At 42.1% G+C, this 58,730-nt stretch overlaps 1 protein-coding gene across 2 annotated transcripts; it reads left to right on the top strand.

Annotated features, from left to right (window-relative positions):
• The first annotated feature begins 11,140 nt into the window (after positions 1–11,140).
• On the top strand, positions 11,141–51,229 carry LOC134585357 (sterile alpha motif domain-containing protein 12-like). Of its 2 annotated transcripts, none has more exons than XM_063440764.1 (4): positions 11,141–11,428; positions 49,531–49,669; positions 49,822–49,958; positions 50,927–51,229. In XM_063440764.1, exons 2-4 carry the CDS (start codon positions 49,540–49,542, stop codon positions 50,957–50,959), a joined length of 300 nt encoding a protein of 99 aa, XP_063296834.1. In that variant the 5' UTR covers positions 11,141–11,428; positions 49,531–49,539; the 3' UTR covers positions 50,960–51,229. The 2 variants fall into 2 exon arrangements, with proteins under 2 accessions (XP_063296834.1, XP_063296833.1); XM_063440763.1 differs by having other exon boundaries at positions 49,523–49,669.
• Positions 51,230–58,730: the final 7,501 nt, after the last annotated feature.

Raw genomic sequence — 58,730 nt, 5'->3', positions numbered from 1 at the left:
CCCGGGTTCTGATCACTTCTTCCTCCCCGGGTTCTGATCTCTTTTTCCTCCCCAGGTTCTGATCTCTTTTTTCTTCCTTGGGTTCTGATCTACTTTTTTCCTCCACAGGTTCTGATTCCCTTTTCCATTCTGGGTTCTGTCCTCTCTTTTCTTCCCCGGGTTCTGATCTCTTTTTTTCTTCCCCGGGTTCTGATGTCTTTTTCCTCCCCGGGTTCTGATCTCCTTTTTCCTCCTCGGGTTCTGATCTCCTTTTTCCTCCCCGGGTTCTGATCTCCTTTTTCCTCCCCGGGTTCTGATCTCTTTTTTCTTCCCCGGGTTCTGATCTCCTTTTTCCTCCCCCGGTTCTGATCTCCTTTTTCCTCCCCGGGTTCTGATCTTTTTTTTTCCATGGGTTCTGATCTCCTTTTTTCCTCCACAGGTTCTGATTCCCTTTTCCATTCTGGGTTCTGTCCTCTTTTTTCTTCCCCGGGTTCTGATCTCTTTTTTCTTCCCCGGGTTCTGATCTCCTTTTTCCTCCCCGGTTCTGATCTCCTTTTTCCTCCACGGGTTCTGATCTTTTTTTTTTCCATGGGTTCTGATCTCCTTTTTTCCTCCACAGGTTCTGATTCCCTTTTCCATTCTGGGTTCTGTCCTCTCTTTTCTTCCCCGGGTTCTGATCTCTTTTTTTCTTCCCCGGGTTCTGATGTCTTTTTCCTCCCCGGGTTCTGATCTCCTTTTTCCTCCTCGGGTTCTGATCTCCTTTTTCCTCCCCGGGTTCTGATCTCCTTTTTCCTCCCCGGGTTCTGATCTCTTTTTTCTTCCCCGGGTTCTGATCTCCTTTTTCCTCCCCGGGTTCTGATCTCTTTTTCCTCCCCAGGTTCTGATCTCTTTTTTCTTCCTTGGGTTCTGATCTACTTTTTTCCTCCACAGGTTCTGATTCCCTTTTCCATTCTGGGTTCTGTCCTCTCTTTTCTTCCCCGGGTTCTGATCTCTTTTTTTCTTCCCCGGGTTCTGATGTCTTTTTCCTCCCCGGGTTCTGATCTCCTTTTTCCTCCTCGGGTTCTGATCTCCTTTTTCCTCCCCGGGTTCTGATCTCCTTTTTCCTCCCCGGGTTCTGATCTCTTTTTTCTTCCCCGGGTTCTGATCTCCTTTTTCCTCCCCCGGTTCTGATCTCCTTTTTCCTCCCCGGGTTCTGATCTTTTTTTTTCCATGGGTTCTGATCTCCTTTTTTCCTCCACAGGTTCTGATTCCCTTTTCCATTCTGGGTTCTGTCCTCTTTTTTCTTCCCCGGGTTCTGATCTCTTTTTTCTTCCCCGGGTTCTGATCTCCTTTTTCCTCCCCCGGTTCTGATCTCCTTTTTCCTCCGCGGGTTCTGATCTTTTTTTTTTCCATGGGTTCTGATCTCCTTTTTTCCTCCACAGGTTCTGATTCCCTTTTCCATTCTGGGTTCTGTGCTCTCTTTTCTTCCCCGGGTTCTGATCTCTTTTTTTCTTCCCCGGGTTCTGATGTCTTTTTCCTCCCCGGGTTCTGATCTCCTTTTTCCTCCTCGGGTTCTGATCTCCTTTTTCCTCCCCGGGTTCTGATCTCCTTTTTCCTCCCCGGGTTCTGATCTCTTTTTTCTTCCCCGGGTTCTGATCTCCTTTTTCCTCCCCCGGTTCTGATCTCCTTTTTCCTCCCCGGGTTCTGATCTCTTTTTTTTTCCATGGGTTCTGATCTCCTTTTTTCCTCCACAGGTTCTGATTCCCTTTTCCATTCTGGGTTCTGTCCTCTTTTTTCTTCCCCGGGTTCTGATCTCTTTTTTCTTCCCCGGGTTCTGATCTCCTTTTTCCTCCCCGGGTTCTGATCTCTTTTTCCTCCCCAGGTTCTGATCTCTTTTTTCTTCCTTGGGTTCTGATCTACTTTTTTCCTCCACAGGTTCTGATTCCCTTTTCCATTCTGGGTTCTGTCCTCTCTTTTCTTCCCCGGGTTCTGATCTCTTTTTTTCTTCCCCGGGTTCTGATGTCTTTTTCCTCCCCGGATTCTGATCTCCTTTTTCCTCCTCGGGTTCTGATCTCCTTTTTCCTCCCCGGGTTCTGATCTCTTTTTTCTTCCCCGGGTTCTGATCTCCTTTTTCCTCCTCGGGTTCTGATTTCCTTTTTCCTCCCTGGGTTCTGATCTCCTTTTTCCTCCCCGGGTTCTGATCTCCTTTTTCCTCCCCGGTTCTGATCTCATTTTACCTCCACCCAGTTTCCGATCTCCTTTTCCCTCCCCGGGTTCTGATCTCCTTTTTCCTCCTCGGGTTCTGATTTCCTTTTTCCTCCCCGGGTTTTGATCTCCTTTTTCCTCCTCGGGTTCTGATTTAATTTTCCTCCGCCGGTTCTGATCACCTTTTTCCTCCCCCGGTTCTGATATCCTTTTTCCTCCCCGGGTTCTGAGCTCTTTTTTCTTCCCCGGGTTCTGATGTCTTTTTCCTCCCCCGGTTCTGATCTCTTTTTCCTCCATGGGTTCTGATCTCTTTTTCCTCCCCAGGTTCTGATTTCCTTTTTCCTCCCCAGGTTCTGATCTCCTTTTTCCTCCCCCGGTTCTGATCTCCTTTTTCCTCCCCGGGTTCTGATCTCCTTTTTCCTCCCCCGGTTCTGATCTCCTTTTTCCTCCCCGGGTTCTGATCTCTTTTTTCTTCCTTGGGTTCTGATCTCCTTTTTGCCTCCACAGGTTCTGATTCCCTTTTCCATTCTGGGTTCTGTCCTCTTTTTTCTTCCCCGGGTTCTGATCTCTTTTTTCTTCCCCGGGTTCTGATCTCTTTTTCCTCCCCAGGTTCTGATCTCTTTTTTCTTCCTTGGGTTCTGATCTACTTTTTTCCTCCACTGGTTCTGATTTCCTTTTCCATTCTGGGTTCTGTCCTCTTTTTTCTTCCCCGGGTTCTGATCTCTTTTTTCTTCCCCGGGTTCTGATCACTTTTTCCTCCCCGGGTTCTGATCTCTTTTTCCTCCCCGGGTTCTGATCTCTTTTTCCTCCCCAGGTTCTGATCTCTTTTTTCTTCCTTGGGTTCTGATCTACTTTTTTCCTCCACAGGTTCTGATTCCCTTTTCCATTCTGGGTTCTGTCCTCTCTTTTCTTCCCCGGGTTCTGATCTCTTTTTTTCTTCCCCGGGTTCTGATGTCTTTTTCCTCCCCGGATTCTGATCTCCTTTTTCCTCCTCGGGTTCTGATCTCTTTTTCCTCCCCAGGTTCTGATCTCTTTTTTCTTCCTTGGGTTCTGATCTACTTTTTTCCTCCACAGGTTCTGATTCCCTTTTCCATTCTGGGTTCTGTCCTCTCTTTTCTTCCCCGGGTTCTGATCTCTTTTTTTCTTCCCCGGGTTCTGATGTCTTTTTCCTCCCCGGATTCTGATCTCCTTTTTCCTCCTCGGGTTCTGATCTCCTTTTTCCTCCCCGGGTTCTGATCTCTTTTTTCTTCCCCGGGTTCTGATCTCCTTTTTCCTCCTCGGGTTCTGATTTCCTTTTTCCTCCCTGGGTTCTGATCTCCTTTTTCCTCCCCGGGTTCTGATCTCCTTTTTCCTCCCCGGTTCTGATCTCATTTTACCTCCACCCGGTTTCCGATCTCCTTTTCCCTCCCCGGGTTCTGATCTCCTTTTTCCTCCTCGGGTTCTGATTTCCTTTTTCCTCCTCGGGTTCTGATTTCCTTTTTCCTCCCCGGGTTTTGATCTCCTTTTTCCTCCTCGGGTTCTGATTTAATTTTCCTCCGCCGGTTCTGATCACCTTTTTCCTCCCCCGGTTCTGATATCCTTTTTCCTCCCCGGGTTCTGATCTCTTTTTTCTTCCCCGGGTTCTGATGTCTTTTTCCTCCCCCGGTTCTGATCTCTTTTTCCTCCATGGGTTCTGATCTCTTTTTCCTCCCCAGGTTCTGATTTCCTTTTTCCTCCCCAGGTTCTGATCTCCTTTTTCCTCCCCCGGTTCTGATCTCCTTTTTCCTCCCCGGGTTCTGATCTCCTTTTTCCTCCCCGGGTTCTGATCTCTTTTTTCTTCCTTGGGTTCTGATCTCCTTTTTGCCTCCACAGGTTCTGATTCCCTTTTCCATTCTGGGTTCTGTCCTCTTTTTTCTTCCCCGGGTTCTGATCTCTTTTTTCTTCCCCGGGTTCTGATGTCTTTTTCCTCCCCGGGTTCTGATCTCCTTTTTCCTCCTCGGGTTCTGATCTCCTTTTTCCTCCCCGGGTTCTGATCTCCTTTTTCCTCCCCGGGTTCTGATCTCTTTTTTCTTCCCCGGGTTCTGATCTCCTTTTTCCTCCCCCGGTTCTGATCTCCTTTTTCCTCCCCGGGTTCTGATCTTTTTTTTTTTCCATGGGTTCTGATCTCCTTTTTTCCTCCACAGGTTCTGATTCCCTTTTCCATTCTGGGTTCTGTCCTCTTTTTTCTTCCCCGGGTTCTGATCTCTTTTTTCTTCCCCGGTTTCTGATCTCCTTTTTCCTCCCCCGGTTCTGATCTCCTTTTTCCTCCCCGGGTTCTGATCTCTTTTTTCTTCCTTGGGTTCTGATCTCCTTTTTTCCTCCACAGGTTCTGATTCCCTTTTCCATTCTGGGTTCTGTCCTCTCTTTTCTTCCCCGGGTTCTTATCTCTTTTTTTCTTCCCCGGGTTCTGATCACTTCTTCCTCCCCGGGTTCTGATCTCTTTTTCCTCCCCAGGTTCTGATCTCTTTTTTCTTCCTTGGGTTCTGATCTACTTTTTTCCTCCACAGGTTCTGATTCCCTTTTCCATTCTGGGTTCTGTCCTCTCTTTTCTTCCACGGGTTCTGATCTCTTTTTTTCTTCCCCGGGTTCTGATGTCTTTTTCCTCCCCGGGTTCTGATCTCCTTTTTCCTCCTCAGGTTCTGATCTCCTTTTTCCTCCCCGGGTTCTGATCTCCTTTTTCCTCCCCGGGTTCTGATCTCTTTTTTCTTCCCCGGGTTCTGATCTCCTTTTTCCTCCCCCGGTTCTGATCTCCTTTTTCCTCCCCGGGTTCTGATCTTTTTTTTTCCATGGGTTCTGATCTCCTTTTTTCCTCCACAGGTTCTGATTCCCTTTTCCATTCTGGGTTCTGTCCTCTTTTTTCTTCCCCGGGTTCTGATCTCTTTTTTCTTCCCCGGGTTCTGATCTCCTTTTTCCTCCCCCGGTTCTGATCTCCTTTTTCCTCCGCGGGTTCTGATCTTTTTTTTTTCCATGGGTTCTGATCTCCTTTTTTCCTCCACAGGTTCTGATTCCCTTTTCCATTCTGGGTTCTGTCCTCTCTTTTCTTCCCCGGGTTCTGATCTCTTTTTTTCTTCCCCGGGTTCTGATGTCTTTTTCCTCCCCGGGTTCTGATCTCCTTTTTCCTCCTCGGGTTCTGATCTCCTTTTTCCTCCCCGGGTTCTGATCTCCTTTTTCCTCCCCGGGTTCTGATCTCTTTTTTCTTCTCCGGGTTCTGATCTCCTTTTTCCTCCCCCGGTTCTGATCTCCTTTTTCCTCCCCGGGTTCTGATCTCTTTTTTTTTCCATGGGTTCTGATCTCCTTTTTTCCTCCACAGGTTCTGATTCCCTTTTCCATTCTGGGTTCTGTCCTCTTTTTTCTTCCCCGGGTTCTGATCTCTTTTTTCTTCCCCGGGTTCTGATCACTTTTTCCTCCCCGGGTTCTGATCTCTTTTTCCTCCCCAGGTTCTGATCTCTTTTTTCTTCCTTGGGTTCTGATCTACTTTTTTCCTCCACAGGTTCTGATTCCCTTTTCCATTCTGGGTTCTGTCCTCTCTTTTCTTCCCCGGGTTCTGATCTCTTTTTTTCTTCCCCGGGTTCTGATGTCTTTTTCCTCCCCGGATTCTGATCTCCTTTTTCCTCCTCGGGTTCTGATCTCCTTTTTCCTCCCCGGGTTCTGATCTCTTTTTTCTTCCCCGGGTTCTGATCTCCTTTTTCCTCCTCGGGTTCTGATTTCCTTTTTCCTCCCTAGGTTCTGATCTCCTTTTTCCTCCCCGGGTTCTGATCTCATTTTACCTCCACCCGGTTTCCGATCTCCTTTTCCCTCCCCGGGTTCTGATCTCCTTTTTCCTCCTCGGGTTCTGATTTCCTTTTTCCTCCCCGGGTTTTGATCTCCTTTTTCCTCCTCGGGTTCTGATTTAATTTTCCTCCGCCGGTTCTGATCACCTTTTTCCTCCCCCGGTTCTGATATCCTTTTTCCTCCCCGGGTTCTGATCTCTTTTTTCTTCCCCGGGTTCTGATGTCTTTTTCCTCCCCCGGTTCTGATCTCTTTTTCCTCCATGGGTTCTGATCTCTTTTTCCTCCCCAGGTTCTGATTTCCTTTTTCCTCCCCAGGTTCTGATCTCCTTTTTCCTCCCCCGGTTCTGATCTCCTTTTTCCTCCCCGGGTTCTGATCTCCTTTTTCCTCCCCCGGTTCTGATCTCCTTTTTCCTCCCCGGGTTCTGATCTCTTTTTTCTTCCTTGGGTTCTGATCTCCTTTTTGCCTCCACAGGTTCTGATTCCCTTTTCCATTCTGGGTTCTGTCCTCTTTTTTCTTCCCCGGGTTCTGATCTCTTTTTTCTTCCCCGGGTTCTGATCTCTTTTTCCTCCCCAGGTTCTGATCTCTTTTTTCTTCCTTGGGTTCTGATCTACTTTTTTCCTCCACAGGTTCTGATTTCCTTTTCCATTCTGGGTTCTGTCCTCTTTTTTCTTCCCCGGGTTCTGATCTCTTTTTTCTTCCCCGGGTTCTGATCACTTTTTCCTCCCCGGGTTCTGATCTCTTTTTCCTCCCCAGGTTCTGATCTCTTTTTTCTTCCTTGGGTTCTGATCTACTTTTTTCCTCCACAGGTTCTGATTCCCTTTTCCATTCTGGGTTCTGTCCTCTCTTTTCTTCCCCGGGTTCTGATCTCTTTTTTTCTTCCCCGGGTTCTGATGTCTTTTTCCTCCCCGGGTTCTGATCTCCTTTTTTCTCCTCGGGTTCTGATCTCCTTTTTCCTCCCCGGGTTCTGATCTCTTTTTTCTTCCCCGGGTTCTGATCTCCTTTTTCCTCCTCGGGTTCTGATCTCTTTTTTCCTCCCCGGGTTCTGATCTCTTTTTTCCTCCCCGGGTTCTGATCTCTTTTTTCTTCCCCGGGTTCTGATCTCCTTTTTCCTCCTCGGGTTCTGATCTCCTTTTTCCTCCCCGGGTTCTGATCTCTTTTTTCTTCCCCGGGTTCTGATCTCCTTTTTCCTCCCCGGGTTCTGATCTCTTTTTTCTTCCCCGGGTTCTGATGTCTTTTTCCTCCCCCGGTTCTGATCTCTTTTTCCTCCATGGGTTCTGATCTCTTTTTCCTCCCCAGGTTCTGATTTCCTTTTTCCTCCCCGGGTTCTGATCACTTTTTCCTCCCCGGGTTCTGATTCCCTTTTCCCTCCCCGGGTTCTGATCTCTTTTTTCTTCCTTGGGTTCTGATCTACTTTTTTCCTCCACAGGTTCTGATTTCCTTTTCCATTCTGGGTTCTGTCCTCTCTTTTCTTCCCCGGGTTCTGATCTCTTTTTTTCTTCCCCGGGTTCTGATGTCTTTTTCCTCCCCGGGTTCTGATCTCCTTTTTCCTCCTCGGGTTCTGATCTCCTTTTTCCTCCCCGGGTTCTGATCTCTTTTTTCTTCCCCGGGTTCTGATCTCCTTTTTCCTCCTCGGGTTCTGATCTCTTTTTTCCTCCCCGGGTTCTGATCTCTTTTTTCTTCCCCGGGTTCTGATCTCCTTTTTCCTCCCCGGGTTCTGATGTCTTTTTCCTCCCCGGGTTCTGATCTCCTTTTTCCTCCTCGGGTTCTGATCTCCTTTTTCCTCCCCGGGTTCTGATCTCTTTTTTCTTCCTTGGGTTCTGATCTCCTTTTTGCCTCCACAGGTTCTGATTCCCTTTTCCATTCTGGGTTCTGTCCTCTCTTTTCTTCCCCGGGTTCTGATCTCTTTTTTCTTCCCCGGGTTCTGATCTCTTTTTTCTTCCCCGGGTTCTGATCACTTTTTCCTCCCCGGGTTCTGATCTCTTTTTCCTCCCCAGGTTCTGATCTCTTTTTTCTTCCTTGGGTTCTGATCTACTTTTTTCCTCCACAGGTTCTGATTTCCTTTTCCATTCTGGGTTCTGTCCTCTCTTTTCTTCCCCGGGTTCTGATCTCTTTTTTTCTTCCCCGGGTTCTGATGTCTTTTTCCTCCCCGGGTTCTGATTTCCTTTTTCCTCCCTGGGTTCTGATCTCCTTTTTCCTCCTCGGGTTCTGATCTCCTTTTTCCTCCCCGGGTTCTGATCTCTTTTTTCTTCCCCGGGTTCTGATCTCCTTTTTCCTCCCCGGGTTCTGATTCCCTTTTCCCTCCCCGGGTTCTGATCTCTTTTTTCTTCCTTGGGTTCTGATCTACTTTTTTCCTCCACAGGTTATGATTCCCTTTTCCATTCTGGGTTCTGTCCTCTCTTTTCTTCCCCGGGTTCTGATCTCTTTTTTTCTTCCCCGGGTTCTGATGTCTTTTTCCTCCCCGGGTTCTGATCTCCTTTTTCCTCCTCGGGTTCTGATCTCCTTTTTCCTCCCCGGGTTCTGATCTCTTTTTTCTTCCCCGGGTTCTGATCTCCTTTTTCCTCCTCGGGTTCTGATCTCTTTTTTCCTCCCCGGGATCTGATCTCTTTTTTCTTCCCCGGGTTCTGATCTCCTTTTTCCTCCCCGGGTTCTGATGTCTTTTTCCTCCCCGGGTTCTGATCTCCTTTTTCCTCCTCGGGTTCTGATCTCCTTTTTCCTCCCCGGGTTCTGATCTCTTTTTTCTTCCCCGGGTTCTGATCTCCTTTTTCCTCCCCGGGTTCTGATCTCTTTTTTCTTCCTTGGGTTCTGATCTCCTTTTTGCCTCCACAGGTTCTGATTCCCTTTTCCATTCTCGGTTCTGTCCTCTCTTTTCTTCCCCGGGTTCTGATCTCTTTTTTCTTCCCCGGGTTCTGATCACTTTTTCCTCCCCGGGTTCTGATCTCTTTTTCCTCCCCAGGTTCTGATCTCTTTTTTCTTCCTCGGGTTCTGATCTACTTTTTTCCTCCACAGGTTCTGATTTCCTTTTCCATTCTGGGTTCTGTCCTCTCTTTTCCTCCCCAGGTTCTGATCTCTTTTTTCTTCCCCGGGTTCTGATCTCCTTTTTCCTCCCCGGGTTCTGATCTCTTTTTTCTTCCCCGGGTTCTGATCTCCTTTTTCCTCCCCGGGTTCTGATCTCTTTTTTCTTCCTTGGGTTCTGATCTCCTTTTTGCCTCCACAGGTTCTGATTCCCTTTTCCATTCTCGGTTCTGTCCTCTCTTTTCTTCCCCGGGTTCTGATCTCTTTTTTCTTCCCCGGGTTCTGATCTCTTTTTTCTTCCCCGGGTTCTGATCACTTTTTCCTCCCCGGGTTCTGATCTCTTTTTCCTCCCCAGGTTCTGATCTCTTTTTTCTTCCTTGGGTTCTGATCTACTTTTTTCCTCCACAGGTTCTGATTTCCTTTTCCATTCTGGGTTCTGTCCTCTCTTTTCTTCCCCGGGTTCTGATCTCTTTTTTTCTTCCCCGGGTTCTGATGTCTTTTTCCTCCCCGGGTTCTGATTTCCTTTTTCCTCCCTGGGTTCCGATCTCCTTTTTCCTCCTCGGGTTCTGATCTCCTTTTTCCTCCCCGGGTTCTGATCTCTTTTTTCTTCCCCGGGTTCTGATCTCCTTTTTCCTCCGCGGGTTCTGATTCCCTTTTCCCTCCCCGGGTTCTGATCTCTTTTTTCTTCCTTGGGTTCTGATCTACTTTTTTCCTCCACAGGTTCTGATTCCCTTTTCCATTCTGGGTTCTGTCCTCTCTTTTCTTCCCCGGGTTCTGATCTCTTTTTTTCTTCCCCGGGTTCTGATGTCTTTTTCCTCCCCGGGTTCTGATCTCCTTTTTCCTCCCCGGGTTCTGATCTCTTTTTTCTTCCCCGGGTTCTGATCTCCTTTTTCCTCCTCGGGTTCTGATCTCTTTTTTCCTCCCCGGGTTCTGATCTCTTTTTTCTTCCCCGGGTTCTGATCTCCTTTTTCCTCCCCGGGTTCTGATGTCTTTTTCCTCCCCGGGTTCTGATCTCCTTTTTCCTCCTCGGGTTCTGATCTCTTTTTTATTCCCCGGGTTCTGATCTCCTTTTTCCTCCCCGGGTTCTGATCTCTTTTTTCTTCCTTGGGTTCTGATCTACTTTTTTCCTCCACAGGTTCTGATTTCCTTTTCCATTCTGGGTTCTGTCCTCTCTTTTCTTCCCCGGGTTCTGATCTCTTTTTTCCTCCCCGGGTTCTGATTTCCTTTTTCCTCCCTGGGTTCTGATCTCCTTTTTCCTCCTCGGGTTCTGATCTCCTTTTTCCTCCCCGGGTTCTGATCTCTTTTTTCTTCCCCGGGTTCTGATCTCCTTTTTCCTCCCCGGGTTCTGATCTCTTTTTTCCTCCTCGGGTTCTGATCTCTTTTTTCCTCCCCGGTTCTGATTTCCTTTTTCCTCCCTGGGTTCTGATCTCCTTTTTCCTCCCCGGGTTCTGATCTCCTTTTTCCTCCCCGGTTCTGATCTAATTTTCCCTCCCCGGGTTCTGATCTCCTTTTCCCTCCCCGGGTTCTGATCTCCTTTTTCCTCCCCGGGTTTTGATCTCCCTTTTCCTCCCTGAGCTCTGATTTCCTTTTTCTTCCCCGGGTTCTGATTTCATTTTCCTCCGTCGGTTCTGATCTCCTTTTTCCTCCGCCGGTTCTGATCTCCTTTTTCCTCCCCGGGTTCTGATCTCTTTTTTTCTTCCCCGGGTTCTGACGTCTTTTTCCTCCCCCGGTTCTGATCTCTTTTTCCTCCATGGGTTCTGATCTCTTTTTCCTGCCTGGGTTCTGATCTCCTTTTTCCTCCCCGGGTTCTGATCTCCATTTTCCTCCCCAGGTTCTGATTTCCTTTTTCCTCCCCGGGTTCTGATCTCCTTTTTCCTGCCTGGGTTCTGATCTCATTTTCCCTCCCCGGGTTCTGATCTCATTTTCCCTCCCCGGGTTCTGATCTCCTTTTTCCTACCCGGGTTCTGTTCTTTCTTTTTTGCTTCAGTGCCATACTTGTATTTGCGTCCTGTTGTTTTCCAGTAATATAGAAATTCCTGTGTGACTTTCCTGCTAACCCAGGACTCTGGAATCTGATAGAGGAGAGAGGTGTGGAGGTGTGGAGGAGAGGAGGAGGGGGGGAGACAGGTTTAGACAGAGAGGTGAATTCAGTAATAGAGAAGAGGAGTGGCAAGAAAAAGGGATTGGGAGAGGATTACTGGCGTGAATGGCATTCGGAAGAGTTAAATATCATATTCCGAATATTTCTGCAAATTCAGACACAGAAAGTTTATATATTAATCCTGGAACAAGGCCTGATCTACACCCCAAAAACTACCCAGCTCCCCCCCAGGACAGCCGGCTCCCTCTAGGACAGCCAGTGCACCTAGAATCCCCAGCTGTGCCAGGATCCAGAGCCCACCCATCTGCTTCAGGATCCTAATCCTCAATTCCTTCAGAATCCTCAGCTCTCCAGGACTTGAAGGTGAGAAAGTGACAGGCCACAGAAAGATGTGTGTGTGTGTAGCTGTGTGATATAATGTGTCCTGTGATATATGTGTGTATAGCTGTGTGATATAATGTGTCCTGTGATATATGTGTGTATAGCTGTGTGATATAATGTATCCTGTGATATATGTGTGTATAGCTGTGTGATATAATGTGTCCTGTGATATATGTGTGTATAGCTGTGTGATATAATGTGTCCTGAGATATATGTGTGTATAGCTGTGTGATATAATGTGTCCTGAGATATATGTGTGTATAGCTGTGTGATATAATGTGTCCTGTGATATATGTGTGTATAGCTGTGTGATATAATGTGTCCTGTGATATATGTGTGTATAGCTGTGTGATATAATGTGTCCTGTGATATATGTGTGTATAGCTGTGTGATATAATGTATCCTGTGATATATGTGTGTATAGCTGTGTGATATAATGTGTCCTGTGATATATGTGTGTATAGCTGTGTGATATAATGTGTCCTGTGATATATGTGTGTATAGCTGTGTGATATAATGTGTCCTGTGATATATGTGTGTATAGCTGTATCATATAATGTATCCTGTGATATATGTGTGTATAGCTGTGTGATATAATGTATCCTGTGATATATGTGTGTATAGCTGTATAATATAATGTATCCTGTGATATATGTGTGTATAGCTGTGTGATATAATGTATCCTGTGATATATGTGTGTATAGCTGTATAATATAATGTATCCTGTGATATATGTGTGTATAGCTTTATAATATAATGTGTCCTGTGATATATGTGTGTATAGCTGTGTAATATAATGTATCCTGTGATATATGTGTGTATAGCTGTGTAATATAATGTATCCTGTGATATATGTGTGTATAGCTGTGTAATATAATGTATCCTGTGATATATGTGTGTATAGCTGTGTAATATAATGTATCCTGTGATATATGTGTGTATAGCTGTGTGATATAATGTGTCCTGTAATATATGTGTGTATAGCTGTGTGATATAATGTGTCCTGTGATATATGTGTGTATAGCTGTGTGATATAATGTGTCCTGTGATATATGTGTGTATAGCTGTATAATATAATGTATCCTGTGATATATGTGTGCATGGCTGTGTGATATAATGTATCCTGTGATATATGTGTGTATAGCTGTGTGATATAATGTATCCTGTGATATATGTGTGTATAGCTGTGTGATATAATGTGTCCTGTGATATATGTGTGTATAGCTGTGTGATATAATGTATCCTGTGATATATGTGTGTATAGCTGTGTGATATAATGTGTCCTGTGATATATGTGTGTATAGCTGTATAATATTATGTGTCCTGTGATATATGTGTGTATAGCTGTGTGATATAATGTATCCTGTGATATATGTGTGTATAGCTGTGTGATATAATGTGTCCTGTGATATATGTGTGTATAGCTGTGTGATATAATGTATCCTGTGATATATGTGTGTATAGCTGTGTGATATAATGTGTCCTGTAATATATGTGTGTATAGCTGTATAATATAATGTGTCCTGTGATATATGTGTGTATAGCTGTGTGATATAATGTATCCTGTGATATATGTGTGTATAGCTGTGTGATATAATGTATCCTGTGCTATATGTGTGTATAGCTGTGTGATATAATGTATCCTGTGATATATGTGTGTATAGCTGTGTGATGTAATGTATCCTGTGATATATGTGTGTATAGCTGTGTGATATAATGTATCCTGATATATGTGTGTATAGCTGTGTGATATAATGTAACCTGTGATATATGTGTGTATGGCTCTGTGAGATAATGTGTCCTGTGATATATGTGTGTATAGCTGTGTGATATAATGTGTCCTGTGATATATGTGTGTATAGCTGTGTGATATAATGTGTCCTGTGATATATGTGTGTATAGCTTTATAATATAATGTGTCCTGTGATATATGTGTGTATAGCTGTATAATATAATGTATCCTGTGATATATGTGTGTATAGCTGTGTGATATAATGTATCATGTGATATATGTGTGTATAGCTGTATAATATAATGTATCCTGTGATATATGTGTGTATAGCTGTGTGATATAATGTGTCCTGTGATATATGTGTGTATAGCTGTGTGATATAATGTGTCCTGTGATATATGTGTGTATAGCTGTGTGATATAATGTGTCCTGTGATATATGTGTGTATAGCTGTATCATATAATGTATCCTGTGATATATGTGTGTATAGCTGTGTGATATAATGTATCCTGTGATATATGTGTGTATAGCTGTGTGATATAATGTATCCTGTGATATATGTGTGTATAGCTGTGTGATATAATGTATCCTGTGATATATGTGTGTATAGCTGTGTGATATAATGTGTCCTGTGATATATGTGTGTATAGCTGTGTGATATAATGTATCCTGTGATATGTGTGTATAGCTGTGTGATATAATGTATCCTGTGATATATGTGTGTATAGCTGTGTGATATAATGTGTCCTGTGATATATGTGTGTATAGCTGTGTGATATAATGTGTCCTGTGATATATGTGTGTATAGCTGTGTGATATAATGTGTCCTGTGATATATGTGTGTATAGCTGTGTGATATAATGTATCCTGTGATATATGTGTGTATAGCTGTGTGATATAATGTATCCTGTGATATATGTGTGTATAGCTGTGTGATATAATGTATCCTGTGATATATGTGTGTATAGCTGTGTGATATAATGTATCCTGTGATATATGTGTGTATAGCTGTGTGATATAATGTATCCTGTGATATATGTGTGTATAGCTGTGTGATATAATGTATCCTGTGATATATGTGTGTATAGCTGTGTGATATAATGTGTCCTGTGATATATGTGTGTATAGCTGTGTGAAATAATGTGTCCTGTGATATATGTGTGTATAGCTGTATAATATAATGTATCCTGTGATATATGTGTGTATAGCTGTGTGATATAATGTGTCCTGTGATATATGTGTGTATAGCTGTGTGATATAATGTATCCTGTGATATATGTGTGTATAGCTGTGTGATATAATGTGTCCTGTGATATATGTGTGTATAGCTGTGTGATATAATGTGTCCTGTGATATATGTGTGTATAGCTGTGTGATATAATGTGTCCTGTGATATATGTGTGTATAGCTGTGTGATATAATGTGTCCTGTGATATATGTATGTGTAGCTGTATGATATAATGTATCCTGTGATACATGTGTGTATATCTGTGTGATATAATGTGTCCTGTGTTATATGTGTGTAGAGCTGTGTGATATAATGTATCCTGTGATATATGTGTGTATAGCTGTGTGATATAATGTGTCCTGTGATAAATGTGTGTATAGCTGTGTGATATAATGTGTCCTGTGATATATGTGTGTATAGCTGTGTGATATAATGTGTCCTGTGATATATGTGTGTATAGCTGTATAATATAATGTATCCTTTGATATATGTGTGTATAGCTGTGTGATATAATGTGTCCTGTGATATATGTGTGTATAGCTGTGTGATATAATGTGTCCTGTGATATATGTGTGTATAGCTGTGTGATATAATGTATCCTGTGATATATGTGTGTATAGCTGTGTGATATAATGTATCCTGTGATATATGTGTGTATAGCTGTGTGATATAATGTATCCTGTGATATATGTGTATAGCTGTGTGATATAATGTGTCCTGTGATATATGTGTGTATAGCTTTATAATATAATGTATCCTGTGATATATGTGTATAGCTGTGTGATATAATGTGTCCTGTGATATATGTGTGTATAGCTGTGTGATATAATGTATCATGTGATATATGTGTGTATAGCTGTATAATATAATGTATCCTGTGATATATGCGTGTATAGCTGTGTGATATAATGTGTCCTGTGATATATGTGTGTATAGCTGTGTGATATAATGTATCATGTGATATATGTGTGTATAGCTGTGTGATATAATGTATCCTGTGATATATGTGTGTATAGCTGTGTGATATAATGTATCCTGTGATATATGTGTGTATAGCTTTATAATATAATGTATCCTGTGATCTATGTGTATAGCTGTGTGATATAATGTGTCCTGTGATATATGTGTGTATAGCTGTGTGATATAATGTATCATGTGATATATGTGTGTATAGCTGTATAATATAATGTGTCCTGTGATATATGTGTGTATAGCTGTGTGATATAATGTATCCTGTGATATATGTGTGTATAGCTGTGTGATATAATGTATCCCGTGATATATGTGTGTATAGCTTTATAATATAATGTATCCTGTGATATATGTGTATAGCTGTGTGATATAATGTGTCCTGTGATATATGTGTGTATAGCTGTGTGATATAATGTATCATGTGATATATGTGTGTATAGCTGTATAATATAATGTATCCTGTGATATATGTGTGTATAGCTGTGTGATATAATGTGTCCTGTGATATATGTGTGTATAGCTGTGTGATATAATGTGTCCTGTGATATATGTGTGTATAGCTGTGTGATATAATGTGTCCTGTGATATATGTGTGTATAGCTGTGTGATATAATGTGTCCTGTGATATATGTGTGTATAGCTGTGTGATATAATGTATCCTGTGATATATGTGTGTATAGCTGTGTGATGTAATGTATCCTGTGATATATGTGTGTATAGCTGTATAATATAATGTATCCTGATATATGTGTGTATAGCTGTGTGATATAATGTAACCTGTGATATATGTGTGTATGGCTGTGTGAGATAATGTGTCCTGTGATATATGTGTGTATAGCTGTGTGATATAATGTGTCCTGTGATATATGTGTGTATAGCTGTGTGATATAATGTGTCCTGTGATATATGTGTGTATAGCTTTATAATATAATGTGTCCTGTGATATATGTGTGTATAGCTGTATAATATAATGTATCCTGTGATATATGTGTGTATAGCTGTGTGATATAATGTATCATGTGATATATGTGTGTATAGCTGTATAATATAATGTATCCTGTGATATATGTGTGTATAGCTGTGTGATATAATGTGTCCTGTGATATATGTGTGTATAGCTGTGTGATATAATGTGTCCTGTGATATATGTGTGTATAGCTGTGTGATATAATGTGTCCTGTGATATATGTGTGTATAGCTGTATCATATAATGTATCCTGTGATATATGTGTGTATAGCTGTGTGATATAATGTATCCTGTGATATATGTGTGTATAGCTGTGTGATATAATGTATCCTTTGATATATGTGTGTATAGCTGTGTGATATAATGTATCCTGTGATATATGTGTGTATAGCTGTGTGATATAATGTATCCTGTGATATATGTGTGTATAGCTGTGTGATATAATGTGTCCTGTGATATATGTGTGTATAGCTGTGTGATATAATGTATCCTGTGATATGTGTGTATAGCTGTGTGATATAATGTATCCTGTGATATATGTGTGTATAGCTGTGTGATATAATGTGTCCTGTGATATATGTGTGTATAGCTGTGTGATATAATGTGTCCTGTGATATATGTGTGTATAGCTGTGTGATATAATGTGTCCTGTGATATATGTGTGTATAGCTGTGTGATATAATGTATCCTGTGATATATGTGTGTATAGCTGTGTGATATAATGTATCCTGTGATATATGTGTGTATAGCTGTGTGATATAATGTATCCTGTGATATATGTGTGTATAGCTGTGTGATATAATGTATCCTGTGATATATGTGTGTATAGCTGTGTGATATAATGTATCCTGTGATATATGTGTGTATAGCTGTGTGATATAATGTATCCTGTGATATATGTGTGTATAGCTGTGTGATATAATGTGTCCTGTGATATATGTGTGTATAGCTGTGTGAAATAATGTGTCCTGTGATATATGTGTGTATAGCTGTATAATATAATGTATCCTGTGATATATGTGTGTATAGCTGTGTGATATAATGTGTCCTGTGATATATGTGTGTATAGCTGTGTGATATAATGTATCCTGTGATATATGTGTGTATAGCTGTGTGATATAATGTGTCCTGTGATATATGTGTGTATAGCTGTGTGATATAATGTGTCCTGTGATATATGTGTGTATAGCTGTGTGATATAATGTGTCCTGTGATATATGTGTGTATAGCTGTGTGATATAATGTGTCCTGTGATATATGTATGTGTAGCTGTATGATATAATGTATCCTGTGATACATGTGTGTATATCTGTGTGATATAATGTGTCCTGTGTTATATGTGTGTAGAGCTGTGTGATATAATGTATCCTGTGATATATGTGTGTATAGCTGTGTGATATAATGTGTCCTGTGATAAATGTGTGTATAACTGTGTGATATAATGTGTCCTGTGATATATGTGTGTATAGCTGTGTGATATAATGTGTCCTGTGATATATGTGTGTATAGCTGTATAATATAATGTATCCTTTGATATATGTGTGTATAGCTGTGTGATATAATGTGTCCTGTGATATATGTGTGTATAGCTGTGTGATATAATGTGTCCTGTGATATATGTGTGTATAGCTGTGTGATATAATGTATCCTGTGATATATGTGTGTATAGCTGTGTGATATAATGTATCCTGTGATATATGTGTGTATAGCTGTGTGATATAATGTATCCTGTGATATATGTGTATAGCTGTGTGATATAATGTGTCCTGTGATATATGTGTGTATAGCTTTATAATATAATGTATCCTGTGATATATGTGTATAGCTGTGTGATATAATGTGTCCTGTGATATATGTGTGTATAGCTGTGTGATATAATGTATCATGTGATATATGTGTGTATAGCTGTATAATATAATGTATCCTGTGATATATGCGTGTATAGCTGTGTGATATAATGTGTCCTGTGATATATGTGTGTATAGCTGTGTGATATAATGTATCATGTGATATATGTGTGTATAGCTGTGTGATATAATGTATCCTGTGATATATGTGTGTATAGCTGTGTGATATAATGTATCCTGTGATATATGTGTGTATAGCTTTATAATATAATGTATCCTGTGATCTATGTGTATAGCTGTGTGATATAATGTGTCCTGTGATATATGTGTGTATAGCTGTGTGATATAATGTATCATGTGATATATGTGTGTATAGCTGTATAATATAATGTGTCCTGTGATATATGTGTGTATAGCTGTGTGATATAATGTATCCTGTGATATATGTGTGTATAGCTGTGTGATATAATGTATCCCGTGATATATGTGTGTATAGCTTTATAATATAATGTATCCTGTGATATATGTGTATAGCTGTGTGATATAATGTGTCCTGTGATATATGTGTGTATAGCTGTGTGATATAATGTATCATGTGATATATGTGTGTATAGCTGTATAATATAATGTATCCTGTGATATATGTGTGTATAGCTGTGTGATATAATGTGTCCTGTGATATATGTGTGTATAGCTGTGTGATATAATGTGTCCTGTGATATATGTGTGTATAGCTGTGTGATATAATGTGTCCTGTGATATATGTGTGTATAGCTGTGTGATATAATGTGTCCTGTGATATATGTGTGTATAGCTGTGTGATATAATGTGTCCTGTGATATATGTGTGTATAGCTGTATAATATAATGTATCTTGTGATATATGTGTGTATAGCTGTATAATGTAATGTATCCTGTGATATATGTGTGTATAGCTGTGTGATATAATGTATCCTGTGATATATGTGTGTATAGCTTTATAATATAATGTATCCTGTGATATATGTGTGTATAGCTGTGTGATATAATGTATCCTGTGATATATGTGTGTATAGCTTTATAATATAATGTATCCTGTGATCTATGTGTATAGCTGTGTGATATAATGTGTCCTGTGATATATGTGTGTATAGCTGTGTGATATAATGTATCATGTGATATATGTGTGTATAGCTGTATAATATAATGTGTCCTGTGATATATGTGAGTATAGCTGTGTGATATAATGTATCCTGTGATAAATGTGTGTACAGCTGTGTGATATAATGTGTCCTGTGATATTTGTGTGTATAGCTGTATCATATAATGTATCCTGTGATATATGTGTGTATAGCTGTATAATGTAATGTGTCCTGTGATATATGTGTGTATAGCTGTGTGATATAATGTATCCTGTGATATTTGTGTGTATTGCTGTGTGATATAATGTGTCCTGTGATATATGTGTGTATAGCTGTGTGATATAATGTATCCTGTGATATATGTGTGTATAGCTGTGTGATATAATGTATCCTGTGATATATGTGTGTATAGCTGTATCATATAATGTATCCTGTGATATATGTGTGTATAGCTGTGTGATATAATGTATCCTGTGATATATGTGTGTATAGCTGTGTGATATGTGTCCTGTGATATATGTGTGTATAGCTGTGTGATATAATGTGTCCTGTGATATATGTGTGTATAGCTGTATAATATAATGTATCCTTTGATATATGTGTGTATAGCTGTGTGATATAATGTGTCCTGTGATATATGTGTGTATAGCTGTGTGATATAATGTGTCCTGTGATATATGTGTGTATAGCTGTGTGATATAATGTGTCCTGTGATATATGTGTGTATAGCTGTATAATATAATGTATCCTTTGATATATGTGTGTATAGCTGTGTGATATAATGTGTCCTGTGATATATGTGTGTATAGCTGTGTGATATAATGTGTCCTGTGATATATGTGTGTATAGCTGTGTGATATAATGTATCCTGTGATATATGTGTGTATAGCTGTGTGATATAATGTATCCTGTGATATATGTGTGTATAGCTGTGTGATATAATGTATCCTGTGATATATGTGTGTATAGCTGTGTGATATAATGTATCCTGTGATATATGTGTGTATAGCTTTATAATATAATGTATCCTGTGATATATGTGTGTATAGCTGTATAATATAATGTGTCCTGTGATATATGTGTGTATAGCTGTGTGATATAATGTATCCTGTGATAAATGTGTGTATAGCTGTGTGATATAATGTGTCCTGTGATATATGTGTGTATAGCTGTGTGATATAATGTGTCCTGTGATATATGTGTGTATAGCTGTATAATATAATGTATCCTGTGATATATGTGTGTATAGCTGTGTGATATAATGTGTCCTGTAATATATGTGTGTATAGCTGTATAATATAATGTGTCCTGTGATATATGTGTGTATAGCTGTGTGATATAATGTGTCCTGTGATATATGTGTGTATAGCTGTGTGATATAATGTGTCCTGTGATATATGTGTGTATAGCTGTGTGATATAATGTGTCCTGTGATATATGTGTGTATAACTGTATAATATAATGTGTCCTGTGATATATGTGTGTATAGCTGTGTGATATAATGTGTCCTGTGATATATGTGTGTATAGCTGTGTGATATAATGTATCCTGTGATAAATGTGTGTATAGCTGTGTGATATAATGTGTCCTTTGATATATGTGTGTATAGCTGTGTGATATAATGTGTCCTGTGATATTTGTGTGTATAGCGGTATCATATAATGTATCCTGTGATATATGTGTGTATATCTGTATAATGTAATGTGTCCTGTGATATATGTGTGTATAGCTGTGTGATATAATGTATCCTGTGATCTTTGTGTGTATAGCTGTGTGATATAATGTGTCCTGTGATATATGTGTGTATAGCTGTGTGATATAATGTATCCTGTGATATATGTGTGTATAGCTGTGTGATATAATGTATCCTGTGATATGTGTGTGTATAGCTGTGTGATATAATGTGTCCTGTGATATATGTGTGTATACCTGTGTGATATAATGTGTCCTGTGATATGTGTGTGTATAGCTGTGTGATATAATGTATCCTGTGATATATGTGTGTATAGCTTTATAATATAATGTATCCTGTGATATATGTGTGTATAGCTGTGTGATATAATGTATCCTGTGATATATGTGTATATAGCTGTATAATATAATGTATCCTGTGATATATGTGTGTATAGCTGTGTGATATAATGTATCCTGTGATATATGTGTGTATAGCTGTGTGATATAATGTATCCTGTGATATGTGTTTGTATAGCTGTGTGATATAATGTGTCCTGTGATATATGTGTGTATAGCTGTGTGATATAATGTGTCCTGTGATATATGTGTGTATAGCTGTGTGATATAATGTATCCTGTGATATATGTGTGTATAGCTGTGTGATATAATGTATCCTGTGATATATGTGTGTATAGCTGTGTGATATAATGTGTCCTGTGATATGTGTGTGTATAGCTGTGTGATATAATGTATCCTGTGATATATGTGTGTATAGCTGTGTGATATAATGTATCCTGTGATATATGTGTGTATAGCTGTATAATATAATGTATCCTGTGATATATGTGTGTATAGCTGTGTGATATAATGTATCCTGTGATATGTGTGTGTATAGCTGTGTGATATAATGTATCCTGTGATATATGTGTGTATAGCTGTGTGATATAATGTATCCTGTGATATATGTGTGTATAGCTGTGTGATATAATGTATCCTGTGTTATATGTGTGTATAGCTGTGTGATATAATGTATCCTGTGATATATGTGTGTATAGCTGTGTGATATAATGTATCCTGTGATATATGTGTGTATAGCTGTGTGATATAATGTATCCTGTGATATATGTGTGTATAGCTGTATAATATAATGTATCCTGTGATATATGTGTGTATAGCTGTGTGATATAATGTATCCTGTGATATATGTGTGTATAGCTGTGTGATATAATGTATCCTGTGATATGTGTTTGTATAGCTGTGTGATATAATGTGTCCTGTGATATATGTGTGTATAGCTGTGTGATATAATGTGTCCTGTGATATATGTGTGTATAGCTGTGTGATATAATGTATCCTGTGATATATGTGTGTATAGCTGTGTGATATAATGTATCCTGTGATATATGTGTGTATAGCTGTGTGATATAATGTGTCCTGTGATATGTGTGTGTATAGCTGTGTGATATAATGTATCCTGTGATATATGTGTGTATAGCTGTGTGATATAATGTATCCTGTGATATATGTGTGTATAGCTGTATAATATAATGTATCCTGTGATATATGTGTGTATAGCTGTGTGATATAATGTATCCTGTGATATGTGTGTGTATAGCTGTGTGATATAATGTATCCTGTGATATATGTGTGTATAGCTGTGTGATATAATGTATCCTGTGATATATGTGTGTATAGCTGTGTGATATAATGTATCCTGTGTTCTATGTGTGTATAGCTGTGTGATATAATGTATCCTGTGATATATGTGTGTATAGCTGTGTGATATAATGTATCCTGTGATATATGTGTGTATAGCTGTGTGATATAATGTATCCTGTGATATATGTGTGTATAGCTGTATAATATAATGTATCCTGTGATATATGTGTGTATAGCTGTGTGATATAATGTATCCTGTGATATATGTGTGTATAGCTGTGTGATATAATGTATCTTGTGATATATGTGTGTATAGCTGTGTGATATAATGTATCCTGTGATATATGTGTATAGCTGTATAATATAATGTATCCTGTGATATATGTGTGTATAGCTGTGTGATATAATGTATCCTGTGATATATGTGTGTATAGCTGTGTGATATAATGTGTCCTGTGATATATGTGTGTATAGCTGTGTGATATAATGTATCCTGTGATATATGTGTGTATAGCTGTGTGATATAATGTATCCTGTGATATATGTGTGTATAGCTGTGTGATATAATGTATCCTGTGATATATGTGTGTATAGCTGTGTGATATAATGTGTCCTGTGATATATGTGTGTATAGCTGTGTGATATAATGTGTCCTGTGATACATGTGTGTATAGCTGTGTGATATAATGTGTCCTGTGATATATGTGTGTATAGCTGTGTGATATAATGTATCCTGTGATATATGTGTGTATAGCTGTGTGATATAATGTGTCCTGTGATATATGTGTGTATAGCTGTGTGATATAATGTATCCTGTGATATATGTGTGTATAGCTGTGTGATATAATGTGTCCTGTGATATATGTGTGTATAGCTGTGTGATAAAATGTATCCTGTGATATATGTGTGTATAGCTGTGTGATATAATGCGTCCTGTGATATATGTGTGTATAGCTGTGTGATATAATGTATCCTGTGATATATGTGTGTATAGCTGTGTGATATATTGTATCCTGTGATATATGTGTGTATAGCTGTGTGATATAATGTATCCTGTGATATATGTGTGTATAGCTGTGTGATATAATGTATCCTGTGATATATGTGTGTATAGCTGTGTGATATAATGTATCCTGTGATATATGTGTGTATAGCTGTGTGATATAATGTGTCCTGTGATATATGTGTGTGTAGCTGTGTGATATAATGTATCCTGTGATATGTGTGTGTATAGCTGTGTGATATAATGTATCCTGTGATATATGTGTGTATAGCTGTGTGATATAATGTATCCTGTGATATATGTGTGTATAGCTGTGTGATATAATGTATCCTGAGATATATGTGTGTATAGCTGTGTGATATAATGTGTCCTGTGATATATGTGTGTATAGCTGTGTGATATAATGTATCCTGTGATATGTGTGTGTATAGCTGTGTGATATAATGTATCCTGTGATATATGTGTGTATAGCTGTGTGATATAATGTATCCTGTGATATATGTGTGTATAGCTGTGTGATATAATGTATCCTGTGATATATGTGTGTATAGCTGTGTGATATAATGTATCCTGTGATATATGTGTGTATAGCTGTGTGATATAATGTATCCTGTGATATATGTGTGTATAGCTGTGTGATATAATGTGTCCTGCGATATATGTGTGTATAGCTGTATAATATAATGTATCCTGTGATATATGTGTGTATAGCTGTGTGATATAATGTATCCTGTGATATATGTGTGTATAGCTGTGTGATATAATGTGTCCTGTGATATATGTGTGTATAGCTGTGTGATATAATGTATCCTGTGATATGTGTGTGTATAGCTGTGTGATATAATGTATCCTGTGATATATGTGTGTATAGCTGTGTGATATAATGTATCCTGTGATATATGTGTGTATAGCTGTGTGATATAATGTATCCTGTGATATATGTGTGTATAGCTGTGTGATATAATGTGTCCTGTGATATATGTGTGTATAGCTGTGTGATATAATGTATCCTGTGATATGTGTGTGTATAGCTGTGTGATATAATGTATCCTGTGATATATGTGTGTATAGCTGTGTGATATAATGTATCCTGTGATATATGTGTGTATAGCTGTGTGATATAATGTATCCTGTGATATATGTGTGTATAGCTGTGTGATATAATGTATCCTGTGATATATGTGTGTATAGCTGTGTGATATAATGTGTCCTGTGATATATGTGTGTATAGCTGTGTGATATAATGTATCCTGTGATATATGTGTGTATAGCTGTGTGATATAATGTATCCTGTGATATATGTGTGTATAGCTGTGTGATATGTGTCCTGTGATATATGTGTGTATAGCTGTGTGATATAATGTGTCCTGTGATATATGTGTGTATAGCTGTGTGATATAATGTATCCTGTGATATATGTGTGTATAGCTGTGTGATATAATGTATCCTGTGATATATGTGTGTATAGCTGTGTGATATAATGTGTCCTGTGATATATGTGTGTATAGCTGTGTGATATAATGTGTCCTGTGATATATGTGTGTATAGCTGTGTGATATAATGTATCCTGTGATATATGTGTGTATAGCTGTGTGATATAATGTATCCTGTGATATATGTGTGTATAGCTGTGTGATATAATGTATCCTGTGATATATGTGTGTATAGCTGTGTGATATAATGTGTCCTGTGATATATGTGTGTATAGCTGTGTGATATAATGTATCCTGTGATATATGTGTGTATAGCTGTGTGATATAATGTATCCTGTGATATATGTGTGTATAGCTGTGTGATATAATGCATCCTGTGATATATGTGTGTATAGCTGTGTGATATAATGTATCCTGTGATATATGTGTGTATAGCTGTGTGATATAATGTGTCCTGCGATATATGTGTGTATAGCTGTATAATATAATGTATCCTGTGATATATGTGTGTATAGCTGTGTGATATAATGTATCCTGTGATATATGTGTGTATAGCTGTGTGATATAATGCATCCTGTGATATATGTGTGTATAGCTGTGTGATATAATGTATCCTGTGATATATGTGTGTATAGCTGTGTGATATAATGTATCCTGTGATATATGTGTGTATAGCTGTGTGATATAATGTGTCCTGTGATATATGTGTGTATAGCTGTGTGATATAATGTATCCTGTGATATATGTGTGTATAGCTGTGTGATATAATGTATCCTGTGATATATGTGTGTATAGCTGTGTGATATAATGTATCCTGTGATATATGTGTGTATAGCTGTGTGATATAATGTATCCTGTGATATATGTGTGTATAGCTGTGTGATATAATGTGTCCTGTGATATATGTGTGTATAGCTGTGTGATATAATGTATCCTGTGATATATGTGTGTATAGCTGTGTGATATAATGTATCCTGTGATATATGTGAGTATAGCTGTGTGATATAATGTGTCCTATGATATATGTGTGTATAGCTGTGTGATATAATGTGTCCTGTGATATGTGTGTGTATAGCTGTGTGATATAATGTATCCTGTGATATATGTGTGTATAGCTGTGTGATATAATGTATCCTGTGATATATGTGTGTATAGCTGTGTGATATAATGTATCATGTGATATATGTGTGTATAGCTGTGTGATATAATGTATCCTGTGATATATGTGTGTATAGCTGTGTGATATAATGTATCCTGTGATATATGTGTGTATAGCTTTATAATATAATGTATCCTGTGATCTATGTGTATAGCTGTGTGATATAATGTGTCCTGTGATATATGTGTGTATAGCTGTGTGATATAATGTATCATGTGATATATGTGTGTATAGCTGTATAATATAATGTGTCCTGTGATATATGTGTGTATAGCTGTGTGATATAATGTATCCTGTGATATATGTGTGTATAGCTGTGTGATATAATGTATCCCGTGATATATGTGTGTATAGCTTTATAATATAATGTATCCTGTGATATATGTGTATAGCTGTGTGATATAATGTGTCCTGTGATATATGTGTGTATAGCTGTGTGATATAATGTATCATGTGATATATGTGTGTATAGCTGTATAATATAATGTATCCTGTGATATATGTGTGTATAGCTGTGTGATATAATGTGTCCTGTGATATATGTGTGTATAGCTGTGTGATATAATGTGTCCTGTGATATATGTGTGTATAGCTGTGTGATATAATGTGTCCTGTGATATATGTGTGTATAGCTGTGTGATATAATGTGTCCTGTGATATATGTGTGTATAGCTGTGTGATATAATGTGTCCTGTGATATATGTGTGTATAGCTGTATAATATAATGTATCTTGTGATATATGTGTGTATAGCTGTATAATATAATGTATCCTGTGATATATGTGTGTATAGCTGTGTGATATAATGTATCCTGTGATATATGTGTGTATAGCTTTATAATATAATGTATCCTGTGATATATGTGTGTATAGCTGTGTGATATAATGTATCCTGTGATATATGTGTGTATAGCTTTATAATATAATGTATCCTGTGATCTATGTGTATAGCTGTGTGATATAATGTGTCCTGTGATATATGTGTGTATAGCTGTGTGATATAATGTATCATGTGATATATGTGTGTATAGCTGTATAATATAATGTGTCCTGTGATATATGTGAGTATAGCTGTGTGATATAATGTATCCTGTGATAAATGTGTGTACAGCTGTGTGATATAATGTGTCCTGTGATATTTGTGTGTATAGCTGTATCATATAATGTATCCTGTGATATATGTGTGTATAGCTGTATAATGTAATGTGTCCTGTGATATATGTGTGTATAGCTGTGTGATATAATGTATCCTGTGATATTTGTGTGTATTGCTGTGTGATATAATGTGTCCTGTGATATATGTGTGTATAGCTGTGTGATATAATGTATCCTGTGATATATGTGTGTATAGCTGTATCATATAATGTATCCTGTGATATATGTGTGTATAGCTGTATCATATAATGTATCCTGTGATATATGTGTGTATAGCTGTGTGATATAATGTATCCTGTGATATATGTGTGTATAGCTGTGTGATATGTGTCCTGTGATATATGTGTGTATAGCTGTGTGATATAATGTGTCCTGTGATATATGTGTGTATAGCTGTATAATATAATGTATCCTTTGATATATGTGTGTATAGCTGTGTGATATAATGTGTCCTGTGATATATGTGTGTATAGCTGTGTGATATAATGTGTCCTGTGATATATGTGTGTATAGCTGTGTGATATAATGTGTCCTGTGATATATGTGTGTATAGCTGTATAATATAATGTATCCTTTGATATATGTGTGTATAGCTGTGTGATATAATGTGTCCTGTGATATATGTGTGTATAGCTGTGTGATATAATGTGTCCTGTGATATATGTGTGTATAGCTGTGTGATATAATGTATCCTGTGATATATGTGTGTATAGCTGTGTGATATAATGTATCCTGTGATATATGTGTGTATAGCTGTGTGATATAATGTATCCTGTGATATATGTGTGTATAGCTGTGTGATATAATGTATCCTGTGATATATGTGTGTATAGCTTTATAATATAATGTATCCTGTGATATATGTGTGTATAGCTGTATAATATAATGTGTCCTGTGATATATGTGTGTATAGCTGTGTGATATAATGTATCCTGTGATAAATGTGTGTATAGCTGTGTGATATAATGTGTCCTGTGATATATGTGTGTATAGCTGTGTGATATAATGTGTCCTGTGATATATGTGTGTATAGCTGTATAATATAATGTATCCTGTGATATATGTGTGTATAGCTGTGTGATATAATGTGTCCTGTAATATATGTGTGTATAGCTGTATAATATAATGTGTCCTGTGATATATGTGTGTATAGCTGTGTGATATAATGTGTCCTGTGATATATGTGTGTATAGCTGTGTGATATAATGTGTCCTGTGATATATGTGTGTATAGCTGTGTGATATAATGTGTCCTGTGATATATGTGTGTATAGCTGTATAATATAATGTGTCCTGTGATATATGTGTGTATAGCTGTGTGATATAATGTGTCCTGTGATATATGTGTGTATAGCTGTGTGATATAATGTATCCTGTGATAAATGTGTGTATAGCTGTGTGATATAATGTGTCCTTTGATATATGTGTGTATAGCTGTGTGATATAATGTGTCCTGTGATATTTGTGTGTATAGCTGTATCATATAATGTATCCTGTGATATATGTGTGTATATCTGTATAATGTAATGTGTCCTGTGATATATGTGTGTATAGCTGTGTGATATAATGTATCCTGTGATATATGTGTGTATAGCTGTGTGATATAATGTGTCCTGTGATATATGTGTGTATAGCTGTGTGATATAATGTATCCTGTGATATATGTGTGTATAGCTGTGTGATATAATGTATCCTGTGATATGTGTGTGTATAGCTGTGTGATATAATGTGTCCTGTGATATATGTGTGTATACCTGTGTGATATAATGTGTCCTGTGATATGTGTGTGTATAGCTGTGTGATATAATGTATCCTGTGATATATGTGTGTATAGCTTTATAATATAATGTATCCTGTGATATATGTGTGTATAGCTGTGTGATATAATGTATCCTGTGATATATGTGTATATAGCTGTATAATATAATGTATCCTGTGATATATGTGTGTATAGCTGTGTGATATAATGTATCCTGTGATATATGTGTGTATAGCTGTGTGATATAATGTATCCTGTGATATGTGTTTGTATAGCTGTGTGATATAATGTGTCCTGTGATATATGTGTGTATAGCTGTGTGATATAATGTATCCTGTGATATATGTGTGTATAGCTGTGTGATATAATGTATCCTGTGATATATGTGTGTATAGCTGTGTGATATAATGTATCCTGTGATATATGTGTGTATAGCTGTGTGATATAATGTGTCCTGTGATATATGTGTGTATAGCTGTGTGATATAATGTATCCTGTGATATATGTGTGTATAGCTGTGTGATATAATGTATCCTGTGATATATGTGTGTATAGCTGTGTGATATAATGTATCCTGTGATATATGTGTGTATAGCTGTGTGATATAATGTATCCTGTGATATGTGTGTGTATAGCTGTGTGATATAATGTATCCTGTGATATATGTGTGTATAGCTGTGTGATATAATGTATCCTGTGATATATGTGTGTATAGCTGTGTGATATAATGTATCCTGTGTTATATGTGTGTATAGCTGTGTGATATAATGTATCCTGTGATATATGTGTGTATAGCTGTGTGATATAATGTATCCTGTGATATATGTGTGTATAGCTGTGTGATATAATGTATCCTGTGATATATGTGTGTATAGCTGTGTGATATAATGTGTCCTGTGATATATGTGTGTATAGCTGTGTGATATAATGTATCCTGTGATATATGTGTGTATAGCTGTGTGATATAATGTATCCTGTGATATATGTGTGTATAGCTGTGTGATATAATGTGTCCTGTGATATATGTGTATAGCTGTGTGATATAATGTATCCTGTGATATATGTGTGTATAGCTGTGTGATATAATGTATCCTGTGATATATGTGTGTATAGCTGTGTGATATAATGTATCCTGTGATATATGTGTGTATAGCTGTGTGATATAATGTATCCTGTGATATATGTGTGTATAGCTGTGTGATATAATGTATCCTGTGATATATGTGTGTATAGCTGTGTGATATAATGTATCCTGTGATATATGTGTGTATAGCTGTGTGATATAATGTATCCTGTGATATATGTGTGTATAGCTGTGTGATATAATGTGTCCTGTGATATATGTGTGTATAGCTGTGTGATATAATGTATCCTGTGATATATGTGTGTATAGCTGTGTGATATAATGTATCCTGTGATATATGTGTGTATAGCTGTGTGATATAATGTATCCTGTGATATATGTGTGTATAGCTGTGTGATATAATGTATCCTGTGATATATGTGTGTATAGCTGTGTGATATAATGTATCCTGTGATATATGTGTGTATAGCTGTGTGATATAATGTATCCTGTGATATATGTGTGTATAGCTGTGTGATATAATGTGTCCTGTGATATATGTGTGTATAGCTGTGTGATATAATGTATCCTGTGATATATGTGTGTATAGCTGTGTGATATAATGTATCCTGTGATATATGTGTGTATAGCTGTGTGATATAATGTATCCTGTGATATATGTGTGTATAGCTGTGTGATATAATGTATCCTGTGATATATGTGTGTATAGCTGTGTGATATAATGTATCCTGTGATATATGTGTGTATAGCTGTGTGATATAATGTGTCCTGTGATATATGTGTGTATAGCTGTGTGATATAATGTATCCTGTGATATATGTGTGTATAGCTGTGTGATATAATGTGTCCTGTGATATATGTGTGTATAGCTGTGTGATATAATGTATCCTGTGATATATGTGTGTATAGCTGTGTGATATAATGTATCCTGTGATATATGTGTGTATAGCTGTGTGATATAATGTGTCCTGTGATATATGTGTGTATAGCTGTGTGATATAATGTATCCTGTGATATGTGTGTGTATAGCTGTGTGATATAATGTATCCTGTGATATATGTGTGTATAGCTGTGTGATATAATGTATCCTGTGATATATGTGTGTATAGCTGTGTGATATAATGTATCCTGTGATATATGTGTGTATAGCTGTGTGATATAATGTGTCCTGTGATATATGTGTGTATAGCTGTGTGATATAATGTATCCTGTGATATATGTGTGTATAGCTGTGTGATATAATGTATCCTGTGATATATGTGTGTATAGCTGTGTGATATAATGTATCCTGTGATATATGTGTGTATAGCTGTGTGATATACTGTAGTGTGATATAATGTATCCTGTGATATATGTGTGTATAGCTGTGTGATATAATGTATCCTGTGATATATGTGTGTATAGCTGTGTGATATAATGTATCCTGTGATATATGTGTGTATAGCTGTGTGATATAATGTATCCTGTGATATATGTGTGTATAGCTGTGTGATATAATGTATCCTGTGATATATGTGTGTATAGCTGTGTGATATAATGTATCCTGTGATATATGTGTGTATAGCTGTGTGATATAATGTATCCTGTGATATATGTGTGTATAGCTGTGTGATATAATGTGTCCTGTGATATATGTGTGTATAGCTGTGTGATATAATGTATCCTGTGATATATGTGTGTATAGCTGTGTGATATAATGTATCCTGTGATATATGTGTGTATAGCTGTGTGATATAATGTGTCCTGTGATATATGTGTGTATAGCTGTGTGATATAATGTGTCCTGTGATATATGTGTGTATAGCTGTGTGATATAATGTATCCTGTGATATATGTGTGTATAGCTGTGTGATATAATGTATCCTGTGATATATGTGTGTATAGCTGTGTGATATAATGTATCCTGTGATATATGTGTGTATAGCTGTGTGATATAATGTATCCTGTGATATATGTGTGTATAGCTGTGTGATATAATGTATCCTGTGATATATGTGTGTATAGCTGTGTGATATAATGTATCCTGTGATATATGTGTGTATAGCTGTGTGATATAATGTATCCTGTGATATATGTGTGTATAGCTGTGTGATATAATGTGTCCTGTGATATATGTGTGTATAGCTGTGTGATATAATGTATCCTGTGATATATGTGTGTATAGCTGTGTGATATAATGTATCCTGTGATATATGTGTGTATAGCTGTGTGATATAATGTATCCTGTGATATATGTGTGTATAGCTGTGTGATATAATGTATCCTGTGATATATGTGTGTATAGCTGTGTGATATAATGTATCCTGTGATATATGTGTGTATAGCTGTGTGATATAATGTATCCTGTGATATATGTGTGTATAGCTGTGTGATATAATGTGTCCTGTGATATATGTGTGTATAGCTGTGTGATATAATGTATCCTGTGATATATGTGTGTATAGCTGTGTGATATAATGTATCCTGTGATATATGTGTGTATAGCTGTGTGATATAATGTATCCTGTGATATATGTGTGTATAGCTGTGTGATATAATGTGTCCTGTGATATATGTGTGTATAGCTGTGTGATATAATGTGTCCTGTGATATATGTGTGTATAGCTGTGTGATATAATGTATCCTGTGATATATGTGTGTATAGCTGTGTGATATAATGTATCCTGTGATATATGTGTGTATAGCTGTGTGATATAATGTGTCCTGTGATATATGTGTGTATAGCTGTGTGATATAATGTATCCTGTGATATATGTGTGTATAGCTGTGTGATATAATGTATCCTGTGATATATGTGTGTATAGCTGTGTGATATAATGTGTCCTGTGATATATGTGTGTATAGCTGTGTGATATAATGTGTCCTGTGATATATGTGTGTATAGCTGTGTGATATAATGTATCCTGTGATATATGTGTGTATAGCTGTGTGATATAATGTATCCTGTGATATATGTGTGTATAGCTGTGTGATATAATGTGTCCTGTGATATATGTGTGTATAGCTGTGTGATATAATGTGTCCTGTGATATATGTGTGTATAGCTGTGTGATATAATGTATCCTGTGATATATGTGTGTATAGCTGTGTGATATAATGTATCCTGTGATATATGTGTGTATAGCTGTGTGATATAATGTATCCTGTGATATATGTGTGTATAGCTGTGTGATATAATGTGTCCTGTGATATATGTGTGTATAGCTGTGTGATATAATGTATCCTGTGATATATGTGTGTATAGCTGTGTGATATAATGTATCCTGTGATATATGTGTGTATAGCTGTGTGATATAATGTATCCTGTGATATATGTGTGTATAGCTGTGTGATATAATGTATCCTGTGATATATGTGTGTATAGCTGTGTGATATAATGTATCCTGTGATATATGTGTGTATAGCTGTGTGATATAATGTATCCTGTGATATATGTGTGTATAGCTGTGTGATATAATGTGTCCTGTGATATATGTGTGTATAGCTGTGTGATATAATGTATCCTGTGATATATGTGTGTATAGCTGTGTGATATAATGTATCCTGTGATATATGTGTGTATAGCTGTGTGATATAATGTATCCTGTGATATATGTGTGTATAGCTGTGTGATATAATGTATCCTGTGATATATGTGTGTATAGCTGTGTGATATAATGTGTCCTGTGATATATGTGTGTATAGCTGTGTGATATAATGTATCCTGTGATATATGTGTGTATAGCTGTGTGATATAATGTATCCTGTGATATATGTGTGTATAGTAGCTGTATAATATAATGTATCCTGTGATATATGTGTGTATAGCTGTGTGATATAATGTATCCTGTGATATATGTGTGTATAGCTGTGTGATATAATGCATCCTGTGATATATGTGTGTATAGCTGTGTGATATAATGTATCCTGTGATATATGTGTGTATAGCTGTGTGATATAATGTATCCTGTGATATATGTGTGTATAGCTGTGTGATATAATGTGTCCTGTGATATATGTGTGTATAGCTGTGTGATATAATGTATCCTGTGATATATGTGTGTATAGCTGTGTGATATAATGTATCCTGTGATATATGTGTGTATAGCTGTGTGATATAATGTATCCTGTGATATATGTGTGTATAGCTGTGTGATATAATGTATCCTGTGATATATGTGTGTATAGCTGTGTGATATAATGTGTCCTGTGATATATGTGTGTATAGCTGTGTGATATAATGTATCCTGTGATATATGTGTGTATAGCTGTGTGATATAATGTATCCTGTGATATATGTGAGTATAGCTGTGTGATATAATGTGTCCTGTGATATATGTGTGTATAGCTGTGTGATATAATGTGTCCTGTGATATATGTGTGTATAGCTGTGTGATATAATGTGTCCTGCGATATATGTGTGTATAGCTGTATAATATAATGTATCCTGTGATATATGTGTGTATAGCTGTGTGATATAATGTGTCCTGTGATATATGTGTGTATAGCTGTGTGATATAATGTGTCCTGCGATATATGTGTGTATAGCTGTGTGATATAATGTGTCCTGTGATATATGTGTGTATAGCTGTGTGAAATAATGTGTCCTGTGATATATGTGTGTATAGCTGTGTGATATAATGTGTCCTTTGATCAGGGCCGGCCCAAGGCTGCCTGGATCAAACGATGAAATGCTCTACAATAAAGGTTAATTACTTTTTTTATTTTTAACAAGGGAAGGCCAATAATCTAAACCAAGAAGGGAAGACTCTATATTCATAAATAAATATATATATTCTTAACATTAGAGTGTTCTTTTAAACGAACAGCAGTTATAAATTGTGGCGGCCACCTGGGTAGGAACACAGGTTTCGCCACCAGAGATGTTCTTTTCCCCCTAGTGGTGAGTGATGCTGTAGTATCCCAAGCAGAGTTTCCCAATAGCGGTAATCCAAAGCAGGTAAAGTAGTGATAAAGCAGGTATAGCTGTCCCCCACAGACATTAGTCGAGACTAAATGCTGGGGGTGAATTGGTTTATTGGAGGCCACACACACAGCCTTTTATGCAACAGCCCCTGCAAGGGGTTTCCAACTCAACATTACAGGGTACCTGATAGAGAACTGCTTGAAAACAAACATCTAAATTATATTATCTCTCAGGTACAGAACATGTACAATTGTTACACCCCAAAATACACACAATACAATCAGGTACCCCCTCAAGCCCTATATCCCCAGATAGCCTGGATCTGAGTGCCCAACATATCCATAAGCGGTCAGATCCCACGAACGCAGCCGAAGCGTCACCGGGGTAAATTTCTGCCGACCGCACATGATGCTCCAGTCCAGAATAGTTCCATTGAATCGGGATGAGCGGTCGGTCTCTTTCGGGGGTACAGAATTACACAAAATACCAAACGTAGGTATTAGCCTGTATGTCCCTTGTTCGGGAGTAAGCTCTCACTGAACAGTGTTCCTTTCGTATGAATATAGCAGAACGCCGGCAGAGATGGAAGTTCAGCGCACTAGATCGGGTACGGGGAGGTTGTCTGTGTCATCGCAGCTGGGGCACATACTGCGGCTGTATCTTCCTGCCTTTCCTGGTACTTTTTTAACATATTAATATGAAAGAACCTCTGTATCCTCTCAACAGCACAGTTGGCGACTTCATAGGTGGTGTCTCAGAGTTGCTCCACCACCTTTTAGGGACCTTGCCATGCTGCCTGCAATGTGTCCTGCCTGACAGGTATCAATACAAGGACCTTTTGTCCCACCCGGAACGTACGCTGATGGGCACCCCTATTATACCAGACCTTCTGTCGCCCCTTGGCCGCCTGGAGGTTTTACTTCACCATCCTGGCCAACTGCTCCATGCGGTCCCAGAGTTCCAGCACATACGGTACGATAGGGGTTCCCTTATGATCTGTTTCCCCTTCCCAGTGTTCCCTAATGAGATCGTACCCTTCTCCCATAGAGTAACTAGAAAGAGGAAAACCCAGCAGATTCATTTGGCTCTTCTCGATACGCAAACAGAACATGGGGCAGGAATCTCTCCCAGTCTCTGCAAAGATAAAGGTAAAGGTTCTCAACATCTACTTGAGGGTACCGTTAAACTGCTTGCATAGACCGTTAGTTTGGGAATGGTAGGGGAGCTTAGCATGGGCTTGATGCCACATATCTTCCACAGCTGATGGGTTAGGTCAGCCGTGAGGGCTGAGTCTCTTGGAAGGCCTCATCCTCCTTGCCGGTCGCACCACTGGTCCTCCTGCCGGTCCCAGCTCCGCCGTGTTGGGCCCGAGGCGATGCTGGGCCCAGACAGTGCCATGTTGCCGCGCTGCAGCGTGGATCTCCACCCAACAGCCTCTCCACGACCGGATCCACCGCTGGCTCCATGCTGCCCCTACATGGTAAGACAAAAAAGACAGGAGGGAGGACAAGAGCCACACAACAAGGGGACAGAGAACACACACAGAGGGCAGAGATACAGGAGAAAGAGAGACAGAAAGGAACCAAGGGGGACAGCACAGAAGACAGATACAGATCAAAAGAGAGAGATTGACAGATTTACCCATAAAATGGCTGCCGTGTAACGGTCTACAGCCCTATATACCCTTTATCCTCCTAAAGCCCCATCCCCTCACCCTCTCTACTAAGCTTGACAAGCTGTCAAGGCCCTCCTCCGACTATGCACCTCCATGGGGCTGCAGTGACACTGTGTGTCATTGTGTGTGACTGTGCAGCTGTGTCACTGCGTGTGACTGAGTCATTGCATGTGACTGTGTGTGCCTGTGTTGTCATGTCTGTGTGTGATTCGGCACTGTGTGAGACTCTGTGGCTGTTACTGTGTGTTACTGTGCACTGTATGAGACTTTGTGGCTGTGTCACTGTGTGTTACTGTGCACTGTATGAGACTCTGTGGCTGTGTCACTGTGTGTGACTATGCACTGTATGAGACTCTGTGGCTGTGTCACTGTGTGTTACTGTGCACTGTATGAGACTCTGTGGCTGTGTCACTGTGTGTGACTATGCACTGTATGAGACTCTGTGGCTGTCACTGTGTGTGACTATGCACTGTATGAGACTCTGTGGCTGTCACTGTGTGTGACTATGCACTGTATGAGACCCTGTGGCTGTCACTGTGTGTGACTATGCACTGTATGAGACTCTGTGGCTGTGTCACTGTGTGTGACTATGCACTGTATGAGACTCTGTGGCTGTGTCACTGTGTGTGACTATGCACTGTATGAGACTCTGTGGCTGTCACTGTGTGTTACTGTGCACTGTATAAGACTCTCCGACATTAATGGAGTAAACTTATAGAATTTACATTAAATAGACTCTGAAGCCAAACAATAAATTTCCATTTACTGCAGAAATCTCACAATGAAAGATTATTTGTTCAGAATATCATTTCAATTGTAAACCCTCTGACCCTCTGAGCCTCGGAGATACCGTGCGTCACTCCATGTACGTGTAAACCCTCTGACTGTGAGCCTCGGAGATACCGTGCGTCACTCCATGTACGTGTAAACCCTCTGACTCTGAGCCTCGGAGATACCATGCGTCATTCCATGTTCGTGTAAACCCTCTGACTGTGAGCCTCGGAGATACCATGCGTCATTCCATGTTCGTGTAAACCCTCTCACTGTGAGCCTCGGAGATACCATGCGTCATTCCATGTTCGTGTAAACCCTCTCACTCTGAGCCTCGGAGATACCGTGCGTCATTCCATGTTTGTGTAAACCCTCTGACTTTGAGCCTCAGAGAGACCATGCGTCATTTCATGTACGTGTAAACCCTCTGACTCTGAGCCTCGGAGATACCGTGCATCATTCCATGTACGTGTAAACCCTCTGACTCTGAGCCTCGGAGATACCGTGCGTCATTTCATGTACGTATAAAACCTCTCACTGTGAGCCTCGGAGATACCGTGCGTCATTCCATGTACGTGTAAACCCTCTGACTCTGAGCCTCAGAGATACCGTGCATCATTCCATGTACGTGTAAACCCTCTCACTATGAGCCTTGGAGATACCATGCTTCATTATATGTACGTGTAAACCCTCTCACTGTGAGCCTCAGAGATACAGTGCGTCATTCCATGTTCGTGTAAACCCTCTCACTGTGAGCCTCGGAGATACCATGCGTCATTCCATGTACGTGTAAACCCTCTCACTGTGAGCCTCGGAGATACCATGCGTCATTCCATGTACATGTAAACCCTCTCACTGTGAGCCTCGGAGATACCGTGCGTCATTCCATGTACGTGTAACCCTCTCACTGTGAGCCTCGGAGATACCATGCGTCATTCCATGTACGTGTAAACCCTCTCACTGTGAGTCTCGGAGATACCATGCGTCATTCCATGTACGTGTAAACCCTCTCACTGTGAGCCTCAGAGATACCATGCGTCATTCCATGTACGTGTAAACCCTCTCACTGTGAGCCACGGAGATACAGTGCGTCATTCCATGTACGTGTAAACCCTCTCACTGTGAGCCGCGGAGATACCGTGTGTCATTCCATATATGTGTAAACCCTCTCACTGTGAGCCTCGGAGATACCATGCGTCATTCCATATACGTGTAAACCCTCTCACTGTGAGTCTCGGAGATACTGTGCGTCATTCCATGTACGTGTAACCCTCTCACTGTGAGCCTAGGAGATACCATGCGTCATTCCATATACGTGTAAACCCTCTCACTGTGAGCCTCAGAGATACCGTGCGTCATTCCATGTACGTGTTAAACCCTCTCACTGTGAGCCTCAGAGATACCGTGTGTCATTCCATGTTCGTGTAAACCCTCTCACTGTGAGTCTCGGAGATACCGTGCGTCATTCCATGTACGTGTAAACCCTCTCACTGTGAGCCTCGGAGATACCGTGCGTCATTCCATGTACGTGTAAACCCTCTCACTGTGAGCCTCGGAGATACCATGCGTCATTCCATATACGTGTAAACCCTCTCACTGTGAGTCTCGGAGATACTGTGCGTCATTCCATGTACGTGTAAACCCTCTCACTGTGAGCCTCAGAGATACCGTGCGTCATTCCATGTACGTGTAAACCCTCTCACTGTGAGCCTCGGAGATACCGTGCATCATTCCATGTACGCGTAAACCCTCTCACTGTGAGCCTCAGAGATACCATGCGTCATTCCATGTACGTGTAAACCCTCTCAATGTGAGCCTCGGAGATACCGTGCATCATTCCATGTACGTGTACCTCTCACTGTGAGCCTCGGAGATACCGTGCGTCATTCCATGTACGTGTAAACCCTCTCACTGTGAGCCTCGGAGATACCGTGTGTCATTCCATGTACGTGTAAACCCTCTCACTGTGAGCCTCGGAGATACCGTGCGTCATTCCATGTACGTGTAAACCCTCTCACTGTGAGCCTCGGAGATACCGTGCGTCATTCCATATACGTGTAAACCCTCTCACTGTGAGCCTCAGAGATACCGTGCGTCATTCCATATACGTGTAAACCCTCTCACTGTGAGCCTCAGAGATACCGTGCGTCATTCCATGTACGTGTAAACCCTCTCACTGTGAGCCTCGGAGATACCGTGCGTCATTCCATGTACGTGTAAACCCTCTCACTGTGAGCCTCGGAGATACCATGCGTCATTCCATATACGTGTAAACCCTCTCACTGTGAGCCTCAGAGATACCGTGCGTCATTCCATATACGTGTAAACCCTCTCACTGTGAGCCTCAGAGATACCGTGCGTCATTCCATGTACGTGTAAACCCTCTCACTGTGAGCCTCGGAGATACCGTGCGTCATTCCATGTACGTGTAAACCCTCTCACTATGAGCCTCGGAGATACCGTGCGTCATTCCATATACGTGTAAACCCTCTCACTGTGAGCCTCAGAGATACCGTGCGTCATTCCATGTACGTGTAAACCCTCTCACTGTGAGCCTCAGAGATACCGTGTGTCATTCCATGTACGTGTAACCCTCTCACTGTGAGCCTCGGAGATACCGTGTGTCATTCCATGTATGTGTAAACCCTCTCACTGTGAGCCTCAGAGATACAGTGCGTCATTCCATGTACGTGTAAACCCTCTCACTCTGAGCCTCGGAGATACCGTGCGTCATTCCATGTACGTGTAAACCCTCTCTCTCTGAGCCTCGGAGATACCGTGTGTCATTCCATGTACATGTAAACCCTCTCACTGTGAGCCTCAGAGATACCGTGCGTCATTCCATGTACGTGTAACCCTCTCACTGTGAGCCTCGGAGATACCGTGCGTCATTCCATGTACGTGTAAACCCTCTCACTGTGAGCCTCAGAGATACCGTGCGTCATTCCATGTACGTGTAACCCTCTCACTGTGAGCCTCGGAGATACCGTGCGTCATTCCATGTACGTGTAACCCTCTCACTGTGAGCCTCAGAGATACCGTGCGTCATTCCATATACGTGTAAACCCTCTCACTGTGAGCCTCAGAGATACCGTGCGTCATTCCATGTACGTGTAAACCCTCTCACTGTGAGCCTCGGAGATACCGTGCGTCATTCCATGTACGTGTAAACCCTCTCACTATGAGCCTCGGAGATACCGTGCGTCATTCCATATACGTGTAAACCCTCTCACTGTGAGCCTCAGAGATACCGTGCGTCATTCCATGTACGTGTAAACCCTCTCACTGTGAGCCTCAGAGATACCGTGTGTCATTCCATGTACGTGTAACCCTCTCACTGTGAGCCTCGGAGATACCGTGTGTCATTCCATGTATGTGTAAACCCTCTCACTGTGAGCCTCAGAGATACAGTGCGTCATTCCATGTACGTGTAAACCCTCTCACTCTGAGCCTCGGAGATACCGTGCGTCATTCCATGTACGTGTAAACCCTCTCTCTCTGAGCCTCGGAGATACCGTGTGTCATTCCATGTACATGTAAACCCTCTCACTGTGAGCCTCAGAGATACCGTGCGTCATTCCATGTACGTGTAACCCTCTCACTGTGAGCCTCGGAGATACCGTGCGTCATTCCATGTACGTGTAAACCCTCTCACTGTGAGCCTCAGAGATACCGTGCGTCATTCCATGTACGTGTAACCCTCTCACTGTGAGCCTCGGAGATACCGTGCGTCATTCCATGTACGTGTAACCCTCTCACTGTGAGCCTCGGAGATACCGTGCGTCATTCCATGTACGTGTAACCCTCTCACTGTGAGCCTCGGAGATACCGTGCGTCATTCCATGTACGTGTAAACCCTCTCACTGTGAGCCTCGGAGATACCGTGTGTCATTCCATGTACGTGTAAACCCTCTCACTGTGAGCCTCGGAGATACCGTGCGTCATTCCATGTACGTGTAAACCCTCTCACTGTGAGCCTCGGAGATACCGTGCGTCATTCCATATACGTGTAAACCCTCTCACTGTGAGCCTCAGAGATACCGTGCGTCATTCCATATACGTGTAAACCCTCTCACTGTGAGCCTCAGAGATACCGTGCGTCATTCCATGTACGTGTAAACCCTCTCACTGTGAGCCTCGGAGATACCGTGCGTCATTCCATGTACGTGTAAACCCTCTCACTGTGAGCCTCGGAGATACCATGCGTCATTCCATATACGTGTAAACCCTCTCACTGTGAGCCTCAGAGATACCGTGCGTCATTCCATATACGTGTAAACCCTCTCACTGTGAGCCTCAGAGATACCGTGCGTCATTCCATGTACGTGTAAACCCTCTCACTGTGAGCCTCGGAGATACCGTGCGTCATTCCATGTACGTGTAAACCCTCTCACTATGAGCCTCGGAGATACCGTGCGTCATTCCATATACGTGTAAACCCTCTCACTGTGAGCCTCAGAGATACCGTGCGTCATTCCATGTACGTGTAAACCCTCTCACTGTGAGCCTCAGAGATACCGTGTGTCATTCCATGTACGTGTAACCCTCTCACTGTGAGCCTCGGAGATACCGTGTGTCATTCCATGTATGTGTAAACCCTCTCACTGTGAGCCTCAGAGATACAGTGCGTCATTCCATGTACGTGTAAACCCTCTCACTCTGAGCCTCGGAGATACCGTGCGTCATTCCATGTACGTGTAAACCCTCTCTCTCTGAGCCTCGGAGATACCGTGTGTCATTCCATGTACATGTAAACCCTCTCACTGTGAGCCTCAGAGATACCGTGCGTCATTCCATGTACGTGTAACCCTCTCACTGTGAGCCTCGGAGATACCGTGCGTCATTCCATGTACGTGTAAACCCTCTCACTGTGAGCCTCAGAGATACCGTGCGTCATTCCATGTACGTGTAACCCTCTCACTGTGAGCCTCGGAGATACCGTGCGTCATTCCATGTACGTGTAACCCTCTCACTGTGAGCCTCAGAGATACCGTGCGTCATTCCATATACGTGTAAACCCTCTCACTGTGAGCCTCAGAGATACCGTGCGTCATTCCATGTACGTGTAAACCCTCTCACTGTGAGCCTCGGAGATACCGTGCGTCATTCCATGTACGTGTAAACCCTCTCACTATGAGCCTCGGAGATACCGTGCGTCATTCCATATACGTGTAAACCCTCTCACTGTGAGCCTCAGAGATACCGTGCGTCATTCCATGTACGTGTAAACCCTCTCACTGTGAGCCTCAGAGATACCGTGTGTCATTCCATGTACGTGTAACCCTCTCACTGTGAGCCTCGGAGATACCGTGTGTCATTCCATGTATGTGTAAACCCTCTCACTGTGAGCCTCAGAGATACAGTGCGTCATTCCATGTACGTGTAAACCCTCTCACTCTGAGCCTCGGAGATACCGTGCGTCATTCCATGTACGTGTAAACCCTCTCTCTCTGAGCCTCGGAGATACCGTGTGTCATTCCATGTACATGTAAACCCTCTCACTGTGAGCCTCAGAGATACCGTGCGTCATTCCATGTACGTGTAACCCTCTCACTGTGAGCCTCGGAGATACCGTGCGTCATTCCATGTACGTGTAAACCCTCTCACTGTGAGCCTCAGAGATACCGTGCGTCATTCCATGTACGTGTAACCCTCTCACTGTGAGCCTCGGAGATACCGTGCGTCATTCCATGTACGTGTAACCCTCTCACTGTGAGCCTCGGAGATACCGTGCGTCATTCCATGTACGTGTAACCCTCTCACTGTGAGCCTCGGAGATACCGTGTGTCATTCCATGTACGTGTAAACCCTCTCACTGTGAGCCTCAGAGATACCGTGCGTCATTCCATGTACGTGTAACCCTCTCACTGTGAGCCTCGGAGATACCGTGCGTCATTCCATGTACGTGTAAACCCTCTCACTGTGAGCCTCAGAGATACCGTGCGTCATTCCATGTACGTGTAAACCCTCTCACTGTGAGCCGCGGAGATACCGTGTGTCATTCCATGTACGTGTAAACCCTCTCACTCTGAGCCTCAGAGATACCGTGTGTCATTCCATGTACGTGTTAAACCCTCTCACTGTGAGTCTCAGAGATACCGTGCGTCATTCCATGTACGTATAACCCTCTCACTGTGAGCCTCGGAGATACCGTGCGTCATTCCATGTACGTGTAAACCCTCTCACTGTGAGCCTCGGAGATACCGTGCGTCATTCCATGTACGTGTAAACCCTCTCACTGTGAGCCTCGGAGATACCGTGTGTCATTCCATGTACGTGTAAACCCTCTCACTGTGAGCCTCAGAGATACCGTGCGTCATTCCATGTACGTGTAAACCCTCTCACTGTGAGCCTCGGAGATACCGTGCGTCATTCCATGTACGTGTAAACCCTCTCACTGTGAGCCTCAGAGATACCATGCGTCATTCCATGTACGTGTAAACCCTCTCACTGTGAGCCTCAGAGATACCGTGTGTCATTCCATGTACGTGTTAAACCCTCTCACTGTGAGCCTCGGAGATACCGTGTGTCATTCCATGTACGTGTAAACCCTCTCACTGTGAGCCTCAGAGATACCGTGCGTCATTCCATGTACGTGTAAACCCTCTCACTGTGAGCCTCAGAGATACCGTGCGTCATTCCATGTACGTGTAAACCCTCTCACTGTGAGCCTCGGAGATACCGTGCGTCATTCCATGTACGTGTAAACCCTCTCACTGTGAGTCTCGGAGATACCGTGTGTCATTCCATGTACGTGTAAACCCTCTCACTGTGAGCCTCAGAGATACCGTGCGTCATTCCATGTACGTGTAAACCCTCTCACTGTGAGCCTCGGAGATACCGTGCGTCATTCCATGTACGTGTAACCCTCTCACTGTGAGCCTCGGAGATACCGTGCGTCATTCCATGTACGTGTAACCCTCTCACTGTGAGCCTCGGAGATACCATGCGTCATTCCATGTACGTGTAAACCCTCTCACTGTGAGCCTCAGAGATACCGTGCGTCATTCCATGTACGTGTAACCCTCTCACTGTGAGCCTCGGAGATACCGTGCGTCATTCCATGTACGTGTAACCCTCTCACTGTGAGCCTCAGAGATACCGTGTGTCATTCCATGTACGTGTAAACCCTCTCACTGTGAGCCTCGGAGATACCGTGCGTCATTCCATGTACGCGTAAACCCTCTGACTCTGAGCCTCAGAGATACCGTGCGTCATTCCATGTACGTGTAACCCTCTCACTGTGAGCCTCGGAGATACCGTGCGTCATTCCATGTACGTGTAACCCTCTCACTGTGAGCCTCAGAGATACCGTGCGTCATTCCATGTACGTGTAAACCCTCTCACTGTGAGCCTTGGAGATACCATGCGTCATTTCATGTACGTGTTAAACCCTCTCACTGTGAGCCTCAGAGATACCGTGCGTCATTCCATGTACGTGTAAACCCTCTCACTGTGAGCCTCGGAGATACCATGCGTAATTTCATGTACGTGTTAAACCCTCTCACTGTGAGCCTCGGAGATACCGTGCGTCATTCCATGTACGCGTAAACCCTCTCACTGTGAGCCTCGGAGATACCGTGCGTCATTCCATGTACGTGTAAACCCTCTCACTGTGAGCCTCGGAGATACCGTGCGTCATTCCATGTACGTGTAAACCCTCTCACTGTGAGCCTCAGAGATACCATGCGTCATTCCATGTACGTGTAAACCCTCTGACTGTGAGCCTCGGAGATACCGTGCGTCATTCCATGTACGTGTAAACCCTCTCACTGTGAGCCTCGGAGATACCATGTGTCATTCCATGTACGTGTAAACCCTCTCACTGTGAGCCTCGGAGATACCATGTGTCATTCCATGTACGTGTAACCCTCTCACTGTGAGCCTCGGAGATACCGTTCATCATTCCATGTACGTGTAAACCCTCTCACTGTGAGCCTCGGAGATACCATGCGTCATTCCATGTACGTGTTAAACCCTCTCACTGTGAGCCTCGGAGATACCGTGCGTCATTCCATGTACGTGTAACCCTCTCACTGTGAGCCTCAGAGATACCGTGTGTCATTCCATGTACGTGTAACCCTCTCACTGTGAGCCTCGGAGATACCGTGCGTCATTTCATGTACGTGTAACCCTCTCACTGTGAGCCTCGGAGATACCGTGCGTCATTTCATGTACGTGTAACCCTCTCACTGTGAGCCTCAGAGATACCGTGTGTCATTCCATGTACGTGTAACCCTCTCACTGTGAGCCTCGGAGATACCGTGCGTCATTCCATGTACGTGTAACCCTCTCACTGTGAGCCTCAGAGATACCGTGTGTCATTCCATGTACGTGTTAAACCCTCTCACTGTGAGCCTCGGAGATACCGTGCGTCATTCCATGTACACGTAAACCCTCTCACTGTGAGCCTCGGAGATACCGTGCGTCATTCCATGTACGTGTAAACCCTCTCACTGTGAGCCTCGGAGATACTGTGCGTCATTCCATGTACGTGTAAACCCTCTCACTGTGAGCCTCAGAGATACCGTGCGTCATTCCATGTACGTGTAAACCCTCTCACTGTGAGCCTCGGAGATACCGTGCGTCATTCCATGTACGTGTAAACCCTCTCACTGTGAGCCTCGGAGATACCATGTGTCATTCCATGTACGTGTAAACCCTCTCACTGTGAGCCTCGGAGATACCATGTGTCATTCCATGTACGTGTAACCCTCTCACTGTGAGCCTCGGAGATACCGTTCATCATTCCATGTACGTGTAAACCCTCTAACTGTGAGCCTCGGAGATACCATGCGTCATTCCATGTACGTGTTAAACCCTCTCACTGTGAGCCTCGGAGATACCGTGCGTCATTCCATGTACGTGTAACCCTCTCACTGTGAGCCTCAGAGATACCGTGTGTCATTCCATGTACGTGTAACCCTCTCACTGTGAGCCTCGGAGATACCGTGCGTCATTTCATGTACGTGTAACCCTCTCACTGTGAGTCTCGGAGATACCGTGCGTCATTTCATGTACGTGTAACCCTCTCACTGTGAGCCTCAGAGATACCGTGTGTCATTCCATGTACGTGTAACCCTCTCACTGTGAGCCTCGGAGATACCGTGCGTCATTCCATGTACGTGTAACCCTCTCACTGTGAGCCTCAGAGATACCGTGTGTCATTCCATGTACGTGTAAACCCTCTCACTGTGAGCCTCGGAGATACCGTGCGTCATTTCATGTACGTGTAAACCCTCTCACTGTGAGCCTCAGAGATACCGTGCGTCATTCCATGTACGTGTAAACCTTCTCACTGTGAGCCTCAGAGATACCGTGCGTCATTCCATATACGTGTAAACTCTCTCACTGTGAGCCTCAGAGATACCGTGTGTCATTCCATGTACGTGTAAACCCTCTCACTGTGAGCCTCGGAGAAACCGTGCGTCATTCAATGTACGTGTAAACCCTCTCACTGTGAGCCTCGGAGATACCTTGCGTCATTCCATGTACGTGTAAACCCTCTCACTGTGAGCCTCGGAGATACCGTGCGTCATTCCATGTACGTGTAAACCCTCTCACTGTGAGTCTCGGAGATACCGTGCGTCATTCCATGTACGTGTAACCCTCTCACTGTGAGCCTCGGAGATACCGTGCGTCATTCCATGTACGCGTAAACCCTCTCACTGTGAGCCTCGGAGATACCGTGCGTCATTCCATGTACGTGTAAACACTCTCACTATGAGCCTCGGAGATACCATGCGTCATTCCATGTACGTGTAAACCTTCTCACTGTGAGCCTCAGAGATACCGTGCGTCATTCCATATACGTGTAAACTCTCTCACTGTGAGCCTCAGAGATACCGTGTGTCATTCCATGTACGTGTAAACCCTCTCACTGTGAGCCTCGGAGATACCGTGCGTCATTCCATGTACGTGTAAACCCTCTCACTGTGAGCCTCGGAGATACCGTGCGTCATTCCATGTACGTGTAAACCCTCTCACTGTGAGCCTCGGAGATACCGTGCGTCATTCCATGTACGTGTAAACCCTCTCACTGTGAGTCTCGGAGATACCGTGCGTCATTCCATGTACGTGTAACCCTCTCACTGTGAGCCTCGGAGATACCGTGCGTCATTCCATGTACGCGTAAACCCTCTCACTGTGAGCCTCGGAGATACCGTGCGTCATTCCATGTACGTGTAAACACTCTCACTATGAGCCTCGGAGATACCATGCGTCATTCCATGTACGTGTAAACCCTCTCACTGTGAGCCTCGGAGATACCGTGCGTCATTCCATGTACGTGTAACCCTCTCACTGTGAGCCTCGGAGATACCGTGCGTCATTCCATGTACGTGTAAACCCTCTCACTGTGAGTCTCGGAGATACCGTGCGTCATTCCATATACGTGTAAACACTCTCACTATGAGCCTCGGAGATACCGTGCGTCATTCCATGTACGTGTAAACCCTCTCACTGTGAGCATCAGAGATACCGTGCGTCATTCCATGTACGTGTAAACCCTCTCACTGTGAGCCTCGGAGATACCGTGCGTCATTCCATGTACGTGTAAACCCTCTCACTGTGAGCCTCGGAGATACCGTGCGTCATTCCATGTACGTGTAAACCCTCTCACTGTGAGTCTCGGAGATACCGTGTGTCATTCCATGTACGTGTAAACCCTCTCACTGTGAGCCTCGGAGATACCGTGTGTCATTCCATGTACGTGTAAACTCTCTCACTGTGTGCCTCGGAGATACCGTGCGTCATTCCATGTACGTGTAAACCCTCTCACTGTGAGCCTCGGAGATACCGTGCGTCATTCCATGTACGTGTAAACCCTCTCACTGTGAGCCTCGGAGATACCGTGCGTCATTCCATGTACGTGTAAACCCTCTCACTGTGAGTCTCGGAGATACCATGTGTCATTCCATGTACGTGTAAACCCTCTCACTGTGAGTCTCGGAGATACCATGCGTCATTCCATGTACGTGTAAACCCTCTCACTATGAGACTCGGAGATACCGTGCGTCATTCCATGTACGTGTAAACCCTCTCACTGTGAGTCTCGGAGATACCGTGTGTCATTCCATGTACGTGTAAACCCTCTCACTATGAGCCTCGGAGATACCGTGTGTCATTCCATGTACGTGTAAACCCTCTCACTGTGAGTCTCGGAGATACCATGCGTCATTCCATGTACATGTAAACTCTCTCACTGTGAGCCTCGGAGATACCGTGCGTCATTCCATGTACGTGTAAACCCTCTCACTGTGAGCCTCGGAGATACCATGCGTCATTCCATGTACGTTTACAGTGTGTTCAGCCATATACAGAAAGGTTTTCGACTTTTCAGCTGAATTTTGTAGGTTTACATTAATCCCATGTAATTCCTTAGGAACATGCGGGGGGCTGGCTCACTGAGCCCCTCACTTGGGTGTGTGGGGGTTAAGGTGTTAAAACCCAGTGTGAGGCAAACAATGGAAGCGACAAGTCCTAAACAAACATTTACAAATAACCCAATATAAAACAGATCAGTTTGATTGCACTGTTAATATTGGCAGTACAAGTTAATTTAGTTTTAGTCAGAGTCTTTTGACTAAAAAGCCATTTTAGTTTTAGTAGTCATCTTAATTGTTCTAGTTTAGTCGACTTAATAAAAAAATAATTAGTCGACTAAACTTGTTAGTTGCCAAAATTAACACTGTTTAATTGGTTGACTGTCCCAGCCAATCACATTGGCCCATTCATTTTCTTTCACTGTAGTGAATAACCATATGCTCTTTGTCCAGAACAAATCACCGGAGAGCTGTTGGTACTGGCCATGTCTGTATAATTGTGTAACTTTATACTGTTGCTTTTAGTACCAGTGACTTATATGGCCATATCACGTTTGATGAAGCATAGCTGTGAAAGCTTAATATTGTTCCTGTTGTTTCATGTTATGAGGCCCATAGCAACCTTCGATGGATGAAGATATATGGGATAAGCCGGTGTGTGAATGGACCGTGCAGGATGTGTGTTGCTGGATTCAGGTTGGCCCATTGCAAGATGGAGCAGGTCTGGTCCAAGCTGCCTTCATCAATAACATCTCAGGTATGGACCTACCTGGTAGCAACTCCTGGAGAGAGTGCACTGAGTGTGGGCAATCCATTGCTCGTTTGGCTCTCAGGTGGTACGCTTCATCCTGTGTCACTGCCTGAGCTGTATGAAGGAGCAAAAAGCCTTTTTTTTTTGTTCTCTCGCAGGTCGGACTCTACTCAGACTGAACGATGAACTGCTGCAAAGGATGGGAATCCACCAGATGAGTCTGCGAAGGGTCATCTTACTAGAGGTCCTGCAGCTGAAACTCCAACATGAACTACATGAACTCCTCTACATCACTGTGAGTGAAAGAATGTGCAACTGAGTGTGAGTGGGAGAACCTGCCACTCAGTAAGTGGGAGAACCTGCCACTGATGATGAGGGAGGGACTCTGCCACTAAAGATGAGTGAAAAGGCCTGTGAGTGAGAGCACCTGTGGGTGAGGGTGAGTGAGAGCACCTGTGGGTGAGGGTGAGTGAGAGCACCTGTGAGTGAGGGTGAGTGAGAGCACCTGTGGGTGAAGGTGAGTGAGAGCACCTGTGGGTGAAGGTGAGTGAGAGCACCTGTGAGTGAGGGTGAGTGAGAGCACCTGTGAGTGAGGGTGAGTGAGAGCACCTGTGGGTGAAGGTGAATGAGAGCACTTTTGGGTGAGGGTGAGTGAGAGCACCTGTGGGTGAGGGTGAGTGAGAGCACCTGTGGGTGAAGGTGAGTGAGAGCACCTGTGGGTGAGGGTGAGTGAGAGCACCTGTGGGTGAAGGTGAGTGAGAGCACCTGTGGGTGAGGGTGAGTGAGAGCACCTGTGGGTGAGGGTGAGTGAGAGCACCTGTGGGTGAGGGTGAGTGAGAGCACCTGTGGGTGAGGGTGAGTGAGAGCACCTGTGGGTGAAGGTGAGTGAGAGCACCTGTGGGTGAGGGTGAGTGAGAGCACCTGTGGGTGAAGGTGAGTGAGAGTACCTGTGGGTGAAGGTGAGTGAGAGCACCTGTGGGTGAGGGTGAGTGAGAGCACCTGTGGGTGAGGGTGAGTGAGAGCACCTGTGGGTGAGGGTGAGTGAGAGCACCTGTGGGTGAGGGTGAGTGAGAGCACCTGTGGGTGAAGGTGAGTGAGAGCACCTGTGGATGAAGGTGAGTAAAAGATCATGCCACTGCATGTAAAAAAAATGACCAATGAGGATAAGTAAGTGGGTGAGTGAAAGAGAGCGAGCGTGAGTGAATGAGTGAGTGAGTGAGAGATATATGTATTCTTTAACATTTTTGATATATTTTCATACAGGGCAGTTCCTTGACATATGAAAAAACTAAATAGAAAAGATCCTGAAGAGACTTATGGATAGAAATAGTTATTTTGAACTATCTGCAACACAAAATGTACCAACCAGTAGCCGACTCTAGTCTTCTCTGCTGTGTATAACTCACATGGACCACCTAAAACGCAACTCCAGTCTTTTCTACTGTGTATAACTTACATGGATCACCTAGAACCCATCTACGGTCTTCTCTACTGTGTATAACTTACATGGATCACCTAGAACCCATCTACGGTCTTCTCTACTGTGTATAACTTACATGGATCACCTAGAACCCATCTACGGTCTTCTCTACTGTGTATAACTTACATGGATCACCTAGAACCCATCTACGGTCTTCTCTACTGTGTATAACTCTCATGGATCACCTAGAACCCATCTACGATCTTCTCTACTGTGTATAACTCTCATGGTTCACCTAGAACCCATCTACGGTCTTCTCTACTGTGTATAACTCACATGGATCACCTAGAACCCATCTACGGTCTTCTCTACTGTGTATAACTCTCATGGTTCACCTAGAACCCATCTACGGTCTTCTCTACTGTGTATAACTCTCATGGATCACCTAGAACCCATCTACGGTCTTCTCTACTGTGTATAACTCTCATGGATCACCTAGAACCCATCTACGGTCTTCTCTACTGTGTATAACTCACATGGATCACCTAGAACCCATCTACGGTCTTCTCTACTGTGTATAACTCTCATGGTTCACCTAGAACCCATCTACGGTCTTCTCTACTGTGTATAACTCTCATGGATCACCTAGAACCCATCTACGGTCTTCTCTACTGTGTATAACTCTCATGGTTCACCTAGAACCCATCTACGGTCTTCTCTACTGTGTATAACTCTCATGGATCACCTAGAACCCATCTACGGTCTTCTCTACTGTGTATAACTCACATGGATCACCTAGAACCCATCTCCAGTCTTTTCTGCTGTGTATTGGAAAAAAAATAGAAAAACCGGTAGGGTCGCACTCAGCCACAACAATTCAATCCAGGGTGCTACTGAGCATGGGGCAGCAAAAAACCACAAGGAATATGTATAAATAGAAAAATCTCAGGCACTCACTGTGATTGTTTCCAGGCAGATTTATTGCAATGTTTTGACCTGTTAAGGTCTTTATCAAGCTGTGTTTAACTTACAGGGATCACCTAGAACCCATCTCTGGTCTTCTCTACTGTGTATAACTCAAATGGATTAACTAGAACCTGTAACGAAAATATACCGCAACTCGCAGGATTCAACTTAACAAAAGACAACACAGAGGAGAGATACGTCTACCGGACCTTAGAATGGCCAGACTCGACGTATATGAGAGGAGACAGAGTCAGGAACGATCCGAGGTCAAGGGCACAAAGAGACAGCGTAAACTAGGACTAGCCAGGTTCTGGTACACAGTAAACAGCAAGCCGGCAAACAGAACAGATAAGGATAAAGAGATAACGTAGTCAGAAACAAAGTCAAGGTCAATACGAAGGAACACAACTGAACACAACAAGCGCTAAAGGGAACTGCAACAGAAACCACGATAGGGCAGGGAGTAAAGGGAGAGGTAAGTTTAAATAGCTTCTAAACTAATGTAATTGGCTCCTGTCATATCCACACCCCCAAAAGGTAAGTGTATGGGGAGTGTGGCATGACAGGGGCCAATGGGAGCCTTTTGCCAATTTAGGCTCCCACTGTTTCTTTAAGAGCGTGCCCGAGACCCGCGGCGCGCTCTTAGATTCAGGCGGGACACGTGACCGCTTCTCGCTGTCAGTGCCCGCCCTCCTGTTGCAGCCGTCGGATGAGCCGCGCGCGGCTCGAAGAGAGGACCGCGGCCGGCCCCTGGATAAGGTAAGTAACGCTACAGAACCCAACTCCAGTCTTTTCTGCTGTGTATAACTCACCTAAAACTGGAATTGAGGTTGAGTCGCAACCATAGTATCCGATCCTCTAAAACCGGAGTCAGACCACCTGGAACAGGAGCTGGATCCCAGATTCAATGAGCAGCAGTTAGATACCATCAATATGACTTAAATGCCTCGAGCGGGACTTAGATGCCACGAGGGTTAGCTAGAAAACCTATAAAAAGGAATCTACACTAAACTAAACTATTTTCACTACAGTTCTACGTTTATTACACTGGGTGGTGAATGAAAGAATCTTACCTATGGGACTCTGGAGTCATAGTTTCCTATAAAACCTTACAAACTCATTTAAACACTAAGCAAGCCCTGAAAAGACTTCATTGTATATTGTCATCTAGCATTTTGATCAGGGGGAAGATAGTTGTCATTAATAAAGAGGACAATGTCCATGAAGCTACAAGATAGCTGTCAGAACCCGATTCATATGTCAGGTTGCTTGGTCCCCAAACCTCTGAAGTTATAAGTTTTAAAGAAGTGGTCAACTGGGGATTTTTGGTGATCAAAATAAAGGAGAGGAATTATTTGATTAAATCTTGTCTCATTCTATCTGTGGCGGACACCCCGATCTGTCACACTATCATCTCCCAGAGTTCCATAAATCAGTGCACACACACCATTTGGACCTTCCGATGTGTCTGGGGTCTTTCTGAGTGGGTGGTTATACATTTTATACGTTTACAAACTTTACAGATCAAAAAAGCTGAAGTGGAAGAATACTCCAAACCACGTATGCTTTAAGTTCAACTATTTTGGCCTTAAATGTGAAATGCACCTTGAATTCACTTTGATATCTCAGTTTAGTAAAACGTTTGGAAGTAGGAAAGTACCTTAGTAGAATTACTAATCATGTTTTTCGGGGTGTGGGAAATGTAAGTTGGAATAGTAATTATCGTAATAAATACTCTGCCCTTAAATCAATCCAATGGTCTGTCCCTTTTGGGTGTGGACCACTTTGGATGTATTCATATTATTTCTCACCTACCCTGTTAGCTTTCTTTTTCTGTCCTTCCACTGCCATCTCCAGGACATACAGCCTTTCTTCTTCTGCAATACCTTACCTCGCTTTGTCAGATTCTTACCACATTCCACAGCTTCAAACACACTCTGCAAGCTACCAATTCAGAGACACTTACCACTTATCCTGTAAAACTTACCATACAAGTTTCAGAGGGTCTCTGCCAGACCAGTAGCTTTCAGCGTACGGTTTATGGTGTAGAGATAAAATGAGGCCATGGCCTCCAGCCTCCATTGTGCTGGACAGCATGTCCTGATGCCATGTCCCGTTACAGGCCATTGATCCAACGGGTAATTTCCCTGTGGCCAATCTGGGACTATCACCATTTGTCACACTCCGTGTCAGACATAGCCTTGTGTAAAAATGGAAATAAGAAAAACCCTCAAAGTAAAAAAAAAAATCTACATTACAAATATTCTACAGATACAAATTCAGTGCAATGTCACCATGCACTGTGTCACTGGCTATCTCCCACTCTCGCCCACCTACCTCCTGTCCCGAATGGAGGTATGTGTCTCTGTGATCTCTTTAAATTTAACGTTACACAGCCTGGCAAGGGGTTTTGGACAAGTAACTGCTTCCATTTCCAAGGTGCCAACATGTATCATAGCGCCCTGACAACGACAGATTTACTTTTCAAAAATCTATAAACGTTCTCTTAAGAATTTCCAATATTTGAAAATGTCATCAGTGGAGAATGTGCTCATCGGATATGGTCAGCGCTTTCATTTTTTTTACTTTTACACATTTTGGAAGCTTATTTGGGAAGCCAGGAGAGCAGGGAAATGCTGGTCCTGCCTGTGCTGACAAGCAGTATTGCTGGGCTGAATGGCTAAGCAATATCAAGCGTTTTGCAATGCCAGTTCTGAGTTGCTAAATTATGTTATTATGTATCTTGATTAAAAAAATGAAAAAATAAGATTGAGTGAATTTGTGATTGTGATCTTTTTCTTGTACTATGAAAAATAGAGAGCAAGAGTTATTCGTAGTTGAAACAAAATGGTATTTCATGCAGTCTGTTGCGTCAGGCGCCGTCCTTCAATGTGGGAAACTCACGGGGCCTTATTAGCGTCTACCAACTGCGCCTGTGACTGGGCAAGTCTCCAAGTCTCCAAAAACCAATACATTAAAAGAGCAGCAGTAGCAGCCTCACAATAAAATGATTATGTGGTGAGTGAACAAGTCCGATAATGTCGCCATTTCTTTGCACGTCAGCACAGTGATGCCTGGTATTACTGGGGCTCATAGTTTTGGTTACATCCCTAAATGTAATAAGATCTGACACTAGCTGCTATTATTGTCTAATAATAAATGTGTAAAGTGCTAAATTCTTTCAGCAATGTGCAGCAGCCAATAAACACTTGTGACTACAATGGTATAACATAAATTACATACAAAGAGTGCGGAATAAAACGTTCATAAGTAAATCTGTGCAATGCTATACCCCAAAGTGCAAACAAAACAAAAAGTTATATTTACTAAACTGTGCTTAACAAAATTGGTTCTTTAGACCTAAAAAAAAGATCCATGAAATATACAAATTGAAATGTTTATGTGAATAAATGCCACGGCACGCGGCACACTGTCAGGCGGAGGGAGGGCCGATTCCTAGGAACAAGTTGGCTCCCAAACAGCTTTCTTGATTAGAGATGATAAACACAGCAGCTCACCAGGATACTTCCAAAACTAAATTAAAAGAGGGGCAAAACAAAATGGCATGAACAGAAGAGCTAGAAAGTCCAAACACACAAACGGTAGGAGGGGCAAAACGTGTAGTGTACCTGAGACGCCAGGTCTAACCGAGGAAGCGAAGGGAGATAGCTGACACAGAGTGGGAAGGGACATTTGAGCTTTTTACACATCCAAACAGCTGCGGATGTAGTGTATGTATAGTGGACGCTGTAACAGTTTACCAGGGGTTGGAGCCCAGTTGCAGGAGATGGCACAAGGAGGCAAAAACCAGAAGCGCAATACAGATAAAGGGGAAATCCAAAGGCAGGGTCAGACGAGAAGCAGAAGTCAGGGCTGGCAGCGGAGTAACGTGGTCGGTAGAGCAGGCAGAGGTCAGAGTCCAGGAAATCAGTCAGCAGCGAAGCCGAGATCCGGCAGGAAAAACCAAACAGGCAAAATGACCAGATACTAGGTATCAGGCAGGGCTGGCTTTTACAGCCTGCTGATTAGGAGCAGCTGACCCTAATTGGAAAGGGGCTGCTACGCTTTGCTGTCTGCAGGGCTCGGGGTGCACCATGACAGACGCAGAGTGTGTGTGAGCATAGTGGAGGCAGAGTGTGTGTGAGCATAGTGGAGGCAGAGTGTGTGTGTGTATAGTGGAGGCAGAGTGTGTTTGTGTGTGTGTGTGTGTGAGCATAGTGGAGGCAGAGTGTGTTTGTGTGTGTGTGGTGTGTGTGTGTGTGTCTGTGTGTGTATATATAGTGGAGGCAGAGTGTGTGTGTGTATACAATTAGATGCAGCTGACCCTAATTGGAAAAGGGCACTAACAGACAGGGCTTCAACTAGAGGATCCAATTCAGGTTCAGACAGGGAATCCAGGTCTGTATAGGCATCTGAATCATCAGGATCCGAGAGGGTTGGAACATTTTGCAGGTTGTTATTCTCTGAGAAGGCAGTGGAGGCAAGAAGGGGGTGCAGCTATGGCCTTAAGAGCCTGCTCAAAGACCTTTAGATCTTGCCTGTGGACCATGGTTCCATTGGAGGCAATTACACAGTCTGGGGACAGATCCTCTGTGTTGGAGCAGGAAACATTAGGGGAGACAGAGGTAGCCACAGGAGCCACCTTTTGAGGCTCTGGAACAGGAGCAGAGTTAGCCAGGGCTGTGATGGTGCCAACAAACTGGTTAGATGGGCTTTTTGGTATGGTCGGATGCAGAGTCGTACCACAGCAACAAAGGTGTTTCATAGGCTGCCATGGAAGACTTGCTGGGTGGTGACACAGAGCCCCCACATGGCTATGTTTAGGGCGAGGAAGACGTATTGGGCTATAGCTGATGTAGTGGCCTCCCTTGTCACAATAGAAGCAAAGGCCTTCAACTCTCCTTCTGGCCTTTTAATTTATGGTAAGCATGGTATTTAGTGCTCCAATCTGCATGGACTCCTCTATGTCCATGGTGGGGATAGGGGTATAGATGTCACCAGCAGGTTGGTAGCGTTGATCGGGCAGAGGGTTCGTTTCAAGTCGCTCCTGCCTTCTTTCTCTGAACCGGAGATCCAGCTGGGTGGCTAGCACCATTCATTCTTCCAGGGAGGTTGGAACTCCCACTCGTGCCAGTTTATCCTCAAGACTAGATGGGCTGAATGGTTCTTATCTGCCGTCACATTCTATGTTTCTATGTTTCACTTAATCTAAAGCGGAATTGGTCCACTAGGGTGGTTTCATTGAGTCCAGTGTCTGATGACAAGCCACAGAACTCTGTGATGTAATTTTACACAGGAAGGTTTCCTTGTTTAAGGGAATGGAGAGAAGTCCTGGCTGTGTAGGCACGGAAGGGGTCCTCATACAAGGAGGTCAAGGCTGTAGCAAAGGACTCCCAGGTGTCCAGTACAGGGCTTATGGCTTACAGCCATGGTAGAAATCTGGTCATTATGTAACAGTTTACCAGGGGTTGGAGCCCAGTTGCAGGAGATGGCACAGGAAGGAGGCAAAAACCAGAAGCACAGTACAGATTAAGGGGAAATCCAAAGGCAGGGTCAGAAGATAAGCAGAAGTCAGGGCTGGCAGCGGAGTAACGTGGTCGGTAGAGCAGGCAGAGGTCAGAGTCCATGAAATCAGTCAGCAGCGAAGCAGAGATCCGGCAGGAAAAAACAAACAGGCAAAATGACCAGATACTAGGTTTCAGGCAGGGCTGGCTTTTACAGCCTGCTAATTAGGAGCAGCTGACCCTAATTGGAAAGGGGCTGCTACGCTTTGCTGTCTGCAGGGCTCGGGGTGCACCATGACAGACGCAGAGTGTGTGGGAGCATAGTGGAGGCAGAGTGTGTTTGTGTGTGTGTGTGTGTGTGTGTGTGTGTGCGTATATATAGTGGAAGCAGAGTGTGTGTGTGTGTATAGTGGACGCAGAGTGTGTGTGTGTATAGTGGATGCAGAGAGTGTGTGTGTGTGTGTGTGTGTGTATAGTGGATGCAGAGTGTGTGTGTGTATAGTGGACGCAGAGTGTGTGTGTGTATAGTGGATGCAGAGAGTGTGTGTGTGTGTGTGTATAGTGGATGCAGAGTGTGTGTGTGTATAGTGGATGCAGAGTGTGTGTGTGTATAGTGGAAGCAGAGTGTGTGTGTATATAGTGGAAGCAGAGTGTGTGTGTCTAGTGGATGCAGAGTGTGTGTGTGTGTGTGTGTATATAGTGGAAGCAGAGTGTGTGTGTATAGTGGATGCAGAGTGTGTGTGTGTGTGTATATAGTGAACGCAGAGTGTGTGTGTGTATAGTGGATGCAGAGTGTGTGTGTGTGTGTGTGTGTGTGTGTATATAGTGGACACAGAGTGTATGTGTAAAGTGGATGCAGAGTGTGTGTGTAGTGGATGTAGGAAGTGTGTTTGTAGAGTGGATGCTGTGTCTGTGTGTAGTACATGCAGTGTTTGTGCAGTAGATACAGTGTCTATGTAGTGCATGCAGTGTGTGTGGTGAGCAGTTTTTTTAAAATTGCTTGGGCTTATTCCCCTTCCCTGCCTGTTATATGTAGCCAGTAAGGGGGTACACTAGATTTCCTGGTGGTCCGTTGGCACAGCATGCTCATACAATGAAGAGGGGGCGCAAGTGTCTCATTTTCTACCCCCAGCAGTAGATCCTCTCCTTCACTTTGAGTTGTGATTGTTGCCATGGC

Source organism: Pelobates fuscus, chromosome 2 (assembly GCF_036172605.1).
Source record: "Pelobates fuscus isolate aPelFus1 chromosome 2, aPelFus1.pri, whole genome shotgun sequence".
NCBI classification, from domain to species: domain Eukaryota; kingdom Metazoa; phylum Chordata; class Amphibia; order Anura; family Pelobatidae; genus Pelobates; species Pelobates fuscus.
The sequence above is the reverse complement of the archived record's forward strand: the minus strand, read 5'-3'. Positions and strand labels throughout refer to the sequence as shown.

What these genes read in the sequence shown, in the direction of transcription:
- LOC134585357 (XM_063440764.1), top strand. Translation starts at nt 49,540, where the DNA reads ATGGATGAAGATATATGGGATAAGCCGGTGTGTGAATGGACCGTGCAG. An exon ending in CTTCATCAATAACATCTCAG is followed by an intron (nt 49,670 to 49,821) that starts GTATGGACCTAC and finishes GTTCTCTCGCAG; the next exon opens with GTCGGACTCTACTCAGACTG. An exon ending in ATGAACTCCTCTACATCACT is followed by an intron (nt 49,959 to 50,926) that starts GTGAGTGAAAGA and finishes ATTTTCATACAG; the next exon opens with GGCAGTTCCTTGACATATGA.